Consider the following 72,089-nt stretch of genomic DNA (forward strand, 5'->3'; position numbering starts at 1 on the left):
AGATATGTATGTAGGTTCGGCATAGTAATGGCGCGTATACACACTGGTTCAGTAATTCAAAATAGTGTATACGCTAGTTTGACTTAATACAGAAGCATATGCACGCAGGTTCTTCATCTTGAAGTAGCGTACATCTCATAAAATATGTTTTAGCTACTTCTGTTTATTGTTGCAGTATTTTGGGTTCAGGATTGGTGTTTGGTTACTATTACTGGAAGTGATTGTTTGATTCAGTTTTGGTTGGTGCAAAGGAGATTAGTTGATGCAGATATATTTGATGTTTGATTGATGTTACTTATGGATCCAATATGAAAATTTATGAAACGTGGTCCCTGGAAGAAAAGAGAAGGTTGTAGCCTTCTGTAGGTCAGCACCTACGTATTACTACATTGGCTAGTACAAGAGATAAGGAGGTTGTAGCTCTCTTCCAGGAGAAGCTGGAGAACAAGAGAAGGTTGTAGCCTGCTGCAGATAGAAGCCTGCGTACTGATATAAGACTGCACCAATACAGAAATATTGTAAAAGGAAGTTTCTTATTAACAAGAAGATAGAGAATCATTGCAACAGGTGGTTTTCACCCACATTGGGTTTCCACCTTATATCTTGTGTTCATATGTATGATGATCTATTATGTTTACTGCACCTGTTTATTGTCCTTATGGTTAATGAAGCTCAGATGCACTAATTAAAGATCAAATAGATTAATTAAATATTAAATTTATTGAATATATGCTAGTTGTTGTAGACACAATTGCGTGTATATGCTGGCTTCCATATCTGAAGTAGCATATATCTAAGTTTGAAAAAGAAAAATTATTTGACTTGATAATACTAATTCACCACCCCCCTCTCAGTATTATTTCCAACAGAAAGGAAATATTTGATAAGGGGTGCCACCCATTCTATTATGCAGGAGTTCAAGACAATTGAGTTAGACCTCTCCCTAGATCAAAAGTTAAGATGGATGTACACTTCCTAATGAAGCAACACATATTCAAGGTCAAATTGTAGGTTTCTCCCTTGATCAAAAGTAATGATGGATGTACACTTGTAATATTCCCAGTAGAAATTTTACAATGATAACAAAGACACACACAAATAAATAACACAAAAAATTTCAGAAATGCATACACATAAACCATAAATTTCTACAAATCCCCAAACTGGCCAAATTTTATTAATATTATATGTTGTGGTACAAATTAGTTGGATAAATTTCAACCCGGCTTGTACAAGGCAAGCTACAAGCACTAGGTGATGAGTACGAGAAAGCCAAATGACTGCAATAATCAACACCTCCAGAAAAATTTATAGCTACTCCAAAACTACATTGCTGCCTAATGTCTCCCCCTAATTTTCCCACTCTAGAGTGCCCAAAAAATACTATAAAATTAGGAGAGTGATCCTTGCCCAAAACCCAGAGAAGCCCAGAAAGGGTTTCCCTTAGTTCCAACTTTCAAAATTTGACCCTTAACAGCTTGGCCCTCCACCAAATTTGAATTATGTTACTGTGGCTACTGTTGTCAATTTCTTCTCTCCAAACTCTAGAAATCCTCCTCAAATTTCCCTCCCAATGATTTCCCTTCACCCCAGCTCCAAACTCCCTAGATGATGTTGCCCCAAAAGAGTCTCATTCCAATGAGAGTGCAGTCATGGAGGAGATGATGCAATCCTGTGTATGATAAAGTGAGAGTTGCTTGTAGGTTGGTCCTCTTGGTTGTAGCTACCCTCCACACTCATGAAAATGATCAAAGAACACTCCTGTAGCTTCTTCAGTCAATTCCCCAACAACCAGTGAATCCTCCCTCTGTATAATGGTGGCTCCCAAACTGCATGCTCTACTCTAGAAATGTGTGGGACCTATAGTTGATGTGTCTTCTAGTCCCAGTGATGAATAAAAGCCTTCCTAGGGTGGCACTCAAAGTCCATCGAAGAAAGGTTGATCTTCTCTCCTTCGGAAGCTCTTGCGCTAAACAACACAATATTAGCTCAGTTGAACAGCTAAGGAAAATTTGATTTTCAAATAGACAAAAGACCCCTTTTTCTCCCTCATTCCTTCCTTTTATAATTTTTGGCCATGCATTCCTTGTGGGTCCCTCCACCAATCAATTTTCCTCAAGGAATTCAAATTATTTCTTCCCCAAGTGTGTACTTTACGTGGGCCCCATATTCCATTATCAATTTAATCTTTAATTTTCGCTAATGTTGGTGGCCTCCATCTCTCCAAAATTTAAATGGGGACTCCCTCCACCCACTTTTCCTAAGTTTACATGCCAAAATATTTCCCAACACCCAATTAAAAAATATAAATTCATCTTAGAAAAATTAATTTAATTGGGGACATTATAGTCCTCCCCACCAAAAATTGCTTGTCCTCAACCAATACCTGAACAAGCACCCTGTCGATCAACTGACCCCAAGAAACTTTGCACACAATACCGGGGTCCCAAATGTACCACTTAGCCGTCCCTAATCTCTAACTCATCCTTCCAAGATCCCAAGCCATCCTGATCAGCATGAGGCATCCCTTGCTGCACTTGTTGTCCAACTTAGCATAGACGTCAGACGTCCTGTGCATACCACCACTAAGTAGAGCATCATGGTAGTATAAAATCCTGATCATCTCCTCATGAAATTTCTCTACCGAATAGTCTCTCTCATGCACTTCAGGAGAAGACCCCTAAAGACGTAATCCAATCCTTGTGGGATGGAATCCTCACCTGCCTACGCTTCCCCTGATCTCCTCTTGCTGATCACCCTGCCACACTGGTGAAGTCCACCACACCACCAACAAGTCACTAAAACCCAATGGAAGATATGGATGACCTTCCCCTATAGAAACCTGCTCACCTCCACGGGTAGTTCAACTTCTAAGCCATGCCAGCTCAAAATCGCAAGCTACTCCAAAAGGGGTGCCACCATGATGTCGTTGTGCCACTCTGATCATGACGATTTTCCCATCACACGCAAGCTATATCCCCCTCTCCTGGGACCTGATGGAAAAATATCTATGGAGTCCCAATGCATATGGCCCAAGAATCCCCACGATGTCATGACCTACCCATCCAACGCTCACTCTTATTTGTAGTTGCAACAAGGAAAACCAAACTTGTCATGCGACAAAGACCTCGACACTCCCTCGCATGTCAAACCAAGTGGGAGTTGGGTCATCTTCTGTCCTCCTCCCACTCATCATGAAAGAAAGTTTCTAATCAACCAGCCAGATCCTTGGATCCCATAGCTAGAATGGTTGCGACACAGTCTTGACAACTACTGGAGCCAATCTGTACCACATCTCAAGCTCCTACATGCAATCGATATATGGCATCCTTACATCACGAACCAATTTGGTGCATATGAACCTGCCATGTGCTAGCCATACCACACAGTGGGATCTATCATGTTGCCTCGTAAAAGTGCTCCCAAACACCATCTAGAGTCTAAACATCCCCTTACATGCAAGGTCCACAAACTGTTGTGGATTCTCCTAAGACACCTCAGAATGTCTCACCCAAAGGGGGTCATGTCTCTCCCTTAGTGTGGGCTCAAGTGTTGTGCAAGGTTTATCTCTACAGAAGATTGGACTACCCCTAAGCTTGTATCCACCAACCCGCACCTTGCCCATATGCCACAGCTAGAAAGCCTCTCTCCTGATGCACCGTGCCCCGTCCAACTGTCTCAGATGAACCTCCTAGGTTCTGTTGCTCGTAATGAGAGAATCAAGGAATGGTATCAAAGTCCCCGACATCAATGTGCAATGTTGGTGAGTGATAAAGGGAAGCTCATGGTCGACCTATTATCAACTCGCTTTCCAAATTTGAGTGTGCCAAACCCAATGGATTTATTGATGCCCTCATTAGGAGATCTCTCTGGCGAAAACACCTCAATAAACTATTGTGCATCATCATGCTCTACTGCACACAAATACACACCCCAACACTCCACTACATAGCCCTGAACTCCGTGGCACAACTTCATGCACCACTAGATATCAACGCTCAGTGCCATGCCACCATGTACCATAGGCCATCCCATATGTGCCCATGCATCCACCACTTTGCTAGTACACCCACCACGATGTGATCTACACCTCCTCATCTGCCCAGGTACACCTATGCGGCTCGATTCCTCACATGCAATCAGGACTAACGCTACCACATCGAACCTAAGTAGCTCTAGTGCCCAATACATCAATGAGAAAGAAATGTCTCCATATGATGCCATGTATGATGGCCTGACGATGCCACCTCCTCCTACCAACTCTTGCTAGAGTATTCTAGCCATCCTACAATCCCATGTCAACCCAACATGCCATGACAACTCATGAAATCTGTCTGCTCCTCTGCCAATCCATCTTGTCACTAGTGTTGTCAGGAACTTTGAAGGGGATATGAAAAGGTGTGTGTAGCCAACCACTCAGTCCATCATGTAGCTGCTACCACGACCTACTGACTCAGTGATGTGATCGAGAATCCCACTTGGATCCCAACAAGAGTCTGGCCCTTGAGCTCCTCTAGTAATCCATAGCCTCCGCTGAGCTGTGGCCATGGATGCATCTAAACTCCTATCCATTTGCACCAGATACTAACTCAATATATCTCACCATCCAACCCCAAGGGAAGGATTGAGAGCATATACTCATGTACATGGAACTAACACTCTATCCTCCCAAGGATTTACCCTGCAACTCATGTCGCCTCATCTCACCATCTTGGTCAACACATAAAATATGTCGAGGTGACCCTGCCTCTCCCTCTCCAATGTGTAGTGGTAACCTACTAGTTCTACTAGCCTGTAAAGTTTGAGTAGGGTTGCCCCATCACTCCAATATGCACTCTAACTGAACCATTAGGGAACCCAACTATTCCCCAACGCGAGTCAGTTTGGCCACTTACTCAGCACAAATCGCTCTCATGCCCTCCAACTCCTCGTTCTATTGTAGAATGGCCTCTCGCACTATCGTGGTTGTCTTTCTCAATGCTAGAAGGCTAGCCTGGAACTAATGAAATTGTGGAGGGTGATTATCCTCTTTAAAATCAGTCACTACTCTAGACCCCTCTGTCTCTTCTGGTACCTCCTCAGTGACAAGTGTGCCTCCAGGCACCTCATCAACCTATTGTGGGCAACCATCATCTAGAAACTGGGTCATAGCACTTGGTACCTCATCAATTGTTGGCATATCATTAATGGATGGCACTGCGAGTGTATGCTCTACTCCATCAAGTGAGGTGTCAGCTGGAGCCACCTATTAGTGTCAGTCTTGTCACATTGCCATCAGTGATCAAAATATGCTCTTTTGCATTTCATAGTAGGAGTCCCATACTAATGAGTTTGCATTCCATTAGGTCATGGATTCACTGATGGTAGGGTTTACTTCAATTTTCCCTCATGATCTGTACTTGTTGATCCTCTTCCATATATTTCAGTCATGCCTCATGTTCCCTTTGCAATTCATTTCATTAGTTCTAAGTTAGGTTTTGGTCTCATTAGGTTTTAGGGTCCCACCATGGTCAAATCTAATAATTACATGCCAATAATGATCAGCAAGGACATGAGGAGGCCAATAATGATTAACAAAGCCATAATTTATCATTTTGAAAGCCTAGAAAATAGGGTATTTTGTTTTTATCTCCATTAATGATGTAATTTTAAGTTTTCATATGTAATATTGGTTCCCAAATGCTCCTGAACATCTTGTGATGTTGCCAAGCACCTGCCACTGCAAAAAATCAGGTTATCATGAGCACAAATCCACCGGCAAAAGCAAAAGAGAACAAGCACCAAACCCTAATTTCCTCTCCCATTGAACTAAGATTGGCTATGGGATCAGAGATATCTGAACAAAGTAGGAATAAGGGATATCAGAAGGTATGAGGCCATTTCATATCATCAAACATCAGGTCCCCATCATTTGTCGAGAAGTCATTCCAAGGAACAAGCCATTCACCACACATAAGGGATGATTTTTCTTCAAACTGTGTTTCTAAGCAATAAAATATGAATTTGAAAAAAGTGAGAGAGGTTTTTGTTCATCATAGACCTAAGAAGAAAAATCTCCTTCAGATTGTACACAGGTCTCATGGTTGTAGGGAAATGTCATAAATACAGTTGCTACAAGAGAGTTGATGCACTTCTGGAGTGACATTGGAGAAATCAGAATTTCTCATAGCTAATGTGACAAAATGACTTGCTTGATGAGTACAATGATAACTAGACACAAAGATATTTCCAATGAGCTATCATGAGCTCAATTTGGAGTTCAGGAAGACCTCCAAACATTGACTGAAACAACACTCTGCATTTTGGCAGCCTCATTCTGTACATTTTGACCAGTCTTGGGAGATTGGACTTTTTCTAGACAAAATGAATTCCAAATTGAAAAATTCAAGCTTTTCTGGAAATTAGACTTGACAAGCTTTCCAACTAGCTATCCCATGCCCAATTTGAACATTGGGAAGGCAGTCAAAAGTTGTCCTGAAGTGGCGTTGCGCTTAGGGAAGGAGGCAATGCGCTCAGGGCAAAGCACTATGCGTAGGGAGTTTTTGGTCGATGTATCTTTGAACGGGCACTGCACTTAGGGTACGACGCTACGCGTCTGGGTAGGAGCACTGGTCTTAGAGCATACAGCCATCCCATCACTCCAAACTTCAAATTTTCACCCAAATTGCCTCCAATCTCATATTTGCAAGTAAGTAGCTGCTCTTATACAGTGTTTAGATTGCAAACTTCTTGTTGTAGACCACTCCTCCATTATCATTATTAAACCCTAATCCTCTTCCATTAAAACCCTAATCACTTGGTCCATTTCACTGTCTAGCTTCATAACTAAACCCTTTCATTCATCACTCCCTCCATACTCATCTACTTTTCATCACCTATCTTTTATTTCCATAACCCTCCCTTCACTCTCATAGCCTATGCTCTGTTTATAACTACATACATTCACTTACAAACCCTGGAGCATACCCATCATCCCATTTACATTGTCCCATCTACACTGTCAACATTTGTGCAACTAAATAGCTAGTTCAATGGATAGAGGAAGTGATTTTGATTATGATGAGGAGACAGCAAGTGATAGTTCAATGGAGAGACATAGGAAGCAAAGAAAGCCTCATAAGGGAGGAAAAATCATAAGAGAAGAGCCCAATAATTTAAGAGAATTGCAAGCCTGTCCACTAGCAGTTTCATGTTTTAGGCACCTTGGATGTTATGAATTTTGTGAACTAGTGGAGAGGGTCCAATTTCATCATGAGCTTGCTAGAATTTTTGCGGCTCACTTGCATAACTATGAAGTGACACTGGCTAGAGTAACTTTCACAATATCACCATCTATTATTTTAGAGGGCCAACAGAGATAACCAAATGATGAGGCACATGGCCTATCACTACCAGGCATGGAACAAAATTTGCAACATGAGAATGAAGAGGATGAAAGCTAGGTTGAGGAGAGCCTTAGAGGGCAAGAAAGAGAAAGATAGACTCAAAATGTTGGCTGAAGCCTCTTTGGCCAACCAAAGCACTTGATGGTGGTGCTCCATGCCAAATTTGGGCAAAATTTGAGAAGTTTTTGTATTTTTGAAATTTTGAAATTCACAAAACAGAAAATTTGTCCAGTGGTGCTGCGCTTTTTCCTGGGTCATCCATTGGAGAAAAAGTTGACATTTTTGGATTCAGAATGATGAGGACATGCACCGTGGAAATTTTTATAAGATTTGGAGTATATCCGGTTCACCAAAAGGTCCAAAAACTACCAAAAAATGACCTTTCTACCTCTTTTTGGACACACAGAAGCAGCCTTGGGAGATTCAAGTTTTGAGGGGGAAAATGACCTCCAAATTCAAAAATTCTGGGTGTTCTAGAAACTAGACTTGAATACCTTTCTGATGAGCTATCATGGGCTCAATTTGGCTAAGGGGAAGACCTCTACAATCAGGTGGAAAGCGGCGCTGCGCTTAGGACCAGTGGCGCTACGCTTAGGGCCATTTTGCTCAGGGAAGTAAAATTCGCTTGTTTTGACTATGAATTTGATTTCTCCCTCCTCGTGGATGATTTCACTGATGTAATTGATGACATGACATGTAAATGTAAAGGTAAAATAGTGTTAGAGGCTAGATTCATTAGTTAGAGGTGGTTTTGAGGCAAATGAATCAGTTTCCCCTCTTTTAGAGGCAAGTTGTTTGACTGCCTATATTCCAATTCTTTGTTGGGAAATGGTTGAAACAGCCACTCTTCTCATGGATTCAACCCCTTAAGGTTAGGATGAGTAGTTTAGATGTCTATATTATGTGTTTTCTTGGTCATTTGGTGGGGTTGGACTCACTTGGATGCTTAGAACTTGATTGTACACCATTGTAAGCAGTTTGGCAAGGAAATTAATAGGAATTGCAGCAATTTTTATGGGATCCATGTTTTATGGTGCTTTTGCAAAGTTTCTTCTTTTGTTATCAGTTGTTTACATGTGTTATGTATGCCATCATATATTTCATTGCTTCTAATTGAATGATATCAAGATAGATAGGTAGAATCCATTGTTTGCAGTGCTCTACCTTGGGAAATCATTCAGTATTCTATGTTTTCTCCTATTTGAGAAGGACCCATGACTGTCATATGCCCTCCTCAGCTCCTCACTGGTCTTAGACACCTCGCCTCACTAAATTTCAAGTGCTAAAGCCTATACCAACCTTGCCCCATAGAACACCCTGCATTTCTGACCTAATTTCCCAGACCCTACTGGAAAGCTCTCTCTGATCCAGTAAACATCATCAAATCAATCAAAAATTTCTGAGCTACTATACCTAGCATAAAACCCCTATCTAATCCAGTCATCTTGACTGAGATCCATAAGGATAGAGCCCTCTCCCGACCTAGTAGGCTAGCTACTAGGTTAAGCATGGTTTGTGGTTACCCTGGAATTGCCTTCCTTCAGCCTGAGGTCAATCTAGGTGATAACATAGTGGCGACCATACTGGGGAAAAGTAGTTTTATGTTCCTCAACCAAATGTATCAAGTTTAAATCTGATTGTTGATGGTGGACAACAATCAGACACCGGAAGGCTGAAATCATTCACCTGGCGACTCTAAATCAGTTTTGAGATCAGATCCAAGGACTCCACTGGAGGATGAACCTGACCAGCAAAAAAATGAAAGGATAATATGGAAAGATCAGGTATTCAAGTTGGAATTTCATCCAAGACATTATGTTATTTGTTATAAATTATTTCTTCTCTTTTCTCGAGAATGTCAAGAAGGCTTTACAAAGTATATTGTATTTGAGAAAATACCCTAGACTTGCATTTGATTCTGTCCCTTTGAAGATTGTGAATACAAAATGTTCGCATGCCTTCGATATTGATCAAGGCCTTTCTTTTGAATCTTATGATGATCATCTTCAAACTGATGAGCCTCAAGATATCAAGACTGATTCTACACCTTCTGTACATATTCCTATACCTTGTAAAATTCCAGATAGATACAAGCCTCTGATTTTACCTCCTATATCCCATTCCTTCCCTGAAAATCATTACCTATATCTACCAATATTTGATGGTGAATGTGGCAACATCTCTGCTGAGAGACATGTACTGAATTTTGAGTCTTTTCCTGACCTTTTTGAAGTTAATGAAGAGGATGTCAGTATTAGGCTTTTTGCTCTTTCTTTGCAAGGCAAAGTCAAGAGTTGGTTCAAAAACCTACCTTATGCGAGCATCTCAGATTTCCAATGGTTTGTCAAAGTTTTCCTCGACAAGTGGGTGGTCAAACAAAACCCTTTCTTGATTCTAGAAGAATATAACCAATTGAAAAGACTGCCAGGGGAGATAGTACAACAGTTTTCTACCAAATTTAACTAAGTTTATTGTTCGATGCCTATTACTATAAGACCTCCTCCTGGATCTGCTCTCTTACACTACCCAGATGCCTTTGATATGGAAATGGAGTTTCAACTGAGAGAAAGGAACCTTGCAACACTTGAAGAGATGCAGAACAGTGTAATAGATGTAGAGGATAATTTGTTGATCAGAAAGGAAAAGTTGAAGGAAGAAGAGACGAAGAACATAGATCCAGAGGAATCAACATCTTTAGAGGTAAAGCTCGACATTTTGGTAAGTGCAATGGAAGAGATGATGCAAAAGATCACCACAAGGAATGAGTATGATGTTCAAGACCATGGCTCGCTGATTGAAGAAGAACAAGTGGCTAATCCAAAACATTTTCTTTCTTATCCCAGTTGTCATAGATCTAATAATGATTGTTTTATAGATCATCTTGGAGAAGAGAGATCTGTTGATATGACATGTATGCTTGATGATGTGTTTTATATTGATGATTTGCCTAAGTTTGATCAGTATGATGGTGATTATGTTCTCCAAACAGAAGCTAGTATTGCAGACAAATCAACAACTGGTTTATGGAAGGAGGAAGTTCACTTTTAGCAGTTTGAATACAGTGATTAGTTGTTGCATATCAGCTATGGAAGTGAGGAAGAAAGTGTAGCAAATTTTGAAGTAAGTGAAGGATATTTTCCTTTTTGTTTTAATTTGTTTCAGTTCATCAGAGACAACTTTCGTGCAATCAGAAATCAACCGTCGATAAGTTTTGATCTGGACCATCTAGAGGGCAATGAAATCCTTGTTCAAGACTTCTCATATCTAGATTTGCAGCCCCCGAATGCCATTGATTTTCAAATTGCAGATGAAGACTTGGAAGCTAGAACGTATGATCAAATGATGCAAGTTGATTCTATACCATTATGTTTTGAATCATTTCAGTTTTTGAAGGGAATTTCGCATAGTATATCTTCAAATGAGCAGCCTGTAGAAAATCATGCAATCTCATTGGAACTAATAGAAAATGGGTTGCAATAGTCTTTTCAAGTTTTTAATGATCCAATAGCTGATGTGTTGGATGATGTCTGTAGTCAAATTCTTTCTCCATTAGCTAACTATGAGCTTGAAAAAAGTATTGATACAAACTTGATCCGACAGCCGGTTTCTTTGTCATTTTCAGCAGGAGTCTCATCACAAAGCTTAGATGAAAGTTTGCATTCATGGTATGAGGAGAAGCAAAGTAATCCATTGGATGAGCTAAGTCCCAGTGCACATAAATTTCAATATCCTTATGCAGTAGTTTCGGAGTCAGATAGAGAATCCATATTATTCAATCTGGGAAAATTTGGATCTGTTTACAAGTTTTCATGGGAGTTGCATTTCAGTAGTTCTCTCTTCTTTCTCATAAACAAGCACTTGTGGAGAATTCAAATAGCAGCCAAAATGCTTACTTGGTTGCATTGGTTATTTCATTTCACTTGATCAGGTGATGAATGGAACAGTTAGAGTAGGTTTTATTGAATAAGCTCCATTATGAGCATCTTTTCCAGTTTGTTAGTTGTGTATTAGTATTGAGTTAGTTTCAAGTCAATTAGTGTGTTTGAGTCATCAGTATTTAGTCATGTATTTTAGATTGAGTTTTTCTTACTCCATGCCCAATGGATAAGGCTACTAGGTCTACGTTGTTCTTGGCACCTCCAAGGAGCTACCATCCGCATTGGAGCCAATGTTAGTGTTAGTGTTGTCACACTGCCATCAGTGATCAAAATCTACTCTTTTTCATTTCATAGTAGGAGTCCCATACTGATGAGTTTGCATTCCACTAGGTCATGGATTCACTGTTGGTAGGGTTTACTTCAATTTTCCCTCATGATCTGTACTTGCTGATCCTCTTCCATATATTTCAATCATGGCTCATGTTCCATTTGAAATTCATTTCATTAGGTTTTAGGGTCCCACCATGGTCAAATCCAATAATTACATGCCAATAATTATCAACAAGGACATGAGGAGGCCAATAATGATTAGCAAAGCCATAATTTATCATTTTGAAAGCCTAATGTAGTTCTCACCTCAAAACTTTTTTGAGGTGAAAACAGGGTATTTTGTTTTTATCTCCATTAATGATGTAATTTTATGTTTTCATATGTAATATTGGTTCCCAGTTGCTCCTAAAAATCTTGTGATGTTGGCAAGCACCTGCCACTACAACAAATCAGGTTATCATGAGCACAAATCCACCGACAGAAGCAAAAGAGAATAAGCACTAAACCTTAATTTTCTCTCCCACTGAGCTAGGGTTGGCTATGGGATCAGAGATATCTGAGCAGAGGAGGCATAAGGGATATCAGAAGGTATGAGGCCATTTCATATCATCAAACATCAGGTCTCCATCATTCGTCGAGAAGTCATTCCAAGGAACAAGCCATTCACCACACATAAGGGACAATTTTTCTTCACACTATGTTTCTGAGCAAGAAAAAATGAATTTGACAAATGCGAGAGAGGTTTTTGTTCATCATAAAACCGAGAAGAAAAACCTCCTTCAGTTTGTACACAGGTCTCATGGTTTTAGGGAAATGTCAAAAATATAGTTGCTACAAGAGAGTTGATTCACTTCTAGAGTGACTTTGGGGAAATCAAAATTTCTCCTAGCTAAGGTGACAAAATGACTTGGTTGATGAGTCCAATGATAACTAGACACAAAGAGCTTTCCAATGAGCTATCATGAGCTCAATTTGGAGTTCAATAAGATCTCCAAACATTGATTGAAACAAAACTCTGCATTTTGGCAGCCTCATTCTGCACATTTTGACCAGTCTTGGGAGATTGGACTTTTGATAGGGAAAATGAACTCCAAATTGAAAAATTCAATATTTTCTAGAAATTAGACTTGACAATCTTTCCAACTAGCTATCCCATGCCCAATTTGAACATTGGGAAGGCAGTGAAAAGTTGTCTTGAAGTGGCGTTGCGCTTAGGGAAGGAGGCGTTGTGCTTAGGGCAAAGCACTGTGCATAGGGAGTTTTTGGCCAGTGTATTTTTGAACGGGCACTGCACTTAGGGTACAACGCTACGCGTCTGGGTAGGAGCGCTGGTCTTAGAGCAGACAACCATCCCATCACTCCAAACTTCAAATTTTCACCCAAATTGCCTCCAATCTCGTATTTGCAAGTAAGTAGCTGCTCTTATACAATGTTTAGATTGCAAACTTCATGTTTTAGACCACTCCTCCATTATCATTATTAAACCCTAATCCTCTTCCATTAAAACCCTAATCACTTGGTCCATTTCACTGTCTAGCTTCATAACTAAACCCTTTCATTCATCATTCCCTCCATACTCATCTACTTTTCATCACCTATCTTTCATTTCCATAACCCTCCCTTCACTCTCATAGCCTATGCTCTATTTATAACTACATACATTCACTTACAAACCCTAGAGCATACCCATCATCCCATTTACATTGTCCCATATACACTGTCAACATTTGTGCAACTAAATAGCTAGTTCAATGGATAGAGGAAGTGATTTTGATTATGATGAGGAGACAGCAAGTGATAGTTCAGTGGAGAGACATAGGCAGTAGAGAAAGCCTCATAAGGGAGGAAAAATCATAAGAGAAGAGCCCAATAATTTAAGAGATTTTCAAGCCTTTCCACTAGCAGTTTCATGTTTTAGGCACCTTGGATGCTATGAATTTTGTGAACTAGTGGAGAGGGTCCAGTTTCATCATGAGCTTGCTAGACTTTTTGCAGATCACTTGCATAACTATGAAGTGACATTGGCTGGAGTAACTTTCACAATATCACCATATATTATTTCAAAGGGCCAACAGAGATAACCAAAAGATGAGGCACATGGCCTATCACTACAGGACACAAAACAAAATTTGCAACATGAGAATGAAGAGGATGAAAGCTAGGTTGAGGAGAGCCTTAGAGGGCAAGAAATAGAAAGATAGACTCAAAATGTCGGCTGAAGCCTCTTTGGCCAACCAAAGCACTTGATGGTGGTGCTCCTTGCCAAATTTGGGCAAATTTTGAGAAGTTTTTGTATTTTTGAAATTTTGAAATTCACAACATAGAAAATTTGTCTAGACACTTTTTCTTGGGGCATCCATTGGAGAAAAAGTTGACATTTTTGGATTCAAAATGATGAGGCCATGCACCTTGGAAATTTTCAGAAGTTTTGGAGTAGATATGGTTCACCAAAATGTCAAAAAACTACCAAAAAATGACCTTTCTACCTCTTTTTGGACACACAGAAGCAGTCTTGGGAGATTCAAGTTTTGAGGGGCCAAATGACCTCCAAATTCAAAAATTATAGGTGTTCCATAAACTAGACTTGAATACCTTTCAAATGAGCTATCATGGGCTCAATTTGGCTAAGGGTAAGTCCTCCCAAATCAGGTGGAAAGTGGTGTTGCGCTTAGGACCAATCGTGCTGCGCTTAGGGCCATTTTGCTGAGGGAACTAAAATTCGCTTGTTTTGACTGTGAATTTGATTTCTCTCTCCTCATGGATGATTTCGCTGATGTAATTGATGACATGGCATGTAAATGTAATGGTAAAATAGTGTTAGAGGGTAGATTCAGTAGTTAGAGGTGGTTTTGAGGCAAATGAATTAGTTTCCCCTCTTTTAGAGGCAAGTTGTTTGACTGCCTATATTCTAGTTCTTTGTTGGGAAATGGTTGAAACAGCCCCTTTTCTCATCGATTCAACCCTTTAAGGTCAGGATGAGTAGTTTAGATTTCTATATTATGTGTTTTCTTGGTCATTTGGTGGGGTTGGACTCACTTGGATGCTCAGAGCTTGATTGTACACCATTGTAAGCAGTTTGGCAAGGAAATTAATAGGAATTGCAACTATTTTTATGGGATCCATGTGGTATGGTGCTTTTTCAAAGTTTATTCTTTTGTTATCAGTTGTTTACATGTGTTATGTATGCCATCATCTATTTCATTGTTTCTAATTGCATGATATCAAGATAGATAGGTAGAATCCATTGTCTGCAGTGCTCTACCTTGGGAAATCATTCAGTATTCTATGTTTTCTACTGTTTGAGAAGGACCCATGACTGTCACATGCCCTCCTCAGCTCCTCACCAATATTAGACACCCCACCTCACTAGATTTCAAGTGCTAAAGCCTAAACCTAGCTTGCCCCATAGAACACCCTGCATTTCTGACCTAATTTCCCAAACCCTACTACCAAGGTCCATCTGATCCAGCAAACATCATCAAATCAATCAAAAATTTTTGAGCTACTATACCTAACCTAAAATCCCTATCTGATCCAGTCATCTTGACTGAGATACATAAGGAGAGAGCCCTCTCCTTACCTAGTAGGGCTAGCTACTAAGTTAAGCGTGGTTTGTGGTTACCCTGGAATTGCCTTCCTTAAGCCTGAGGTCAATCTAGATGATAACACCACCAAATAGGCCTTCAACAATGGTGATTCCTGTGCCACACTGGGTATATCGATGTGCCCCTCACCATCCTGCATGTCCTTGTGCTCAACCGCCTCCTCGAGCTTCTAACATCAAAAGCCTGATGTCCACCAGTAGAAAGGCGTCATGGTCTCATCCTCTATCTTTCCTCATCCTATCCACTCCCTTTTAGGGGGTCTTGCATCCTTTTGGTCAAATCTCTCCATGAGCCTCTGTGTGAACTCTTTATAGGATGTGATACGTACATGACCCAAAGGGATCAACCCTTGGTACCACCATTCCATAGCATCTCCATCCAAGTGCAAAGTGGCATGTCTAATAGTGTTTGCCTCCCTCATGGGGTTTAGCCAGAAATATGTGTCCAATTCTTGTACCCATTTTCTGACAGAACTCCTAGTTGAACCATCAAAGTGGGTGAGGGTCATTTTTCCCTCAATGATACTCACTCTCCCTTGAGCCATGGGTTTGTCTATAGTTCACCCATCACAGTGCATACATGCCCAAATCTTCCATGATCTTGTTGGATACTCCACAACTGGCCAAGATCATGCTTTGATACCACTGTAATATTCCTAGTAGAAATTTTACAATGATAACAAAGACATGCACAAATAAATAACACATAAAATTTCATAAATGCATACACAAACCAGAAATTTCTACAAATCCCCAAACTAGCCAAATTTTATTAATAATATATGTTGTGGTACAAATTAGTTGGATAAATTACACCTAGGCTTGCACAAGGCAAGCTACAAGCACCATGTGATGAGTACGAGAAAGCCAAACGACTGCAATAATCAACACCTCCAAAAAACTGTGCCGTTGCTCTAAAATTGCACTGTTTCCTGACTTGTACCCCTGATTTTCCCTCTCTATGGTGCCCAAAAAATTCTATAAAATTAGGAGAGTGCTCCTTGCCCAAAACCCAAAAAAACCCAGAAAGGGTTTTCCTTAGTTCCAACATTCAAAATTTGACCCTTCACAACTTGGCCCTCCACCAAATTCGAATTTTGTTACTGGGGTTACTCCTATCAATATATTCTCTCCAAACTCGAGTAATCCTCCTCAAATTTTCCTCCCAATGATTTTCCTGCACCCCAACTCCCAACTCCCCTAGATGATGTTTCCCCAAAAGAGTCTCCCTCTAGTGACTATGCAGTCATAGAGGAGATGATGCAATCCTATGTATGATAAAGTGAGAGTTGCTCGTAGGTTGGTCCTCTTGGCTGTAGCTTCCCTCCACACTCATGAAAATTGTCAAAGAACACTCCTTTAGCTTCTTTGGTCAATTCCCCAACAACCCAGCTCCACAAACAATCAGTGAATCCTCCATCTGTGCAGTGGTGGCTTCCAGACTCCGTGCTCTACTCCAGAAATGCATGGGACCTGTAGTTGATGTCTCTTATAGTCTTCATGATGAAGGAAAGCCTTCTTAGGGTGGCACTCATATTCCACCAAAGAAAGGTTGAGCTTCTCTCCTTGGGAAGCTCTTGTGCTAAACATCACAATATTGGCTCAGTTGAACAACCGAGGAAAATTTGATTTTCAAATAGACAAAAGACCCATATTTCTCCCTCATTCCTTCCTTTTATAATTGTTGGCCATGCATTCCTTGTGGGTCCCTCCACCAATTTTATTTTCCTCAAGTAATTCAAATTATTTCTTCCCCAAGTGTGTACTTTATGTGGGCCCCATATTCCACTATTAATTTAAACTTTCATTTTCTCTAATGTTGGTAGCCTCCATCTCTCCAAAAATTAAGGGGGGACTCCCTCCACCCACTTTTCCTAAGTTTACATGCCAAAATATTTCCCAACACCCAATTGAAAAATAGAAATTCATCTTAGCAAAATCAATTTAATTGGGGACATTACAACACTCCTTAATGGCACAACACACATTCAAGGTCAAAATAGGGAAATCCTCATGTTTAAAGAGCTAAATTCTTAATATGCCCTTTATTGGATCTGCACTTGGGCCAAAACTTACACAGGATTTAGTTGAAAGAACAATTAAGTGTCTTGACACTTTTTCTCTAGCAACAAGTATTGTTGTGGGTAAGAAAAAAGTGCTCACAATTGGTCAAGATGGATTTCCAAATTGACTTCATATGATGTGTCACTATTTGATTAGTGGAGATGGATGCTATGTATATTTCAAAGTGAAATATATTAAATTTCCAATAGATATCTTCCACTAATTGGAAACTTAGCATAGTTAATAGAAGCCTAACAATAGAAGATGTAATTCTATTGTTCTTGCCTTTGCCCCATCCATGGTTGGCTAAAGAAAACTAGATGATTTTTGGGGAGTTTCCATTAGGAAAACTTAGCATGGATGAAAGGGGTTCTTGATTATAAACTTGTAACTAATATTTGAGTTATGTAATAGTCCATGTAGTTTAAAAAATATATGATCCATTGGAGGGGATTTCCCTTAGCAGATTCTTATTTCATGCCATATTAGAAATGTTGATCATGTGTGCAATATCAAAGGGCCTTTTAAAACCAATGATGAAATGGGAGGATCTAGAGATTTAAAGCACATAGGTTTAGTTATTCTCAAAATCATTTGGCGGGCATGAGTAAATTATCCAAGTCATATTGGGAATTCAATAGGCCAATACATGACTCAGATTTGGTAGGGATATTCATCTATACGTTTCCCTTCACGAGTACCCCAATCCATGGTCATCACCCTGGTTCCATATGCCCTAGATGATCCCCCTTTATCATTTAGGAACCCATGATTTTCCAAACCCCTAGAGGGAAATGATCCGCCCTACCTAAAAGGGGGTAATCACTGTTATATCTTACGCATCATGCTCTTGTCCTTTGAGCCCTGAGCTATTAATTAAATAAAATTCAAAAAAGGGAAAAGGCACATAAAGAAAGGTGGAAAAATAAAGGTCAGGGCACCTCATGTACCAAGATTGCTCCCTCCTACACATTACATGCCAAGGTGTGGGATTCCCATTATCTAGCTAACCCTATGCCCCAATATGTGGCCCAAGATTTCCCCTCTCATTCCCTACTCCATTCCACTTATTTATCACATGCCACCCCCGTTACAGGGATGTACCTTGGACATACTATCCCCTTTAAGGGATGAAACCTCCGGATAAGGTACTTGGTTAAACCCTTTGGAGCTTGGAGAGATTAGCACACACCAAAGACTGCTACAGAAGGGCATGCCATTATGAAGTGCCAAGTTTGTTATCCATGGTTTGTAAACTCTTTTACACGATTATTTAATGACTGGTTGTACTGGAAACCTAGGGGACACATTAAATCTTATACAGGATTACAGGTGGTTTCCATTTGGGTTTGGTCTCCCTATATGGGATCCTAACCCCCAAAGGTCTACATTGGCACATATAGGGTGTGCATAGAGAGCCATTGGCCTCCACAACAACAAACAAAACTCCACAGATATTTATCAATGCCCAGAGACTACTAGTGATTAACTTTTGGGATGATGGTGATATGCTTGGTACATCATGCCCAACAGGCCCCACAGGAGCCCCACACTCTTAGCAAGTGTCCCAGGACTTGTACGATGTTCATTCCACCACTAGGACTGTTGGTTAGGTAAATCCCCTCTGCGGACAGAGGCGATCCCACTAGTCTAAAACAGAACTAGCCACAATCAAACCACGCTGCCACGCAAGTTCCTAGTTATGCATCAAAGGTGAATTAAGAAGACCAACCTGGAATCCAACGCTATAATCGAAGCAGAGTTGATATTCCCGCTCCCTCGCTCCAGCAGATCATAAATAGACACCTGCACATGCAAAGGAAGAAACAGATACCAGCATAAAATCCACCAAGGCACAACTATATTTCAGTCAGAAAGGAAATAAATCACACATCACCATAATAGACAATGAGATTGGAACTATAATAGCAGTCGCTCATTAATTAATAATAAAAAGGAAAAGTTACAACCAAGGTTCTGACGTTGAACCTCTCCTATGGCTGGGCGAGCAGCTATATGCCTTGCAGTAGACTACCTCTCTCTCGGACTTCCGGCAGCATAACCTCTCTAGCATTACTCCAACAACTCAAGAACTCAAAGCTACAGCACTTCGGAACTCATAAACTTGGAACTAGCACTCTAGCTTGTCTAATGCATGAGGACAAGCTTTTATAGATGAAGAAGGGAGAAAGATTCAATGCACCAGGACACCCATTGTGAATTCGCAACATCCATGAAAAGCTACTGTGGATAGATATGATGACTCTCGAGCTTTATCAGATGGATTTTTCCCTCAAAGGAGCTCATGATCTGGGAGGAAAAATCATACAGTCGTGCTTTTAGCAAAAAACATTACTAAACTTGACTGGCGCGGGCATTGTTCTAAGACAGAGTGCCAATGATCGCGCCCCTTTTTGAGGATCTGAGTTATTGGCACGGGTCAGACATTGGGTACCTGCGCCAATGGGAAAAGGGGACTTTTCAGGGATAATTTGCAGAAGGTGTCTTGAGGGAACATGAAGTACATACTCAGGGGAACATAGTGCAAGTGTTTTTAGGCTATGTCACTGCTCACAGGTCCCGGAAAGCATCCTCCAATGTACTAAAATTGAGGCGATAGGGACGGTGACCAACGGTGACAATTTACTGTGTAACAGATGCCCCCCAAAGCATGAGGCCCGAGCGGGAGAGAGGGGTGAAATGCTTTGCAAGAACACATATAGCTACTGCCGAGAACCTGCATTGAGAGATACTATTGATAGCTCAAATACATGATGTACGTGGTATGGTCGCAGCCATCCATAAGAGAGTACATGATAATTTAGATCCATAGTATGGACGCAGCCATCTGGGTAGGATCAATGAATTGACTCAGGTATGGTCGCAGCCATCCAGTGAATGAGACATGTATCAGGAATCACGCCTGGATTACAACAGACACAATCCAGGGTCTTGCGCTCCATCTCGACCCGAACAGAAGTACAAGTTCAAGCATGCGAATATGTGAGCTGAAGTCGAACATGCATGAACATCGTCTGATTACCAGTCAATATTTGGAACTGTTAACAGATGCGAGAGGTACCACCAATAATGACAATGGCCCTCAAGGTACTATCGGTACAATCTACGGCGTGCGAATTAGTGATCTGACGTCGAACACCCGTAGAATCATTCAATCGGAGGCCAATGATGAAAATTTCGCGTCGAACACGAAGAACCTGCCATTGAGGCATGCAGGCTCCAAGGCACCGGAAGGGAGTCTCTAGATCAGCTTCCTGGATAATGAGCTGAAGTCGACAGGAAGTGACCTTGATCGAAGGTGGGCCATAATGTTTCCCACATCATCGACACGAGACAGAGAGATGATGTTGTGAATCAAAATTGTATGAGCTATCAGAGGGAGGTTGTTTCTTTGCAAAGGTCAACTTCTCTTGAACATACCGGCGGCACTAGAGTGGAGTTGGTAGTATTTGACATCGACGGATCAGAGGTCATAGTGACGAGGCAATGAGCAGATGAGAGGTTAAATAGGATTACCCAATCCCATGGAGGCAAATGAAAAATAAGATGAGATGTCCCCACCCAGACACGAAAGCAAAGGAGTGCCATGTTCAAGAGTGACATACTGCCGACACAACAATAATTATGGTTCCAAAATTTCTTTTCCCCCACCATTTCTGGCGAGTACCCGTATTATTTTTAACAAGCTTGATGGGGATAGCATATGCTTGTGGTGCGTCATTTCGACAAAATCCGATGTCATTAGGTTTTAACGAGTCTGACAAAGGAAGAACTCGGCGTCTTTTCATGTTTAGAGAGTTTGAAAAGACCACAAAAAGGAAACTCCAGGGGTGTCCTTTTTCGTAAAGTTGTGTCTCTCGGGCCCGAAAAAGTATAAAATAATACCCGAAAGAACCGCCCGATCATTACGATCGAGGAGTACTTTTCATGAATAGTGATTTTGACCTGAAAAAGTAAAAAAGTGATCAAGACCACGTCGTTTCGTAACCATTAACGAGTCCGAAACGACAAAAACCCGAGAATCTTTTTAAGTTTTAACGGTCGACAAAAAGAACTTAAAACGACCGCCCCTTATTAACGTTTAACGAGTCAAGAGGGAAAACTCGGCAATCTTTTCGTTTTTAAACGGTTAGAAAAGAGCTGAAAGCGGACCTTCATTTTTATTCTCTTTAACGAGTCAAAAAGGAAAAATACTCGGCAATCTTTTCATTTTTTACGAGTCAGAAAAGAGTGTAAAGGCGACTCGTCCTAAAGGAACGAGTGGTATAAAGGGTAGCAACTGGTTCCGGTAATGGTGGAACTGCTCAAAACATGTAATGGTCAAGAGGCTGGCTAATAAAACCACTCATCGCTGCGGTTCCTCAGGAAAGGAAAACAACCAAGTGAAAGCATATGATCGGCTAAAGAGATGGTAGCAATGGAATGAAAACAACCAAGGCTCATCTAGCAGAATTTAGCAGATAAAAGGCAATCACGAGATGTAAATCAGGTATGGGTTCATTTTTACACAAGCTTGAACCATGGAGAACTTTGCTTGGATTCGGTTTCATGTTTACACAAGCTTGAAACGGAAAAACTATGCTTGTTATGAATTTGCATACCTCCAAATGATAATGCAAATCGAGGTACATGCCCCCAAGCTTCATGGCATTCACGGAGTGGATGGAATGAAGGTTCACTTGGAAAGACTCGATTTTGAAAAGGAGGATGCATGCCCCCCGGGCCTCAGTCACACGCCCGGGTCAGCTGCCGTCATCAGGATGACGGACTGGGTGTTGCATTTTCTGTGGAAATAAGACCATTTAGGAATGGTAGATGACTATATGTGAAGTGTGAACCGGGGAACGAAAGTTGGTCTACAATCTTGATTGTCCTTCCTTCGTGCGGAAAACACATCACTCTGAAGAGTGAGGACACAATTGCACGTATGCGATAAATATAGTCTCGCCCAAGGAGTAAATTGTAATCTAACGGGCCTTGGACTACCATGACGCCCATTTGAATGGTCTTCCCTTCTAATGTAATAGGTACTTGGGGAAGAATTCCTAAAGGTCGATTGGTTTCTCGATGAAAACCTGTAAGGTTTCTTATCTCAGGCAGAAGCAGTGGTGAACCAAGTGCTTCCCAGGCTGTTGAAGAAAGGATGCTCACGGGAGATCCCTCATCAATAATGGTACCGGCCATAACCATTCGGTAGACTTGGACTATAATTCGAAATGGTCTGGAAGGTGGTAGCCGGGGACTGCCTAGTTGATCCCAATTGAAGGAAACAACGAGGTTACTCGGAGGTGGGACCGGATAAACGGCCGGATATGGCTCTGATGGACTTCCTTCCTGCTGCGAAGGAATGAGAGGGATGCTCACTTGATCATTAGAGTCTATGTTTATGTATAGAATTTGGACGGTGTGATCTTCATCCTTTACAGTGATAACATCATCTGAGGATGGAACTTCTGAAGGCAAAACCGGGTCACTTGTTATCTGGACCTTTGGAAAGACCGGGTCACTTGTCATCTGGACCTTTGGACTTTCATCTGGTTTGGATTCAGGCTCTGAAGGCAAAACCGGGTCACTTGTCATCTGGACCTCTTGAAAGACCGGGTCACTTGTCATCTGGACCTTTGGACTTTCGTCTGGTTTGGATTCAGATTGTTCATCCTTGATGATAAACACTCCCGGAACAAAGTGGTGCATAGACGACGAGGGTAAATCAACAACGTTTCCGACCAGGGACTGGTCTGGAACAGGCTGAAAATCAACACTCTTTCCGACCAGGGACTGGTCTGGAACAGGCCGTAAAGCAACACTCTTTCCGACCAGGGACTGGTCTGGAACAGGCTGAGCAACACTCTTTCTGACCAGGTACTGGTCTGGAACAGGCTGAGCACAGCCAGGTTCGGGAAGAGAAAGCTGGACCAAAGAGGAATCAGGCTTGATTTCTTGGTCAGCAGGGGAACGTTCTGCAATTGCAGAGAGACGTCGATAACCAGCAGGAAGTTGAGTTGAGGGAGCTGTAAGACTTTCCAATACAATAGAGGCTCTATCCATGAATGGACAAAGGTGAAGGGGATGATTGCCTTCACAAAGTCTACAGGGGATTCGAATCTTCCCTTTTCCCTTAACATTTCCAGCTGATAGGGTAGCATCACCATGATCTCCAGAGGATGATGCAGGGCGGTCCCGATCGTGAGCCCATACTTCTAAGACCCTGGGGATGCCAGGACAATCGCGAAGAAGATGGTCTTCCTTGCATAATCTACAAGGAAATTTAGCCTTCCGCTGCAGAGCAGGAGGAGACTTTACTTCAGTTTTTTTCGGGGTTGATGGGACCTTTGTTTTGGGAGACTTCTTCTTTTTGGTCTTCTTCTTCTTCTTCTTAGCCACCTGGTTACTTAAATCCAGAGTTTCACCAGGCGAAGTAGAAGATGAGGACGCAGCAGTAGGCGAAGAAGGACAGGGATCCACCTTGGAATCAAAACGATGTTGCTCGGGTGGAGGAGGTGGTGGTGGAACAGGAGTTATCACACTCGAGACCATTGAGTTTGAGAACACCCATACGGGTAAACCGATGGTGAACCCAGGCAAAGACAAAGTTGCTATATACTGGACACCGACATTTCTGACAGAAGGAAACGGACCAGCCGGAGGACCACCTTGGCCGGATGCCATTTGAGCGAGAAAGAACGTTACTCAAGCTAACGCAAGCAAAATTTAACCGGGTTATATGTGATCATGGTCAAATAAATTTTAAGACACTGAACTTTGAACTTGACCTTTTCACTTTTTAAGAGTCGAGAAAAGGACGAAAAGATGACTCTAGTCTCCTTCGAATATTTAATGAGCACGAAGTGACAAGACGCTCACAGGCACCTTTTCGTTTAAGGAGTCCGAAAAGGATCAAAAGTGACTGCTCTGGAATTCTAGGTAGAGGGTGTGCCAAACTTTTCGCAAAACCACAGAATACTTTTTAGGGTACGGGTGGTCAATCTTCGTGAATGCTGTGTTCACTGCATTGCGAATCGTAAGGCGGCCGACACGGCTTCCTATGGATAAAGGCTTTATTCCTATAGGGGTCTCCCAATATATACGCGACGGTACGTGGGAGCACAGTCCGTATTGGCACTTATCGTTTCACCGTGGAGGAATCACCCAACCACTCGACGGTAAGCTACCAGGTTTAACGACGCCGGAACACGTCTCTAACCTAGACCTCTAGAATGTTTGCGTTATGTTCCAATGCGTTGTTATGTTCATTGAGTTTATTTTATAGTTTATCTTCAATTATGTTTCAGCTTTTTGGTCCTACCGTATGTGGTCTCTCCAAACTTCCTAAATGCAATCTATATGCCAAAATTATATCGTTTCATTCGATGAATTCTACCTACAGAAGAGTAGAGATATATATATATATTTTTTTACACAAACAAAATGATTATCAAGCAAGTAACAAAAATCCTAATGCAGCTAATAACAAGAAATAAAAGTTTTTTCTTTTTCTTTTTAAAAGCGACAAATAACAATAAATGCTAACTAATATAATGCAAAAAGCTCTTTTGTTTTTTGATTTTTAAGATGGCATAATGCATGTAAACAAACCTCAAGAGATATCCACGAGTACAAACACAATTCACTCAATGGACACAGAACCAATTCAGAAACATGAAGATGAACTGTCAAAGCAAAGGAAAACACAAAGACGTTCAATGAACCATGTGATCTAAGTTCAAATGAAGTCAAGCAAGATCCAAGCAAGCTAGAAGTGAATCACTAGATGAGTGCGGAAAACAATCGAGAAGCTGACTGGATGATCAAACCACAACGTCCCACAGAAGGCTCGACATGCACAGCCACTAGGTACTCTAGGGCTGGGATACAAAATCGATAGAAATAAGCAAACAACTGAAGGATGAAAGTAACAACCAGTCACACAGAGGTCCAACACACTTCCAGAAGCAGCAAAAGATATGGAAGAACAAAAAATCCGAGTTTAAGGAGCTTTCAACTATCAAACTGGCAAAATTCACAGAGATGGCGCGACTGTGAAACTGCAACTCGCGCTAACAATTAATTGGTGCGGGTTCCTATGGAGCAACATGCGCCAACTGGCGCGACTGTCAGAAGAAAAAACGCGCCAGCCGCGTTTACTGACCCTGACTGACAGTGCCAAGAAGAACCAAACAGTAGATAGCAATTTCAAAACTGACCCAGAAAGTTCATTAACTCAGGCAAGCGAGAGAAAACTAATCATGCAAGACAAACTCCAAATAGCTTCTCCCCAGCGGATTCGCCAAATTGTTGGTGAGGTAAATCCCCTCTGCGGACAGAGGCGATCCCACTAGTCTAAAACAAAACTAGCCACAATCAAACCACGTTGCCACGCAAGTTCCTAGTTATGCATCAAAGGTGAATTAAGAAGACCAACCTGGAATCCAACGTTATAATCGAAGCAGAGTTGATATTCCCGCTCCCTCGCTCCAGCAGATCATAAATAGACACCTGCACATGCAAAGGAAGAAACAGATACCAGCATAAAATCCACCAAGGCACAACTATATTTCAGTCAGAAAGGAAATAAATCACACATCACCATAATAGACAATGAGATTGGAACTATAATAGCAGTCGCTCATTAATTAATAATAAAAAGGAAAAGTTACAACCAAGGTTCTGACGTTGAACCTCTCCTCTGGCTGGGCGAGCAGCTATATGCCTTGCAGTAGACTACCTCTCTCTCGGACTTTCGGCAGCATAACCTCTCTAGCATTACTCCAACAACTCAAGAACTCAAAGCTACAGCACTTCAGAACTCATAAACTTGGAACTAGCACTCTAGCTTGTCTAATGCATGAGGACAAGCTTTTATAGATGAAGAAGGGAGAAAGATTCAATGCACCAGGACACCCATTGTGAATTCGCAACATCCATGAAAAGCTACTGTGGATAGATATGATGACTCTCGAGCTTTATCAGATGGATTTTTCCCTCAAAGGAGCTCATGATCTGGGAGGAAAAATCATACAGTCGTGCTTTTAGCAAAAAACATTACTAAACTTGACTGGCGCGGGCATTGTTCTAAGACAGAGCGCCAATGATCGCGCCCCTTTTTGAGGATCTGAGTTATTGGCGCGAGTCAGACATTGGGTACCTGCGCCAATGGGAAAAGGGGACTTTTCAGGGATAATTTGTAGAAGGTGTCTTGAGGGAACATGAAGTACATACTTAGGGGAACATAGTGCAAGTGTTTTTAGGCTATGTCACTGCTCACAGGTCCCGGAAAGCATCCTCCAATGTACTAAAATTGAGGCGATAGGGACGGTGACCAACGGTGACAATTTACTGTGTAACAAGGACCCTTGCAAAGGATCTATAGGCATCTATGATTCATATGGAGACCCATGGGGTCATTTATGTGCCCTCAGACCCACTTGGAGCACCACAGGTCTACTACTTGGACAACAAGGGGCCACCCCCTTTTCCATCATATTTCGAGGAATTTATTCATCAGTATGGTACTTCAGAACACTATTAAGCCTTTGGAGGGCCCCAAAACATGTACATGTTATTATTTGGCCCCTTGTGAGGCTAATTTTTCCACTTGTGAGCTAGTTTGGTGGGCTTGTCACCCATAGGGGTTTTATTTGCATATTATTTTATCGTTAGGGGCTATTGTAGGCCCATAGGATAATTTGAACTCCTTAGGAGGCTATATATTGATGTTAGATACATTCATTTGGATCATCACTAGACTTGGGATCTCTCTAATCATAGAGATTTTCGTATTTTGTCCTTGGAGGATATTTCTGGAGATGGACGAATTTTGATGTATGGATTTGGGCTATTTTTCTTGTCTTGGATCTTTGTCTTGCAAAAAAAATGCTAGTTGGATATAATCTATAATCTTGTAAGTAAATTTTAACGTTGTTATTCTTATTGTTGCATACTGCTAAAATTACGGCTAGTTGCTGCATAATTGAAATGTGGAATTAAGCATGTTTTAGCTAATTTAATGTATGGGCCAATGTTATATGAATGAAATGTCCTAGAGATTATTTGTATCAATAAGCTTGCATCATTTTATTTGAAGTATATATGCTTAAAGGTCACTTTTCTTTTCTTTCTCTCAACATTGGATGAAGTTGACTTTACGGGCCTCTTTGATTAAGAAACCAATTTTTTACTCATAATCATCCTTGACTCCATATCCCCAAGTGAATTAGGCACTGATCCCTAAAAATGGTGGTCATCTCCTTCACCTTTTTCACCTTTTATCACTCTTTCCTAGGTCTAGCCCTCAAAGGCCACCTAGGGCATCAATTTCCTGGGAAGTGACCCAACTAAAAACTTTGATCTCCTATAGGCTACTGCATTATTGGGTCGCCTCCCTCTCCTTCAAATTTGAGGCATTTATAATAGTGGAATCTTCGGGAATCCCAAGCCCTAGCTCTAGGATAGAATTTTCCCTAGGCATCCACAAGGCTAGACCTCAACAGGATCAATTCAACCTTCTAAAATAAATATTCTTGTTTGGTCCTTTCCCTTCAGCTTGTCAAGTATAGGAACATCATTGGTTGTTGCATTCCATCCTCGAACCTAGGTTGGGTCCACTTGGCCTCGTGTGGTCCCACTTCTCAATAAAGATTAGTTGTCAAGGACCATTTGGGAATCCAAGTTTCCCAAGGATTATAGGGATTGAGAAGCTCATCTATAAACCTATTTCTTCTCCCTCAACCCTCCAATCCTCACCCCTTAATCCTGAAGGACCAAGTTCCTTACTTAAAGAGAAAGCAAGTTCCATTATGCACTCAATCCTTGGGAAAGGGTTTCTAGGGTCTCTTTCCAACTACCCATTAACATATACTTTACATGTGATCCCTACACTACCGAAACTCCTCCCATCGATGAAATTCCGTAAAGAGCAAGGAGACTTAGTTGTGGTGATAGTGGGCTCAACCTCCACCATTGCCCTTAACCTAGAATTTTCCCTCTTAGGAACCCCTTTTAGGTCCCCTGTTGGTTTGAGTGCTGACAAATACACAATTAAAAATTCCAACAAAGTAATACCTTAAAAATCCTAGAAGATCATTTGATCTAGTGACAAGACGAGTCACCTCTTAAATCATATCTAGAACCTTTGATAGCCTTTGATTAGTATTGTCACTATGTGCATCCCTAAGGAAATATACAAACTCCTCAAGTAGAACTGGAAACACTCTAGTAAAAATATCTCTAGCATTAGATTATGTTTGGGATTCATAGAATTGCATTACAATAACCAATTCATTTGCATCCGAGTGAAGAAACATAAACGATAGAGACTTGTGACACCATTCTAGCAGCAAAACTAGAAAAAATGTATGTAACTATGTTTTCAATTCATGCAAAGTAGATAATACATGGAAATTATATTATTGTAAAACTAAAATATTTGGAATAACTACAAGGACCATCTCAAGAACAAGATCTACACTTAATATACCCAAAATGACCTCTCCAAATTCACTTCTCATAACTAGGCATGTGACAAGCTTTGCTTTCAAGTATTCAAACGACTCATCTCTAATTCCATCAAACTTGAAAATGATTGATCTGATTCCTCCCTTTTGTTTAAAAGTAGCATATTTATGTATTATCCTAGTAGATGTTGCTCTTACCCAACTATTTCAATTGTCAAGCTGATCAATCAATAAAGGGGGGTTGTTTCTAGCTCAATACATCATTGCTTACAAATCAACAACCTATAGCAAATATTTGAGGATAGTTTGATGTGTTTTTACACACTTGAAGAGGCCAAGCCACTAGTGAATAACCAATAACTTCCAACAAACTATACTCAACATTTAGAAAAAATATGGTAACATGAAATATAGTAGCAGTCGTACATGCATTCTGAGTGTTGAGTGATCAATTTTTCTACCTATGGGAAGAAGATATGACTTTCTCTATGATCTATTTCAGTGGTCAAGTCTCACTTGCATCTCCAGCAGGAATTCAAACACCTTTTTAAGATCTATCCATAAAGGAAGACAGTTGATATGTTGGCCAAACATATGATTATAAGGCACTCACAATTTCAACAAATATTTTGAGGGTCATTACCCCTTTTAGGAGTTTGTTAGTCAATGGAGAGGACACCTTATATGAGAGGAAGTCAACTTGCACACATTTCCAAGATATTATGATGAGGATGTCCACTCATTGATAATTTTACTTCATCTTATCCTTTGTAGATTGTACTTCTACCTTGGGATTTTCCAAATGGAGCCTTTTGCATTGATTATTGATGGAAATTTCTATTCATGATGCCACAAGTGCCACCTTATAGGAGAAAAGGCTGAGATAACAAAGTTTTGCTCAAGGAGAGACCTATAGTCTCTTGGAGATATTCCATAACACCAAACTGAGAGGGCACCTACCATCAGTAGATAGAATTAGAGGCTGGAAGATAAGCACAAATTATGAGAAGGAACAGACAAAGGTTTCCAACAAAGATTTCTAGGCTGAAAAGATGGTCTAGTTGCACACTTTTCCAGACATTTAATCCTGGTCTAAAAACCCATTTTTCAAAGAACAAAAGCAATTCTGTCAGCATGAATTTCAAGGAGAAATTTGTAGGTCAGTGGCACAGATTTCATGGAAGGAAATTCTGAGCAGTGGAATTAATTTCAAGGGACATTGGTTTGTCAGTGGCATGAAGTTCATGGTGATGGTTTCAAGGACAGTGATTATTTTTTTAGCAGAGAAAGTTTGTCAATGGCACACATTCCAAAGTAGCGATTCTTGGACAGTGAATGAGTTTAAAGGACAATGGCACGATTTTCTAGGCAACAACAAGGAGAGATAAGTACTCTATGTGATGTAATTAATGTTGTAATTAATTCTCTAAGAAAAGAAAAATAAAATCCTCCATCAAACTGGCTTTCCCCTTTGGGGTTTTTCCAATGTCTGAGCTTGACCAAAAATTAGAGTCCAAAAATTTGTATATAAGTGAAAGAGTAATGGTAGCCTAATAGTGTTTCTTTTGAATTTGATATTCATGTTATATCAGCAATTAACCATGGGATTTGGGCAATAAACATGATGTGTAAAACAATCTAAAACCAGGTGGCTAGTGGGTACCATGGCTCTATTGCTCTAAGCCTTTGTCTACTAAGAACACCGAATAAAAGGATGTGGTTGTCCAAGTAATGCCCGATAAAGCAGTGGCCCGTGGAAGATGGGAGGACCAATGCCTTCCTCATGAAAAATGCTAAGAACTATTGATCCAGGTACCAAAACAAGAAGGAGAGAGGGTTCTGATATCCATTAAAAAGGCGACATAACTATCCCTATATCTCGTAGTATATAAGACAACAAAAAACAAAATGTTCCATCTCAATCTCTTCTATATGACAATTAGAAAAGCCTATTCTCTTGAGGAATCTATTGCTTAGCCTCCACCAAAGCCTATGTAACCCCACTCAAAACTAGACTAGAGATATCTTAGAGTGCATGCATCTAATGTCACAACAAGGGGATCAAACAAAGAGGACATGTCTCTAAAAAATGCATGGAAAGTCATCTTAGGCTTCAATCATCCTAGTGGTTCAAGCCAAGAGACCTAAATATATTACTTGTATATGTCATCTATGATGAACGTGTTCATAACATGTTTATTAAAAAAAAATGTCTAAAAATATCCAAAGTATACCTGAAAATAAAGAAATAATCCATCATCCAAATACCCATAACAAGACATGAAAACTTTGAAAACCAAAAACTATAAACCCACCCCATAGATATATTCAAGGCTATAGCCTAAAAAAAATCATAGAAAATATGAAAGTCCTTCTCAACTTTCAAATCCACAACTCACAACTCCATATATATATCATAAGAAATATGAAAGTCCCTCCCAACTTTCAAATCCACAACTCCATATATTAAGATCTATAATATTAGATGCTGATAAGGATGTGCTCTTTTTCACCTTCTAAGTAACGAAGCACTCAGAAATAAGCAAACAATTCAAAACTATTTTCAAAGACTAAAAACACATGACTTTCCACTTGCATATAATGAAGTCAAAGATGGGAAACATAAGTGCACTTCAATGGACGTGGCCATAAAAGTGAAAGAAATTGAAATATCAGCCAAATATACCTTAATGATGACACCAATAATTCACATCTTTTTGTCAACTAAATGTTTCTTTTTACAAGTAAATTAAATACTTAATTTTGTCATCATTATCACTTTTATTGCAAAAACGGAATTACCATATTCATATTCCACACTTTTAAATAACAACAACACTGTGGTAATTACAGTGTAATTATTTATTATTATTTTTTTAATTAATTAATTAATTGGCTCCAGCTGTATTTTACAGTTCAATAAAAGAAATGTTAGTATAATGATAACGACCATAATTTAGTTAAAAATTTAATTGAAAATAAAATATAGTTAAAATAATAAATCTATTTCATTTAATTATAAACCATTAAACAATTTTTTGAAAAAAAATCCATAATATATGTATTATATTAAAATAAATTTATAATAATTCATATTTCATAACATATAACTAATAAATATATGAAATATATATATATAATAATAATAATATATATTCACAATTATTATATCTCAGAATTTCATATTTGAATTTAATTAATAAACATACAAAAAGATAAATAAATTTTATTTTTATTTTTATTGGTTTATTTAAAGTTATCTATTTATATATTTGTATAGTGAATATCTCATTAAAACATTAAATTATTTATATATATATATATATATTATCAAGATTTTAATAAAATTAAAAACAAGAATATTTCTATGTATAGAGATGTGAAATTTATATAAATATAAATAATATTATTAAGAACTAGTATAGGTCCATCTTAATTCTAGTTCAAAGAAGTATCTAGAGAAATCACCTCTTTTTAGGTGTAAACATTTGCTCAAGTTTTGTGAGGCTTGCTAAGATAACTTGTAAAGCATTTCTAGCATGTCAGTCTAGGTTTCTGTCAGGGATTTCATATGAGAAGATGGTTTGAACAGAGCATTTTCCACATGGTTGAAATAGGACATCTCCAACCAATAACATAATACCGACTTCAACTGAAGGTATACATGCATTTATCGAAACATGCCACCACACAGGAAACAAAAACTATCTATTTGAGGGAGCAACAAACACTAGCATTGAATCATCGCTTGCCTGTCTCAAGAAACCAAACGTCTATGTGAACTAATGAATTGGATAAGCAACAATTGCATATATTGTCACTATATATGAAAACAATCGCATTCAATCAGAGATCATAGTAATCCAATGTCTATTGCAATGAAAATTGTAAATCCCATTTCAAGGACATTTTCCGGGGTTGAATTTTGTAAATGGGCTAATTTTCCATGTTTTTTCCAAAAAACAAAAGATTCACTAATTCCCATTTTCACTTAAAATAATTCACCCAAATTTTATACCATACAAATATTTTACATTAAAAATTGCCAAAATTATATGAAGACTATATAAACATTTTATAGTTTGCATATTAAAATTAATAAGATTCACTAAAAATTCATACTTAAAATCAATTCTCATCTTTAAAAATTTCTTAACCCAATTATACCCTACTTATATAAATATGTAAAGACACCGTCGTACTTTATTTATGTAAAGACACCGTCGTCCTTTTTTTTTTTTTTTTTTTTTTCCGAAGGTGGCAAAACCTATCAAACTCAGGTGTCAAACCAACAGTGAGGACAGCCATCTCTGGCTGCTATCCGCGAATGTCAGTTGACTCATCACTGTTATCAAGGAAAACCACGCCACCTGTAATAACCCGCTGGTGGTCCGTAAGGGAGCAGGCTTTCACTCCTGCCAGATGCCTCTGGGTCTTGGGCCGTTAACCTGTTTCCTTACGTCCGAGGAAGACGAGCTCTTAGCCAAGCAGAAGCAGTTTTACGGCATACTCCAGGCCGTAAGACACCGTCGTCCTTATAAAGTACGACAAATTGTTTTTGTATTTTTAAAGTAAATTACATTGCTCTTTTGCATTATTATATTTTTGTTTATTTATATATAAAAACTTGTTCCTATGCATGTTTGTTGTTTAAACGAACTTGGTGACTCTCTCGATAGTGCATAGGCCAATTCTTGAGGGGCTCACTTGAGGTAAGGAGTTAGACTTATTGTTTGCACTTCATTTTTATATTTTATACATGCGTGCATTATATGAGGTTGAGGGATATGTTTTTAGGATCCCTATCCCTATATAGATATATATTAATAGTACTATATATAGATATTTTAGGGATCTTTTACCAGGATAATTAATTATTTTTTTCCTACTTGGATTAGTTGAATTTATATGGATGAGATGTCTCATTTTGTAGTTTGTGTGATTTTTTTATTGAATATTTTGTGTACACTTAATTTGATTGTAGATTTAGAAATATTTAAGTTGATTGTAGATTTAGGAATATTTAAAAATTTTAATAGATATGAATTAAGTAAATTATTTAAATCTATTCATATCAATAAATTTATTTTAAAATTTATAATGCTCAAATAAATAAAATGATAAAATTTCAATATTTTATTAAAAATTATACTTCTAACAAAAATTATATTTTTAATATAAAAACAGGTTTAATAGGTTAAAAAGTTATATATATATATATATATATATATATATATATATATATATAGATATATAGATATAGATATATATATATAGATATTATACAACAAATCTTTGTGATTAGCTTCTTCTTTAGTTAGCTTTTTTGTTTCAACTAATTATTTTAGTGTACTTTTCTGCACCTTTTTTTAAAAAATAGGCGCTATTTATCAAGATGGTGCTAATTTGGCAATTTTTTCACCAATCATAAACAGTGGACGAAAAATAGTGCCAACTATTACACCCAACTTAACCTCTTCCTTAACTCCTAATGTAGCTTCATGTATAGCTTCTTCTGTAACGTCATATTTTGCTTCTAGTTATGACATTGTTTTTAGCGTCTATTTTCGCTTCTATTTTAGCTTCCTCTATAACGTCCTATTTTACTCCTCATGATGGCATTATATGCGATTTTTTTTGTCGGACTTTTGTAATTAATTTGGGGGAGGAGCGTACAAGATGTATCGTACAATACATTATGATTGTAGCCAAATTTGGTGATTACCATCTGGGAGATGCACAATACACTTATCCTAAATTAGTAATTACCAACTACCATCGTTTTGGGGGAGGAGCATACAAGATGTATCGTACAATACACTATGATTGTAGCCAAATTCGGCGATTACCATCTGGGAGATGCACAATACACTTATCCTAAATTAGTAATTACCAACTACCATCGTTACTCATGTTGTTATTTTACAATCATTTGTGGTGCCATACCTTTCTATTGACTAGCTTGTGTGTTGTATAGTGTACTAGCCTCTGCTAGGAAGGAAGGGCCCTCTTTCTTAGTAGGGATCACTAATTAGGAATGTATTATAGTTTTTTTATTTATTTGCTCAATTATAATTCATGTGTGAGCGTTGCTAGGAAGGAACGACCCTCTTTCTTAGCAGGGATCACTAGTTAGGAAGGTACTATAGTTTTATTTATTTATTTGTTCAATTATAATTCATGTATGAGTGTTGTTAGTGTTATTATTAGTTTTGTTCATGCTTTAATGATTGCATAATTCTAACCTTTGTGTTTTGTAACAACAAAGGTCATGGACCAGTCTCTTTGTTAGTGTTAAAGTAATTTAAATTCTATTATAGTTTGATGGGGTGTTCATTTCATTTGAATGTGTGTTTCAATATTTGTTGAGAGAATGGTTTCCAGGAGTGCATTTATTTTCTGAATAAGAGTGACAATGTGATAGAGTGGTTTTATTTTGCAACGTGTGTTCATTTCTTGAGAGTATGAACAAGGTTTGAGAGTGTAATAGCCAGAGTGTTGAGTTGTTGAGTTGCTCAGAGTGTGATTACAATGATTGAGTTTAACATTTGTTAGCAATAGTCATCATTTGCCCTTGCATATATTTTGTGTAATAACATTGCAATAACAAAACCTATCAGATTAAGAATTATGTGAAGAATTGGAACTATTGCTTGAATTAACAGGAAAATTGTTCTACTCAACCAGAAGTTGAAACAAAACCTATACACAACTTTGACATAATGAAGTAAACATATATAAAACTTGAACCAAAATTATTTAAAGGTCAATGTTAACATATAATAACTCAAAAGTGTGTTAGTGAAGTAAAAGAATTTTGACATACTTCATAAAAATGCAGGCTCAACCTTCATTTCAAAAGCAAATTCAATAATTCAACTTGGAAAATATAATTTTACTCATAAACAATATTAATACAATTAAATATTTTATTCCAGAATTAAAATAATAAAAAATTCAAAATATCAAATTCGTTTGTGCCATTAAATGTTTATTTTTGACCCACACAAAAAAAAAATCTAAAACAAAAAAATTCTAACATTTAAAAATTGTTTAACTCTAAACGTTTAGATTAAAAATAATTGTTTATGGAACAGAAAGCCCGATTGCTGTAGCCATCGGGAAGTCGAGCTAAATCGCGTGAATACTGGCCAAAAAGGCTACATCAGGATACAAAACATTTATAAATTACCAGAAATCATTTATGAAGGACATTTGAGAGCAAAGAATAAAACAACGTGGAGGCTACTTGTATACTTGGAGTATGGAGAAGATGGTTTGCAACAGGGTCAGAGACAGTACAAGAATTGCCATCGCTAACATACCTACAATTTTCCAGGTCGGTGAGAAATGCTCCTCCACAAACTGGGCAATCAAGACCTGCAACTTATTGCTGTAATGATCCATCACATCATCTTGCAGTTTCTCCAAGACACCTTTGCGGCACAGAGTGATTCCCCTGCACACACAATTGAAGAGCTTGGCGACCTCTGTGTCGGTCCCAAGGTAGTTTTTAAGGATTCCGCTATTTCTGAGCAGAGCCACGTCTTTTTCCGTGTGGATCAAGTTATTCATTAAACTCAAGTAGCAGGTAACGTAATTGATTCCAGAGGCCTGGCATAGCTCAAGAGCAATTAAGTTACGGAACAGTACCTCTGTGTGGTCCGTGACATTGATTGGAGGAAGAAACATTGTAGCCTTCTTCCGATCAAAATAAATTTGCTTGATGCCTCCATTGCATCGCTGAAATTTGATACCAACATTACTTAATTCTACTGCACAAGGGATGCATCTGTCGTCCTTCCCTGATTTTTTCTTGCCGTTGCTGTCGATCGGAATAGCACGCTCATTATCATCATCGGAAGGTGGAGACACAATGAGGCTGTGCAGCAATCCCAGAAAATGATGAGCTTTTCCATCTGGTAGCCGCCGGGACCATCTTTCCATATCTTTCCGATCATAATCAAAAGGGTAGAACCTCGTCCCTGGAACTCTTACCACCACATCCAAAAGAAATTCCTCCACATTATTGACCGAATTGAACTCCAATTCGAGTAGATTTCGGAGAACTGTGAAGGGGACTTGATTTTCCAGCATCAAAATGTCATTCAGTATATCGAATCCGGTAAAATCAATCCTATTTCTATCAAAAATAGGTTCATACTTATCACTACCTTCCCAGATTAAGTCGTCTCCTCCCAGAGTCCTCAATATTTCGAGAAGGAAGCAGCCGTCCAAAGTAAGCATCACAGCCAGGCACTCTGGCTGGCACTCAATTTCTTCTTCGTAGCTGTTCTTGATATTTCCCACGTCCTGGAAGATCTTCTCGATTGCACGAAAGGAGAAGTCCAAATTATCTGTATCAGTGGCGCCCCTCATATTATTGAACCTCGTCATCATTCTACGCAGGGCTCTCTTTTTGTGATGGTCCATTCCAGAAAGATTTGCTCTGTTGGAATGATAGGGGCCCAGCGAAACAGCTTGAGGGACATATGCTTTGATATTCAACTCTTTGAGGAAGTTAGGAACTGTAAATATGCATACAACGGACTGCAATTTGGGATCAGCATAGGATTCCTGTGGAATATGAAGAGCGAGTGCTCTGTTCCTTATCCATTTTGTTATTTCTGTGCCGCCAGATATTTCTCCCGGTTGATCAGTCACGGCTCCGAGGGCCGTTTCTCTATTGTCACGTAATTCTCGCAATTGACCAGTCACGGCTCCAAGGGGAGTTCTCGTTCGGGATTTAGATGCTCTCCATTGATATTTAAACGATCTCAATCGAAATTCAGATGATGGTATTTTGCCCATCTTCCCCCTTTGAAGAGCCGAATGACCTCCGCAAAGCTAAATGTTTCAGAGTTAGAGCACGCCACACAGACATGAACTATTTTTCTTTTCACACATTCTGTGGCATTTGTTATGGACAATAAAAGCCAGAATGTTCAAGTCAATCCCATCTCTAACTTCAATCACGAATTAATAAACGCAATTACCTGATCGAATCTTCACGAAAACCTTTCATATCACCACTCGTTTTACTCGAGAGTCGAGACTTGATAACCATCCGCCGCAGTCTACAAAGGCGGTGTAGTCAAACAAGCCACTTTCGGGGTGTAGTCAAACAAGCCACTTTCGGATCAGAATTCATGGAAAAACCAAGCCCACACGAAATAATTGAAATAAACAAGTCCACAAGAAACAAGAAAAAAAAGGTAAAAGAGTAAAGTCAAAATCGACGACGATGGGTCGATTTACGTATCTGCCACGATCTGGTCAGAGGTGGAAAATGAAAAATTTAACGGAAGAGTAAAGAGAGTAGTTTTTTAGTTTGAATTTTTTTAGTGTTTTTTATTAGAATTTAGCGAAAAAATTTGTGGTTAAATTTTGATTTGTATTATTTAAACTAGTTTTTTAATTATATATATAAATTTAGTATCTTAAAAACTTTTACTCTAAAAAATCTTGAAGACACTTAAATTATAAAAAATTTACTTATCAAATTTGTTATTTCAATAAATCCCTCCCAAATTTTAAACAAATTAAATCAAAAAATAACCAAAAAAATTTCCAAAAAATTGCCTTTAAAAACTCTTCACTAAAATAAATAAACAATTTAAAACTATATACAAAATATCCGGAGACGATTATCAAGACGATACAAAAAAAAAAAAAAAAAAACATAACTTTCCACTTGCCCCTAATGAAATCGAAGTAGGGAAACACGCTTTAGTTGAATCAAAAGCCCCTAAATGGATGGACGTGCACATAAAAGTGAAAGAAATTGAAATATCAGCCAAAGATGCCTGAATGATGAGACGAATAATTGATTTTGTTTGGTTATCTAAATGTTTGTTTTTGACCTTTAATTAAATATTTAATATTTTTTTTTGCAATTACAAGATAGGATATTTAATTGTTTTTAAATGTTATTTTTTGAAAAGAAAGTAAGTAAGTAATATTTTTTTTATTTTCTAAGTAAATTTGTCTAGAATTTTAAGGGATCTAATGAAATCATAATTTTGAAGAGTGAACTCTGCACAATCAAAGTGTCGAGGGGTTTTTCAGGTTGGTGTTGGTGAATCCATATATGCAATAAAAAAACTAGTTTAAGCAACACAAATCAAGATGTGACCACAAATGTTTTAGTTGGTTAGAAATCTGCCAGAAACTTCAAAAAATGTCACTTAAAAGCAAAGCCTATTCATATTCCACTCTTGTTAAAGGGTAACAAGAGTGGTAATTAGAGTTTAGTTAGTTATTTTATTTTTATTTTTATTTTTTGATAATTAATTGGGTCGGGAGGGGCCCTATAGCTCATAGGGGAGTTGTTGCAATATCTATAGAATGAAACATTAAATCCAATAATAATAACAAGGGGCCCACATTTTTTCATTATTTGAGAACGCTCTATTTTTGTAATCATTTCTACAAATCGTACCTATGTTTGCTTATGTTGCATTTCTATCTGCTTCCACGACTCAATTGCTATATTTGGTAAGTTTGATTCTGCGATTTCAGCTCGTTTGAAGGAATTTTAAATATCATTGTGCAAAGGGTGAAGGTGGCTTCACACTCTACACAATGAAAGCCACCTCTGAAACTAAACAATAATATAAAGTTGTAGTAATATCAATACAAACTAGTATTGTTGCCAAAATATCATAAACAATATAAAGAAAACAATGATCAATATATTTAGCTTAAATCCTAATGAAACGATGTGCCATGTCTCTGTGTTTTTGATGCAGGAGCATCTAACCCCCCACAATTAATGGAGGAATCCAAAACGGAACAAAGAAAAGACATGGACCATCGAGCAAAACATGGGACAATTCCGTTCAAAATAGCATAAATGATGGAATGGATAAAAGTCTCGAGGAGACTTATTAAATGTAATACTGCCACATATGTATTATGTAGCGAGCTTTAGGGATTCAGTTGAGTGATTCAAGGAAAGGATTGATCGGATCCCTTCAGTGATCCAATCCAGTGTATTCTTATAAATAGTGAACCTGCGAGAGGGACAAATAGAATGTGTGTAAGCCAAGAGTAGTCAAGATGTAGTTGGGAAGGAACTCGTTCTAAGGATGAAATGCCTTAGATCTTGTAATCACGTTGTGTATAATATAAAAGTGTGAGTTCTGTGGATTTGCGCAGGTCTGTGTATTAAGTCTTTTCAGTTCTGTTGTATATATGTGCGTGATGGCTTGAATCCAGTGTTGGTAGACCGTTGATCGACCATCGATCACTGTTGGATCGATGGCGATCCAACGATTATGTGAATGTCGTGTTTAAAATAGACTGTGGCGGAAAACTGTGTTAAGTACAGGAACCCATCGAAGGCAAGCCGAATTCCAGCTACACTAAGAAACAACAAAAGCATAGTTCGAGTCTAAATCCAGACTTGAAAATTTATAGGCAGGAATTCGTAACCCTATCGGGTCCATAATGATATTGGGTCGGTGCTTTGAAGCGGACAGAGCCTGAATTGGAGGATTTACGACTTGCGATTGTGCGATTAAAACACAACCATTGGATTGTGATTAGTCATGACTATTGGATCGGCAGAGCCATATCGCATTGCTAAGTCGCATATGGTCATTATAAGTGTTATTGGAGGTGGACAATGGAATGGGCGATTGCGACATGCCGATGACAATATCGTTGATAGACCAAGGCCGATGAAGCGATATCGCCGATAGCGATAATTGGCAATCGGAGGTCAGGCGATCGGCACAACAGACTTGCGATGGACCAAGAGGCGGACCCGACGATATATATAGGTCCGAGTGCATAGAATTTGAGATCCGGATTTGTGTTCCGATGGGGATTTTCCCTTTGTATTTCTGGTAAATCCTATGTATTACATTAAAGTGGCGCAGTTCCGGTTTTTGAAGCTAAATGCAATGTTAAGGTTCTCGATAGTGTAAAAAAACCTCCAATATGTTATATGGTCCAATTTTAAAGGGCTAAAGCCTTATGAATGCTTTCGATAGGCTTAGTGGGCCATAACCCACAGGCCTCAAGATTGATATTTTTTAGGAAAAGGGATTTTGGTTAGCCCCCAAATTCTCTTTCCATCATTTTGGTATCAGAGCAGAAGAAGATTCTACGTGCAAAGGAAGGTTAAAGGATTTCCTGTGAGAAGGAAGAAGGAGTGCAAGTAGAGGAGAAGGAGGTACAGTTATGTTAAAGCTGGAGAGTTATGATCTTACTGTCATGCACAAAGCAAGGAGCAGAAAGTGAGAAGATTTGCAGCAACCTAGAGCAAGGTGTGCTCAATTGGTTCCAGAGAAGAGAACCAGAAGGATGCCAAAAGATCGAGTGAGGAGGGCTTGGTGAAGTATCGTGTAGCAAAGGAAGACTGTTACTGCATAGGTTGGTTGCAGCTCACAGAAGATCATAAAGGCAATTCCACAAAGATGTGGGTAGAATTGCTAAGGACAAGGAGGAGCATATGACCAGGAGGTCATAAATTTTTGTGCCTTGGGAGTCTGATGTAGGAGCATCTAACCCCCCCTAATTAATGGAGGAATCCAAAGCGGAACAAAGAGGAGACATGGACCATCGAGCAAAACAGGGGACAATTCTGTTCAAAACAGCGTAAACGATGGAATGGATAAAAGTCTCGAGGAGACTTATTAAATGTAATACTACCACATATGTATTCTGTAGCAAGCTTTAGGGCTTCAGTTGAGTGATTCAAGGAAAGGATTGATCGGATCCCTTCAGTGATCCGATCCAATGTATTCTTATAAATAGTGAACCTGCGCGTTCAATTAAAATATAGAGGGACAGATAGAATGTGTGTAAGCCAAGAGTAGTCAAGATGTAGTTGGGAAGGAACTTGTTCTAAGGCTGAAATGCCTTAGATCTTGTAATCACATTGTGTATAATATAAAAGTGTGAGTTCTGTGGATTTACGTAGATCTGTGTATTAAGTCTTTTCAATTCTATTGTATATATGTGTGTGATGGCTTGAATCTAGTGTTGGTAGACCATTGATCAACCATCGATCACTATTGGATCGATGGCGATCCAACGATTATGTGAATGTCATGTTTAGAATAGACTGTGGCAGAAAACTGTGTTAAGTACAGGAACCCATCGAAGGTGAGCCGAATTCCAGTTACACTAAGAAACAAAAAAAACATAGTCTGAGTCTAAATCCGGACTTGAAAATTTATAGACGGGAATTCGTAACCCTATCGGGTCCGTAATGATATCAGGTCAATGCTTTGAAGCGGACAAAGCCTGACTTGGAGGATTTGTGACTTGTGATTGTGTGATTAAAACACAATCGTTGGATTGCGATTAGTTAGGATCATTGGATCGGTGGAGCCATATCGCATCACTAAGTCGCATTTGCTCGTTATAAGTGTTATCGAAGGTGGAAAATGGAATGGGCGATTGCAACATGCCGATGATAATGTCGCCGATAGACTAAGGCCAATGAAGTGATATCGCCGATAGCGATAATCGACGATCAGAGGTCGGGCGATCGGTGTAGCAGACTTGCGATGGACCAAGAGGTGGACCTGATGATATATATATAGGTCCGAGTGCATAGAATTTGAGATCCAGATTTGTGTTCCGGTGGGGATTTTCCCTTTGTATTTCCAGTAAATCCTATGTATTACGTTAAAGTGGTGCGGTTCTGGTTTTTGAAGTTAAATGCAATGTTAAGGCTCTCGATAGTGTAAAAAAACCTCTGATATGTTATATGGTCCAATTTTAAAGGGCTAAAGCCTTATGAATGCTTCCGATAGGCTTAGTGGGCCATAACCCACAAGCCTCAAGATCCATTTTTTTTAGGAAAAGGGATTTTGGTTAGCCCCAGAATTCTCTTTCCATCAGTTTTGCATGCAAATCATTTAACTATAGAATTATTTTTTTTGGCTTCATTCTCTCCAAGAGGACTTTCCCTAATAGGGCTTTGATAAGCCAGTATAATTCAATAGTGTAGAAATATTTATTTTGTCTTCCTCTGGGATGGCTAGTGTCCAACACCCAATTGGTGACAAAAGCCAATATCTTTGCATTCGTAAACTCATCTCTGCCTAAAATGACGTCATTCACTGTCTATTGGATTTCCTCTTATATATTTGCAAGGGTAGGAGGTGGAAGAGTATGGCACCAAAGTGGGCTTGATTGTAGTCACAACAACTCCCTTCCTCGCGGATGGTCGCACCACACTTATAATGTGAATGATGGCATGGTATGGTGGGACAATAGGTTGATTTGTTCTTAAGGGAAGGGTGGTTAGATAACACACAAAAGGCCTGAATGAAAGAAAAAAGGCCCCTTACCATGCTTCCCAACTGATCCAGGTTCTAATTATTTCTAGTCACTAGAGTGGCATAATTGTTTAGCTAAGATGATGGGGTGAGGCTTGTCTAGGGAGAAGATATATGAAAATCAACCTATGAGTGCCCTTGATTGGCAAGGAAATCCACTACCTTTTTTCCAACTTGGTGAACATGGGAAGGGATCATAATAGGAAGCAGGGGGAGGAGGAGGAAAATTATTTCTATGTAGTTTTCCAACCTCCAATTTGAAGTGATTATTTTAGTAGAGGCCCCAATGAGTAATTTTTTAAGGATTGCAATGACTAGTCTAGAGTCTCCTTCCACCATGAGTTTGTAGATGCCTTGTTGAATGGAAAACTACAAAACTTTTTTCCAATGCAAATAATTATGTTACATTATTGGTGTTGTAGCCCATTGGCCCTACAAACACAAAAATAGCTTGACATGTGTTATCTCGGAAGAGACCTTTATATCAATCTATACATGGGTCTCTTTTGGATGCTACATCGAAGTTAAGCTTAAAAAGACCTAGATATGGAGGAGACTACAAACAGGGAGACAAAAGAGAGGGGGAGGAGAATTGGGGCATGTGCGAGAGGAAGAAGATCACAGGTTGAGCTTGGCAAGAATGGGCATATATGGAGAGGAGGACCAGTCATACAAGGACCATGGAGAAAGTATGATAGTTTCATTGATCTGAAGCAAAATTATGGACCAAACATATTTCACCAAGGAGGAGGCATTTTGAAAATTCAAAGATTTTTCTCCTTCCAAGTGTGCCAAAGAATGAATATGGGGAGAAGCAACTAATTTTTATTAGCAATGGGATTAAGAAAGGAAAAATCTTGCCAATCTTTGATTGTTTTTAAGATGTCTAAGGAGTGTCAATCAGATTGACCAAATAATTGTCCTACCTTTTTCCAAAGAGCTTCCACAGAGTGGCATGAATTGAATAAGTGCTCCATTGTTTCCTTGTTTAAGTGGCATAGATAACATAGAGATGGTCCCTTAAATCCTTTGCAAATGATTTAGTCCCAAGTAAGGGCTTAATTCCTTTACAACAACTAGATGAAATGGGATATCTTGGACCAGAGACTCTCTATCTATATTTTTTTCCATATTGATTGGGAGGGAAAATGATGATGGTTGGAAACCAAATATTGGGATGCCTTAACTGTAAATTCCCTAACTAGTTTATATCCTCATCTGATCAAGTCCCTCCCTTCCATGACTAGAATTTTTTTCTTTTGGAGTTCTTGTTTATTAAGATTAGACCAATATATTGGAGAAATATTGGGGTCCCAATTCCTCATGATTTTCCAAATTCTCAAAGACAAATCTACTTGCTATGGATATCACAAGTCAGCAACCATGTTGAGGTATTTGGATTTGATGATGGTTATTATCTCCTAATATTTCTCCCCTCCTACCAACTTAGGGAGTTTGTGCATGAGTCTTCCTAGAAGAAAGTTGATTTGGAAACCCTTGTCTCCCAAAATCATGTTGCTGTTAGTGAAATTCCAGATGGAGGATCTTGTGATATTTCTTTTTATCCCTCGAGAGTCGAGACTTAATAAACACCCACCGCAGTCTACAAAGGCAACGTAGACAAACAAGCCACTTTTTGGGTTTCTTTCGAAATGAAACATCACTGGAAAAAATTCATGGAAAAACCAAGCCCACAAGAAATAATTGAAAAAAACAAGTCCAGAAGAAATAAGAAAAAAAAGTAAAAGAGTAAAGTCAAAAGTCGACGATTGGTCGATTTTGACTTATAACTATGCCATTTAAAAGAGTAAAGAATGGAGTATTATGTAATTTTTTGGATTTTTTGGTGGATTTTCATTAAAATTCAATAAAAAAAGTGTGGCCAAATCTTGATTTGTGTTATTGAAACTGGTTTTTGATTGCATATAGGTATTCATTGTTTTAAAAACTCTTAAGGCACTTAGATTGTGAAGAGTTCACTAGTCAAACTTGTGATTTCAATAAATCTCTATCAAATTTTAAACAAATTAAATAATAGTAAAAAAACTAAAAACTTTCCAAAAATTCACACTTAAAAAATCCTCCATAAAAAACTACTCAGAAATAAACAAACATTTCAAAACTATTTTCAAAGTATCGACGGATGATTACATTTCAAAACTATTTTCAAAGTATCAACAGATGCAAGACGATACAGAAAACATTAATTTCCACTTGCCTATAATGAAGTCAAAGAAGCGAAACACATGTTAGGTGAATCAAAAGCCCCTAAATGGATGGAACCCAAAATAAAAGTGAAAGAAATTGAAATACCAGCCAAAGATGCCATAATGATGAGACCAATAATTGATATTTTTTTTGGTCATCTAAATGTTTCTCTTTTACTTTTAACTAAGTATTTAATAGTATCATTTTATTGCAAAATTGTAATTATTATATATGATATCTAGTTGTCTTTAAATGCGATTTTTGAAAAGTTTTCTGGTTTATTTTATGAGCCTGGAATTTGATAGGGATTCAATGAAATCACAATTTTGACGAGTGAATTATGTGCAATCAAAGTGCCTTGGGGGTTTTTCAGGGTGTTGTGCCGAATCCGTATATGCAATAAAAAAACCAATTTAAACAACACAAATCAAGATATGAACATGGCCAAAAATCTGCCAGAAACTTAAAAAAGTGTCACTTAAAGGCAACTCCTATTCATATTCCAGATTTTTTTATAAGGTAACAAAAGAGTGGTAATTAGAGTGTAATTAGTTAAATTTTTTTGTTTTTTATAATTAATTAGGTCGAGAGGTTCTCTATAGCTCATAGGGGAGATGTTGTAATAACTATAGAATGAAACATTAAATCCAATAATAATAACAAGGGGTCAGTGTTTTGCCATTATTTGAGAACGCTCTATTTCCGTGATCGTTTCTACAAGTTGCACCTATGTTTTCTTGTGTTGCATTTCTATTTGCTTCAGCGACTCAATTTCTATATTTGGTATGTTATGAATAAAAATATATATAAAATAATACAAATAATGTAAAACTATAATAATAATAAATAATGATTAATTAGTAACTAGTTAATGAAAATGTATGTCCCTAAGGACATAACCGTTGGTGAAGAGGTACCTACATAGAGCATATAAGTAGACCCTCACCCTCATTGTAATCATGTCATCAATTCTTATATAATATTCAATATACAATTACTTGTCCTACTATGGATATTTACATCTTCCAAGTGTTTTGAAAATTATTTCGTTGCGTGTACCAACCTTGTTCGTTACGTTGTTATTAGAGCCACGTTCTTTGATCCCGACAATTGACCATTAAAGTCTTTGTCAGCATAGTTGTCATCGTAATCAGGCGTTTTGTTACAAGAATTTGGAGCTTCTCCAATTCGTCAATTGGGCTTTGGCCATTACAAAAAATAACAATAAAAATAATAATTAAAAAAAATAGAAAAAATTAATAAAAAATTACATGTTAATAATAATAATAATAATAAGTAAAAAAACAAAACGGCACACAAACTTACTAGTCGCCTTAATGCCGCCGTCAATGGCCCAACTATAGCCAAAGTTGCTAACGACGAAGTCATTGGATAGCCGACCCCCACAAATCTCCTGTTGCTATAAACAACAACACCACAACTTGCACTAGTTGTCACCATTGTTGGATTGGGCACACAACCACCACTGCTGCCACTTCTCAACCAGGAACAACGCCGCTAGCACCATCGATCCAAAGCTACTGCAACTGCCATTGTAGCCACCGCCACTTTACTTGCCCGTTGCAAATTATTTTGTCACACGTCATCCATATCCACTGCCGCCACCATTTCTCAATTAACCTTTGCAGCCACCAACAACCACCAGCCGACCTCATTCATCTCATTGTCAGTTGTCCATCGCATTCAATGGTCGTGCTCTGCCATTGTCAAACGGCTCTCACACTATGTCATCCTCTGCCGCTAAAAGCCATTCTCACACTACATGCACATTCTGTGGTTGCATTTTTGTCATTGATAGCCACAACATTTCTCCCAATCAACCCACAGTTAAAATATTCGTGTACAGTGGTTATTTCACCGTGCCATTAAAGATTCGATTAAATATCAATAGTGGAAAAAATAATAGAACTAAGGAGTCATGACCATCCACTCATAGAGTCAAGTCGACCACAATTGTAGTCCCTTGTCCGAAAGCCAATCATATAATTAATTCCTGAAATTCAATTCTTCAATTTTCCAGTGGAAGAGCAAAGGTTCGTGACTTTTTGATGAAACTTTTGATGAGAAAATTAAAAAAGACAATCTTGTATTATAAAAATATAAGTGAATAAGTCATTTATAAGGATTTATTTGACTCTTAATATAAAGTTATTAAAAAAATAAATATCTGAAATTATATAGAGATTAAAGAGTAAGTGAAATAATGCGAATTTTGGTGAACGTAGTCAAAGTATTGTTTGACGAAAAATTATTGACAAACAACATGGAGTCCAAATCAAAACTGAAGGAAGGACGATTTTTCTTATAAGGGTATTTTAATCAAACATCATGAGTTAATTACATTAAGAGGGACCGTCCAAGGGAAAATAGTTAATATCATTATTAGTGCAAGCAATGGTGAAAATGAAATAAATATTAATCTGAAGAATCCACTGTTAATTTTAATGCCAATGTAGATGAAACAACATATTTTTTTAGAAAAAGTGATGAAATTAATGATTTACAAATAATAGTAGATCATTATGAGTACGTATCCCAATTTCGTGTTGTAAAAATGTATCACATAGAGCTTGACATAATTCTTGGTCAACCTTCGTTTAGATATTTGGGTGCGTTCATGTTAAACATACAAAAACAAAATGATGTTTTCTTATCAGGGAAAGATGACCACGTTTGGAGACATAACAATGAAGTCAAAATCGATAATGTCATCATCATAAGAATTTAAGGATATTACGAAATCGATACCTCAAATAAACCAAAACTTAATATTGGAGAAGCAAAAAGAGTTTGAGGAGACCATATCCAATAAAAACAAAGAAAATTTTCTTTTAAAAGATCATATCCAAAAACTACTTGCACAAGTCAAAAAGTGTAAAATTAAGAAGCACAAGGTAGAACAAGAAAAAGAAAGTTTTGACAAGAAATTCAACGGAAGTCTATGAGAGAAAGAAGAGGAAAATTTACACTTAAAGGACCTTAACAAAAAATTATTAGGACAAATCAAGTGTTTAAAAGACTAGAAGCTTGAAAAACAAAATAAAGCTGACTCATAAAATGAGGAACTCTTATGTCTCAAAAATCATAATCAAAGTCAACTCATTCAAATTAAGAAACTTAAAAAGGATAACAAATCATTGAACAACAAATTAGAAGAATTTATCACGAAAGAAGTGTCGAAGTCTTTAGTCTAAGTTGAAGAAAAAGATATGAACTTCGACTCAATCAATATCACAACTCAAGAAGAAAAGAAACCTATAAAATTTAAAACCAATTTAGATATTGTAGTTAAAATAATGGAAATTCCAAGTGATGATTCAGTAACCAACTCAACAATGACAATACCTGAAGTAATGTAGATTTTTGTTGTAGATTCAAGCTGCTTATGTAATATGCTAGAATAAAAGACTTGAATCTACTCTACTCATCAACAGAAACAAAAATTGACTGATGAAATCATGAAGCAGAAAAGGAAGAATTCCAATCGCACATAACACAATATTTATCTAGGGAAAGCAACAACTAAAAACCCTATTATCTGTATAATGCATTAACTAGAAGATCCGAGAAGAAAATACAATGCTTGTTGAACCCGAACAATCTTTGCGTAAGTACAAGCTATCTCATTGCTTCACAAACCAGTTCAAGCCATTACTTAGATAAATATTTTGCTTGCTAAGCCCCTACTTCATTGCACAATTTCCAAGGGAATTAACCCATATTTAATTGGGAAATTCCTCACTCATAACGGCATAATCCATCCACAGGTCTTCTATTAATTGCATGCATCACTTATTTAATTTAGATGAATTTAGAACTGATACTACACAGTCCTTGAACTCTAATCTCAACTAGGTCTTCATCTGAACTGACATGCATGAGCTATTTTAAGTGAATTATCAGTGACCTGATTGATCACTGCATGTGAATTAAATCAAATTTAATTCACTTGACCACTCACTAGTTCCTCCAACAATTAGAACTAGTTTAACTAAATTTAACTGAGTTAAACTAAATTAAATAATTACAACTCAATAAGAACTCAACCTAGCCCCCTAAAATTTAGGGATCACTCTACATGACTCTAGATAAACTTCCAACTTGAATTTACTGAGCCAACTAAGTCACCTTAACTTAATTAAATGTTACAAGTTTCTATAAGAATAGAATTACAATTTAATTCCCAATTTAATCCAAGGAAAAATTAAATTAGGATTTTCTTGATACTATTTTTAAAACTCCCTCTAAAAAAAACCGATTATCTTCTACCTCGATCTTGCCTCTGTGAAACTTGAATTTGCATCTTGAAAATTCCTTCATCAAAATATCTGCATCCTGCTCCTCTATAGGAAAGTACTCTAGCAACATGATTCTCCTTTGCACATAATATCGAAGATGGTGATACCGGATGTCAATATGTTTGGACCGATCATGAAATACTAGATTTTCATAGAGTTTGATACAACTTTGATTGTCATAGTAAATCACAATTCTATCCATTTGCTGACCAAACAAACGAACAAGAATATTCCTCATCAAGATAGCCTAACAAGTTGCTTGACTAGTAGCCATGTACTCTACCTGTGCTGAGCTGAGTGCAATTGATCTCTACTTCTCTACTTCCTGTTGTACTAAAGATTCCCCTTGATGTGATTTTCATGCTGGATGGACTCCCTACAAAATCTGCATTTGTGAAGCCTTGAGGCTTCACTCCCTCTATATGTCTGTACCAAAGACCAAAATGAGTGGTGCCTTTGAGGTATCTCAACACTTGTTTAGCTACCTTCCATTATAGTTTGGTTGGCTTAACAATGGCTTGACTAAGTTGGTTAATTGCGTAACATTTCCGGTCATTTGTTCACCAAATACATAAGTGAACCCACAAGATGCCTATAAATAATAGCCTCCACTACGTCACCTAAAGTAGCATCCTCCTTCCTCCAGTTACCAGCTAGAGGAGTCTCCATGGGTTTACTATTCTCCATGTGGAACTTCTTTAGTATCTCGTTGTCATACTTTCCCTAAGAGACAAACACTTCATCATCTCCTTGCCATACTTCCATACCAAGAAAGTAATGCATGAACCTCAAGTCCTTCATCTCAAACTCTCTTGCAAGATCCTCTGTGCAATACTTGATCAACTTCTCATCGCCTGTCAAAATCAAATCGTCGACATATAAAACAATAATCAACAATTTACCTTCAACCACAATATGGTAAAGGTTTGCATCCACTTCATTTTTGGTGAAGGCCAACCCAATGAAATAATTGTCAATCCACGTGTAGCAAGCACGGGGTGCTTGTTTCAGTCCATATAACACTCACTTGAGTCTGTACACATGCGACTCTCTATTGAAGGTCCAAATCCTTTAGGATGCTCAATATACACCTCTTCCTCAATCATATCGTTGAGGAAATTTGTCATTTAATCCATATGATCTATCTTCCATCCCATCTACACTAACAGTGCTAGAATAGATCTAATTGATGAGTGCCTTGCTACAGGAGAAAAATTCTCATCGTAATCAATTCCCTCCACCTGATAGAATCCTCTAGCCCCAAATTTGGCCTTGTGTTTCTCCACACTCCCATATACTGTTTGTTTTACCTTATAAATCCATCTGTAAGTCACCACTTACTTGTATGTTGGTCTTGGGACCACTTCCCAAACATTGTTTCTGAAAATGGAGTCGCACTCAACCATGGCATCAACCCACACTAGTTGCTACACTTATTCTTTGAATGAGGATGGCTCAATCTCTAAACTATCACTCATTAGAGCCATGTAGCCAGTGTACCTCTCTGGTGACCTCCTCTGCCTGCACTGTGATGTGGGTGCTCCCACATTCTCTCTGGCATCATGCAATAACCTATGAGCCTCTCACGTGCACTTTATCCCATCTTTGGAAGTCTCTGCATGAGTGTGTCTTTCCTCTCCTTTCTCCTCTGCATGTGGCTGCTCCACATCATCCTTAGGTTCCTCTTTTGGTGCTAAAATCTCCTCAACCGCATGTAGTTGAAGCTCCCTATCAAGGGAATATATCATGGCCTTCTCCTCATCAAACTTCACATCTCTGCGAACCATTGTCATCCTGTTGATTGGAAGGTACACCTAATAGTTGTGAGGTGTATCAATGTACCCCACAAATATGCCCAACTCAGCTGTTGGTTCTAGTTTTTTTTGTGCATCTTTGGTAACATGGTAGTATACTGATGAACCAAAGATCTTGAAGTGTGCCACATCTGGTTTCTTCCCTGAAAAATCCTCTTCTGGTGTACTCATCGCGAGAATTCACGAGGGACTCTATTTTTCAAATAAGCAGTTGTGTTACATGATTCAACCCACAAGTGTAGTAGTAGGCCTTGATCATGTAACACTATCCATGTCGCTCCCACAATAATTTTGTTCTTCCTTTTAGCCACCCTATTCTTCTGTGAGTTATGAGGTGCTACAACTTCTGTTTAATGCCTTCTGATAAACAAAAGTTGTTGAATTCATTTGACACATATTCTCCACCATTATCGCTTATGAGAGCTTTAACTTTCTTACTAGAATATTTCTGGACAAGTTCTTTAAATTCAAAAAACTTACTGAACGTTTGATCTTTCTTCTGCATGAAGAAAATCCAACACTTACAAGAAAAATCACCAACAAATATTACATAATACTTGTTCTTGGTCATCAATGTTGTCGAGAATAGTCCACACACATCTGAGTGAACACTATTAAGGATTGCTTGTGCTTGATTGTCTTTTTCATGAAAGGAAAGTTTGGTATACTTACCCAATGTACACCCTTTGCATGTGTCTCTATGCTCTAGTGTACCTTTGGGAAATCTTGTTGAAATTTTCTACATGATATTCAAAGATACATGGTGCAAGTGACCAAATCTTCTATGCCACAACTCACAGATGTCTCGGCTCTACACCTTTTCTACTTTAGTGCTCAATATAGCGTAGTCTTCTACCTCAAATTTGTAGAATTTCATCACTTGAACCTTGATCCGCTTCAATTTTCCTGTGGCTATGTGACGAAGGAAAGATTTTCCCTTACTAAATATCATATCATAGCCTCTATCCTCCAATATGGCAATAGAAACCAAGTTCTTCTTCAAACTCGAAACATACATGACATCTCTCAATGTGAGGGGGGAACTAGACTCCCTCTAGAAGTTAACATTACTAATGTCGGTTGCACTATACCTCGCATTATCACCCATATCGATATGCTTATGGAGATCCTTCTCCTCCAAGTTACTGAAGTGCTCTTTGTTGCAAGCCATATGGAATGGAACTCCATTGTCCAGGTACCACACACTACCCATCATCAATGACACCATGCAAATGATGAGGGTAAAATCCAGTTCGAATTACGAAACAAGAGCTTTACCTGTTACTCCTCCTGAGGGATTCTTACTAGCCTTCTTGTGCGGACACTTTGTGGCATAATGTCCCATCTCACGATAGTGAAAACACTTGATTTTCGACATGTCCTTATTATTGCCACCTTGACTGGAATTTGATTTAGAATGGGATGACTTTCCCTTCCCATCTAAGGCACATTTTTCCTCAACATCATGCTTTAATGAAGATCAGTCTCTGGTGTTTTGCCAAATCTCTTCCTGTACCAAGTCAGACCATAATGGATCCCACCATGGTAACTTCTCCCTGCCATTCATTGAGTCCTATTATCTATACCAGCTCTTGGGAAGTCCTAAGCTCACCAGATTGTCTTCTGCAATAGTAACCCCCACACATCAAATCTCATCCTGACATTGGGTGAATTTGGTCAAGTACTTCGGAATTGAGTTGCCCTTCTCCATCTTGATCTTTCTAAGCTTTTCCTTTAGTGCCAGCTTCTTATGGTCACTGCTATTTTGAAACAGGTTCATCAATGCCTTCCACATTGCAAATGGATTTTCCTTACCATGGAGATTCGAGACAATATGATCTCGAACTCCTTCTAGGATAATCCTTTTCGCCTTTTCCACACACTTTCTCCATTCAGTGAGATATTTAGCATCAAATCTTGGAGGCTTCAGGATATCATGATCTATGAATTCCTTCATCCCATTGTCTTCCAACACTGCCTCCATCCTGTCCTTCCAAGCTATGTAATTCGAGTTGCCCTCCAGGGCATACTCAAGTCTCAAACCGTAGGACGACTTCCTGCTAACTTTGAAGCATGAAATTCCAAATTCCATTTCACCTGCACAACAAACTCATATTCTCCTCTTCTATAGTGATTTCATCTCTGATACCATGTAGATTTTTATTGAGATTCAAACTACTTATATAATATACTAGAAAAAAATACTTGAATCTACTCTACTCATCAATGGAAAAAAAAATTGATTGATGCAATCATGAAGCAGAAAAGAAACAAGTTCAATCGCATATAACACAATATTTATCTAGGGAACACAACAGATAAAAACCCCGTTTTATGTATATTGCATTAACTAGAAGATCTGAGAAGAAAATACAATTCTTTTTCAACCCAAACAATCTCTGCACAAGTACAAATTATCTCATTGTTTCACAAACCATCTCAAGCCAATACTTAGCCAAATATGTTGCCTACCAAGCCTCTATTTCATTGTGGAGTTTCCAAGGGAATTAGCCCATATGTAATTGATAAATTCCTCACTCATAATTGTGCATTCCATCCATAGGCCTTCTATTGATTGCATGCATCACCTGTTTAATTTAGATGAATTTACAACTGATACTACACTGTCCCCGAACTATAATCTCGAGTCGATCTTCATCTGAACTAATATGCATGCATTATTTTGAGTGAATTATCAGTTATCTGATTAATCACTATCATGTGAATTAAATCCAATTTAATTCACTTGACCACTTACTAGTTCCCCCAACAGTTAGAACTAGTTTAACTGAATTTAACTCAGTTAGAACTAGTTTAACTAAATTTAACTCAGTTAAACTAAATTAAATAATTACAACTCAATAAGAACTCAACTCGGGCCCCTAAAATTTAGGGATCACTCTACACGACTCTAGTTGACTTGCAACTCGAATTCACTGAGCCAACTAAGTCAACTTAACTTAGTTAACTGTTACAAGTTGCTATGAGAATAGAATTACAATTTAATTCCCAATTTAATCCAAGGACAAATTAAATTAAGATTTTCTTGTTGTTATTTTTAACAAGTAAATGAGAAAATCACCACAAACAGATTAGGGAAAGATCAAATTGCAAGAGTTCCTTATCGACATCTAAATCAAAAGAGTAGACAACTAAGTCAATCTACAGATTTGAACCATTCAGAATGGAAGCAAGAGGTTTATGTTCCAAGGAATACTGCAGTTTGCAGGATCCAGTCTTATGATAAAAATTCATTACAAAATTCTAGTGATTAGAACATTCCACATATGGTTAATCTAGGATGGTCTGATCCATTCTCAGTCTATTTTTTTTTTATCACTAAGAGCATCATATTGACTTGTATCAACGAATATGAAAGTTCAGAGACAAAAACACATTTGAAACAGGAAAATAGATCAAGCCCTTTGATTAGTAAGCTTTGAGGACAAATCTTTTTGAAGAGGAAGGAAATGTTATGAATAAAAATATATTTAAAATAATACAAATAATGTAAAACTATAATAATAATAATAAATAATTATCTGTGACAATTTTCTTTCGGAGTGGAAAATGGTGCAGAACTAGCCTCTAATGAGAATGTGATAAGGAACACATATATAATTTTTGGTTCCTAATTAACTTTCACTCAAATCGTGAAAAACTCCATATTGATCAATTTGCCCACTAATATTCCTACTAAGGCTCTCTCCGTTAGCATGAGAACCTCTTGTAATCCTATATCTTCACCTGATGTGAGCACAAAAACCTTCCGAGGTTTCAGGGTCATCTCACATGAAGGATTTCACAAAGGGAAATTAGTCAAAAAATACTTGTCACATTTAGTAATCGATGGCACAATGTGAGGAATCGAAGTATCTATAACTTACTTTCCATAATCGTGAGTGTCAATGTTCAGTGGGGAGATCTCGAGAGATGGAAACTCACTGACACCCAACTCATCTAATGGAGAATAAAAAACTTGTCAAAAATCTTCGTTCATGGGAAAAATATTGGTATCTCACTTACAATCCACCATATCAATTTCCAACTCAGAGATCATACCCTAATAAATAGAAAAAGCCCCCAAAGTCCTCAACTTAATGCAGCGACACTTGTCGATCAAAATATTGGCGAAAAATGAAAAGAGGGACCGAAGAGGAGGTTCGAACAAGTCATAGCCATAAAAATGTGTCAAAAAAAACCCTGCAAAAAAGGTGATAACCTGACTATGCCCCAATGCCACGAGGAAGACTAAGGTGAAGGTTCGAGGCATTGGATAATCCTAGGTCGCAGGTCTGAGATTCCTCTCGCACTCCCTCGCCCTTGCTGCTCCACCCCTCTGGCTCCCTAGAACGCTGAATAAAAAAAAAAAAAAAAAAAAAAGAAAAGAAAAAAAGAAGAAAAAAAGAACTGTTAAAAAATTATATATCATTTTCGTATATTTACATATTTACATTTTTCTCACCCAATCTTTGAAAAATTTATATATAATTTTCCTGTATTTACATATTTACATTTTTCTCACCCAATCTTTGAAAATGAAATATCTAACATTAATTAATAAAAAAATTGAAATATAATTTATAAAAAGTTAAAATTTATAAAATATTTCATTTAATATATATTTTCAAAATTATTGTAAAACTGCCCTATAAATGTTTAATTTAATTTAATTTTAACAGTGAAAAGTATTAAAACAAATTGATATTGATAATTTTATATTTAAAATTTTCTTCATTTGAGTTTAAAAAGTGAAAATTAAAATTAAAATGAATCATCAGGTTTTATAATATTATTTTTTTAAAATGTTTATCATGTTTTCTCACTCTATTTAATAAAATATTAAATTTTACTCATTTAAAAAATAAAGGCAACATTTTTTATTTTAAAAATCTATGATATGAATTAAATATAATTAAAAAAGTTTTAAAAGGCCATTTAATTTATAGCTGAAATATTTTTTTCATTTAAATCTATTTATATAATTTTGAATAAGATTGTGTTTTTTTTGTTTTTTAAAACACATTTTTTTTTTAAGCTTTATAGTAATGTTTTTTTTTATTAATTTTCAGGAATGAGTAGATTACATCCAAATGTATTGTGGTTAGGTGGCCTCAAAATGCCCAATGAGAAACCAAGTGTGTTGGCCACCTAACAACGTGTCAAGCCATCCAAAAGCAAAATCTACTAAGCCTGTCCAGCCAAGCTATAAAGGCTTGAATGTCTTTCAACTTCCTAGCTTTTATATATCTATAGGCATAATGGAAATAGTGAGAAGGCAATAACTATATCATATACTATAAATTAAAACAAGATAAAATACTAGATCACTCATCATCAATAAAATCAACTGGGGTTGGGTCCTTTGCACTTAACCCCGGAAGCTCAAAGTGAGGAATGCATGGAATATGCTGCTCAATTGAGACTAAGGCGACCATTATGTTTCTACAAATGGAATTTAATTTGCTGGAAATATTGACTGTAGTCCGAGAGAGGTTGACTTGTTGTGGTAGAGCTTGCAGGAATGTGCTCCAGAGCCTTTGCCAATAAGTTTTTCATCATCCAATATAGGTGGAGAGTCTGCTTGTACTAGGAAATGCGGCCATGAGAGTGCCCAGGATCAAGTACCAGGGATTGACATTCCTCCTCATCCTCTTCTTGAAGATCTGCTTTCCGATTTAATTCTTCTTCCCAATGAGCGATGAGTCTCCAAACTGGGGTTGAACCTGAATGGTAAGCAGGGGCAACTTCCTCAATTATTCTGGAGGTGGGTCTACGCCCTCGTGTTTTTCCGGTAGAAGTACTAGGGGTATTATGAATTTTAATTTGTTTTCCATGGTCCCGAGACCCCCTGCATGACTTACTTCTCCCGGAGGACGCACAGACCATTATGTGAATTGCAAAAAAATGATATAACAAACAAAGACCAACCGAACTAAAATAAAAAAACCTGCCTTGAGCAAGCCACAACCCATGAGCCAAGAGCGTCCAAGGTTCACGCCTGTCCGGGGAACATGTGAGGGTTAACCATTGTGAGAAACTAGTGTTATACAAAAACCGTTGGTATCTTGAATCCTTGAAGCAGGAAAGATACCTAGGAGCATGATTATAAAACCTCCTGACTGAGGACGAGTGCAAGATTTCAAAGATGGTCATGCCACCACCAATCTAATACCATAAAAGTTCTAAAACACCATCACAAACAATTAAATATACACCAAGATAGGCTCGCCATTGATCTACGCAGACTAATCGGGGGAATCCCTTGGTCGAAGCCATCTGCATGCCCATACGAGAAAGCAGGACACCAAAGAAAATCGACACAAGAGTAATAAAAATTAAATATCCTTCAAATGAAGCAGTAGTTGCAGACTCCTCCAGGGAGGACCTCTGCCAAACCATACCATTCAAAACACTTCATTTCCTCCATGAACCCTGCAATCTACACAGACATACGATGATATAGAGATACGTAACAAAGGGGAGAACATACCCGGGAACCTCAACCTGAACCCACTGTAGGTCGTGACCCTGTCGACCGGTCACTCCAGAACTCCTCAGCGACGCACCAGATTCCCAAAACCACTACGATACCAGGATACAACCCGGACATGTGAATTACCAAAAGCCTTAACCAAAAAGCCGGGATGTTGTTGTGTCATGCTATAAACCCCACCTTCCAAGCTTGCATTAAATGGCCGCATGCATCCCGCCACCCCCCCGTGTGCTTCATGCATTTAGAGGGTGGTGTGAAGGCCTTTTGAAAACTGTGTCACCCTAATATTAATGACTACAATGGGGATTTACCCATTCGCACCACCTTCCAAGCTTGCATTAAATGGCCGCATGCATCCCGCCACCCCCCCGTGTGCTTCATGCATTTAGAGGGTGGTGTGAAGGCCTTTTGAAAACTGTGTCACCCTAATATTAATGACTACAATGGGGATTTACCCATTCGCACCCCGATCGAGGAGAATTTTTAAAATACATTTTTGAATGAATAAATATATTCATATTCTTGAAAAAACTCATGGAGTACTTAAATTCTACATAAACAACTTAAACTCAAGTTTTTAAATTTGTTATTAAATTTTAATTGAAATTAGTTAAAAAAATGCTTTGAAAAAACTATTTAAACTATTAATTAGACTAAATAATTAAAAATATCACTTAAATCTAATTAGCAAAGCTGAAAATTTATTTATTAAAATTCATCTAAAACTCCCTTTATGAATTATGTATCTAAATAAATCATGTATCAACTATTATACTTTGAAAGATAATGATATAGATTTTGTTTTTGTCCATAAAAGTAACGTGCAATTATTGTTTTTATCCATAAAAGTAACGTGCAATGTAATTGGAAACTAAAACGTTCAAAAGATATATACATTGTCTATCTGTCCAGGAATACAGAGAAGAACAATATGAGACAATGAGTGCATATAAAAGATGTATATGTAGTCTGGCGTTCCAAGCTGTTTTGAAGCGTCAATCATACGTTGTTATATGTGCTTGACATTAGTGTTTATTATATGAGGATCATATTTGTTAAAAATGTGTTTGGCCTCACGGCTGCAATCCCCGGAACCAAGTCCTGAGTCAAGTCAGTCGTCTTCAACCTCACGACTCACATACTTTTGGGTTTTGTTTTTTTGTCAGCAATGATTGATTAATACCATGAACAGTATTTCACTGAATTTGGGTGGAAAATATCTCATGGGTGAATAAAATCTGACAACCATGAACCGAAGAATTAAAAAAGAAAAATGTTCCACATCAATTTTCTTACCATGTTCGACCTGCCCAGCCATGGCCCGCCGAGAGGACGTCCACACAGTAAGTGGAACACACGCATACTTTCGCACATGAACGATTCTCTCTTGCTCGAGATAAAAACTCACAGTGATGAGCCAAAAACTTAAAATAAATAGAATGTCCACGCATTTTGTACATCTTTGGTCGTGAGTTCGATTCTGTTCCATGCCATACCCCACCGAAACATATAGGCACATCCGGAAGTCAATATACAAAATGTCCAGGTTCTTAGTAGTGACTTAAAAAAGCTGACAAAGTCTGAGTATGGTTATGTGGGGCCATCGATTAGGCCAGGTTCCAACTAGCCACGAAACAGGTAGGAAATTCCAAAGAAAACGCGTGGATATTTCTTCAAGCATTTTACATACCCAAAGACTCTCTACATGCAGAAATAAAATAAAAATAATATATTGTTTATCTGTTACATTCAAGTTGATGACTTCGGTTAACCTAGGTTATTAAATTTATCATGAATTTGATAATGAGATTTTACATTTTGAATAGGATTTTTATAATGGCTAAATCTAAAGAATTTGCTTTTGAAGTATTATTTTTCCTTCATGAAGTTCTTCACACTATTTCAAAGTAGAAAGATTTTTCAAGTGATGTGATTGAAAGAATTGGGAGGAAAAAACTTGATTTAACCCTATGTTAGTGAATAGAGCAATTTGGACCATCTAAGGTTCCCTAAAATGGCTCACCAAAACACTTGAAAATGTTCATCCTAATGAAGTTGGAAAGAGAGGAACTAGAAGTTTTACTAGACAAAATGAAGGTGATGTAGATCATTTTGATTATGTTGATGATATGGATGTTTCATAATATTGTAAATTGAATTTGTCTATTAATTTTGAACCAACTTCTTTTAAAGACGCTGCTTGTCATGATGAACGGAAATAAGCAATGCAGAAGGAGTATGATGCTCTCATAAATAATGGAACTTGGAAGTTGGTGTTTACAAAAATAGGTATAATTCAGATGAATTACTTGACAAGAACAAAGTAAGGCTTGTGAAAAAAGAATTTTCACAAAAAGATGTTAATTTTGAAGAGACCTTTTCCCCCACAACAAAATAAGGAACCATCTGGACTCTCTTTGCCTTGACAACTTAGAATGGACGAAAATTCCATTAGATGGATGTGAAGACTCTTTTCTTGAATGGAGACTTGAAAGAAAATGTCTTCATGTTTGGTTTGTTTTGAAGCGATAGGAAAAGAAAGTATGTAAACTCATCAAATCTTTATATGGTCTAAAATAAGCACCACCAGCCTAGTATGAAAATTTGATTGGGCATCTTCTGAAATTAAGTCTCAAACACTTTAATATAGATGAACCAACTCTATTTGTCAAGAAAGTTAGCGAAATTTTTTATTATCTTGTGGTATATGTAGATTATCTATCAATAACATGGAACAATGAAAATATATTACATCCATAAAGAAAGAGTTGGAGAAAAGGATTTGAGATGACAGATGTGGGACACCTTCACTACTACTTAGGCATTGAAGTGATCTAACATTCAAGTTATATATTCCTCTCTAAAAAGAAGTACATTAAAGAATTGTTGAACAAGTTTGACATGGATAAATGCAATCATTCTTCCACTCCAATGGAACAAAATTTGAAGCTCACATCTTGAGAAGAAAATGATTTTGAGGATGCAACTAACTATGCATAGCTTGTGGGAAATCTTATCTACCTCGCCACTACCAAACCAAACATTTCATTTCTTGCTGGAATCCTTTTCAATTTTATGCAAAAGCCTTGTGGAGGAAATTGGTTTCAGTTGCAAAAAGGGTTCTAAAGTACTTGAAAGGAATTCAAGACTTTGGACTCGAATATTCATAGGTGGATGACTTCAACTTCATTGTTCATTGGATATTCTGATTTAGACTTTAATGGAGATTAGGAGAATGAAGTGTCTACTTCAGGCTACGTTATGAGTCTTTGATCAAAATTTGTCTATTGGAAGCCACACAAATAATCAGTTTTAGTGAATTTCACAATAGAGGCAGAAGATGTAATAATTGCAGAAGCAACCAAAGAGATTGTGTGGCTCAAAAAATTCTTAAGCCTTGCAAAAGAACAAGTGAAATCTATTCCCCTTCTTATTGACAATACTTCTACAATTAAGTTGGCAAATAATCCGAGATTCTACAATCAAACCAAACAGATCAACTCAAAGTATCATGACATTCGACATCATGTAGAGGCCAAGACTATTCATCTAAAACATTGTTCCACAAATGAGCAAATTGTGGACATCTTCACCAAAGCACTTGGAAGAGAAAATTTTAATAGATTTACGCTGATGTTTGGACTCACAAACACCCCTTCATATTAAAGGGGGGTGTTAGATACATAATCCAAAGGGATTGGGTGAGAAAAATGTAAATATGTAAATAAAGGAAAATTAAAAGGTAGATTAGGAAGAGGCCTTAGAATATGAATCTCAAAGTTCACATCTCCTTATGTTATAAAATTTTGTTTACATTAATAGAAAAACCAACTTTGGGAGTTATCATACTGGGTTGATAGTTAAAAACAATAATATAATTAATTTTATTTAATTACATTGATAAGCATATCTATTTTGAAATAGGTATTCTAGAATTTTAATGTAATCATCAATAATTATTAGGTGGATAGTTGATCCGGGTGGATATTGGTGGCCATCCATCTACTTCACTAGCTCAAATCATAGTTCTCCATATTCAAACAATGTTTCTATAGTTTTTTGGGTCATACACTTCTAGGGTCATCTTGAAGCCCGAAATGGTGTTTTTTTACATGGCCAAGGACCTAGGTTGTAGCCATAGACAGAGCCTAGTTCTATTTGAAATATGAAATTCTTGGCTAGACCTTTTAAATGGGATACATAACATGCAAAACAAATATTATATGCAAAAATTATAACCCTAGAAAGTTAATATACCAGCTAACCCCAATAAGGCCCAAATGACTATTGGTGTTTCATCTCCTAGGGTCAGGTTTTTGGATATTTAGGGTTTCTTCATTGCTTCTAATGTTAAGAAAGGTGTTTCAGCCTCATTGTAGCTCACTCTCATGAAGGTGCATAACTGTCACATCTATTCTTGTAGATAAGCTACCACCACTCGAGTTAGTTTTCTTCATTATGTATTTTTACAACACCTTCCATTTATTAATAGAAGTCGAGTTTCATTTTATCTTTGTGTCTTGGTTATAAATATGAATTTTCATTTTGTTTGCTTCATAAATTTGGATCAATGGTAGACATTTAACCTTTATGGAATTTTTTAGAATTTTCATAATAGTATATACAAATCAAAGGTTGAGAATTATTTTCATAGTAGTTATTCCCTTTTTGTGCTTATAATTAAATTGATTAATTAAAAAAATGTCATATGAACAAAGTGTCATATGAAGTATGTTATGGTTTTTGGGCATGTGGTATTGATAAGCAATGGTATTGTCACGTGGTATTGCAACACATCCTATTTAGACATTAAGAATATCCATGGTAATGTAGAGGTAAATCTTATGATGAAGAACCGTGTTCTATATTTTTAAAATGTATATATATGTTTCACTTGTATATTAATTCTTTACTGGTATGAAATGTATAATGAAACAAGTGTTTTGATACTTATTATGAATTAATGCCTCTGAGAGTTTATCAACCAATTAATTTATAAGACTTCACTAATTTAAAATATATTTATAAATCATAAAAAATATTTTAACATTTAACTATTATTATTATTATAACCCATGAAGTGTAGCCCAACTAGTTTGTGTGGAGTGGGGTTTAGTTTGGTTAGGTCATACATTCAAACCTCATGCCGAGGGTTTGATGATGGAAGCCACTTTGGGGTAATTAACCTATTCCAATGTGCATCTAGTTCAAACGTCATGGCAATGGGTTGAGGATGGAAGCCACTTTGGACTATTTCAAGGGGAGCCTCAGCTCGACCAAGCCTCACACAATCCGCGTGATAAACATCTCGTTGTGGGTTGATCATTATTAGAGAAATTTTGAGGTCTAAAATTGGCCTCCTAAGGAATATTATAAAATAATAGTGGAAATAACAAAATAAGATTAGAATACCTCATCATGTTTTGTAGGGAAAAAAGAGAAAACTACTTTTTTAACTCGTATTTTCAACTTATCTCCCTACGATTTTACTCAAATTTCGAGTGGGGGCATTCATTGGATGCATAATTATTTTTTCATCCAATGAGTACCCATATTGCATACTTTCGATGGACCCTACTACATGAAAAATGTGAAATACATCAAAAAACGTGATTGCACTCGAAAAATGTGAAATACATAAAAAAAAACGTGATTGCAATCACGTTTTTTCATGTATTTCACAATTTTTGTGTAGTAGGTTCCATCAAAAGAATGCTACATGGGTACTCCTTGGATGAAAAAATAAATTTTGCATCCAATGAATGTTCCCACTTCGAATTAAATAAAATCGTAGGGAGATAAATTGAAAATACGAGTTGAGAATTTTGTTTTTTGTTTTTTTACCTTTTTACTCCAAAAATGTTGAATCATCCCCCATGGTTGATATCATTGTATTGAATCCTATTGGTTCATATAAAGTTGATTTTTGTTGTACATTTTTGTTTTGAGGCCCATTTTTTATCTCAAAATTTCTCTAATGTTTTCTTTCATCCAATAAATGGGCTAACCTAAACCCTCAGCTAATAATAATAATACTAAATATATTTGTATTCATGAAAATAGATCACCTTTCCATTACACCCCTGCTATGTTTTGCTTTATGCAAATAACTTTTACTAGTTATTTTTCCTACCAAGTTGTGGCTTTTTCAATTTGAGAAAGATATTATTTATGAGTGAGTTTAAAATATTAATTGTGTACAATGTGTATTAAATTGGTGTTCAATTCTTATATAAACATAAGTTGTCAACTGATGGTTCTTTCAATATGTCAATTTGAATATACATGATAGATGCATCAGTTATAGTGATCAAATTTGATGGGCTTGCCTTAATTTCAATTATAAGGGCATACATTCATAGAGCATAGATATCAATTGACAACAATGTGGCCTAATGGTTAAGCGCTTGTGTTTCCTCCTAGGAGGTCACAGGTTCAAAACTAGAGGGGGGTAGAGTATGTATGCCTTCATAGACTTAGCAGTCAAATCGATGCACGGAGGTGGGTCCCTTGTCCCACAAACAAGGGGGTATCATACACCAATTTGGTGTCTAGCTTGGTCGTGACCTTAAAATTGGATAATAATAATAATTATCTTTAGATTTCATTTTCAATCAAATTTAATGTGATATTTATAATATGATTTTCTTTAATCAAATTTAATGTGATATGTGTATTATGGTTTTCTTTTATAAAAAGAAAAACATTTGTAATTTTATTAATAAAAAAAATAAAAAATTACAACTAATGTCTAACATCTAACATCTAACTCCTACACACATCCCTTATATTGAGTTGTAGAGCACCTCTCAGCACAAAAATTCCTAACATTCATGACACATGCATCACATCTACAAATATCTAATCATCATATAATTTTATATTTTTATTCTTTGATATTCTTATAAGACTACTACCATGTTAAAAAAGATAAATGAAATGTTCATATTCACTTGACCATGGTGCACATAAAAAGCATAGATTATGAGCTCATTTATTTTCCTTGAACAAAGAAAGTTACATAGACATTTTCCTCATTTATTTTGTGGAGCACTGAGGTTATTTGAACAGTGGAAATGAAATGAAATGAGGGAAAGTATGAACAAATGTAGGCTTAGGAAAAGAGTGTCGGTAGCACAAAAGTTTAAAAACTAAATTATTTTGAATTACATGGAAAGTATCAAATCTGTGTTGAAGGTGGTGAATCTGTTGGTTGGTTCAACAATCTACCAAAAAAATATAACCATTTGGGTTATTTCAAGCTATGAGATATCTCTGTTGTAATCAAAATCCAACCATTATCATGTATGTAGTCCATCTTTTTATTCATATCAAAGCTAGCTTCCTAGCCACTGCATTATATAGGGTAGGTTTATTCATATCAAAGTTAGTTTCCTAGCCACTGCATTAGAGGGCTATCCTTTCAATTAACAATTTAGTGTATGATAATTTGTTTGAAATAATTAATTCTCTCTTTTACATGTGATCATTTGAGCAATAAATTTGGATTGGTTTCGTATTACCAATGAAATTTTTAATGATATCATTTTCATTTATCTCCCACGCTATTTTTTCACCTCTCAATTTCTCTACCTCTAAAGACATATGTTATTATAAACTATTATGTACACTCTTTTCACATATTCTAAAAGGAAATCTCTTTATCAATGGATACCATCTCTTGATTGCCACGATGAAAACTTTGAGCTCAATTATTTCCAAGATGTTGTACATATCATCGAGAATTGGGACAACACGACACATGTAAATTCAAGTCCAGATCATTCTACCATCTTACGATATATTCTAGCTCTCTTTGTAAGTACTGAAAGATGTTGAACTGTAATTTTGCATTTTCTAAAAGTTTTTCGATTTTCATACATGACTTTCATGGTGTATTTTCCAAAGATGTCGATGGAATTCTTGGCTTCTGATCATTGAAAATATGTGTGCCAACTATATTCAAGGACATCCACTGCCTCTTGTGAAATATTGGAGACAAGAATCCGTGTAGAGATTGATTTGCTAATACTTTGCTGAGAAGATTTCAGCCTCCTCCATAACATTTTCACTCGGAAATGCAATAAGAGAGGCTCGATATAAATTGGCTTAGGCTACTGATTAAGGCAAGAATTTCGAATGACAATAATAATTTTCATGTGGTGACCATTTCATTATTCCTTAAAATTTCTTGCATGTTGATCATATGTAGAATATATGGGTGAATGAATCATTACATCCATTTGCATAATAAGTATCCTTTGCTACTTAGTTCTTGTTAAAAAATGATGTTTGAATTAATAAAAAAACATCCACTGGTCATCTCTACGAAAGAGAGTCTGAACCAGGAGAGTATGGCTCTGCAGAATGCTCTACATACTCAATCTACATCACACATTATATAGCAATCATGGTTTTATGGAAGTTAGAACCATACCCCAAGAAATAGGAACTAATTCCTATCCTAAGGTACCATGAACCAATTCACAATTCTAGGATATTCTCCATTATCTCTAACACTCCTCGTTAATGGAGAAGGGGTTCACAAATATGCCTAACATCTCCCTAAACATTTTAAACTTAATTTTTCCAAGAGTCTTAGTGAAAATTTCTGCAACATTATCACATGTATTACAATATACAAGATGGATTTCTTTTGATTGTACTTTCTCCCTGACAAAGTGGAATTGTGTATCAATGTGTTTAGTGTTCTTGTGAAACACCAGATTATTAGCAAGTTTGATTGAACTCTTATTGTTGCATCTTTCTGTTCTTCCCCAAAATCTTGGAGAAGTCTCTGCAACCAAACTGCCTCACATGTCGTTACGCACATGGTTTGATACTATGCTTCCGCTGAAGACAAGGAAACTGTGTTATGTTTCTTGTGGCTCCATGTAATCACCCCGGATCCAATGCTGAATGCATAGCCTATTATGGATCTGCGGTCGTCTACATTTCTAGTCCATTTTGAATCCGTAAATCCTGTCAATCTAACATCAGAGGAATCAATATAAATAATACCATAGTCTATAGTACCTTGTAGATACCTCAAAACACATTTTGTTGCATTCCAATGACTCTCAAGTGGCTTGGACATGTATTGACTTAGCACACTCACTGCATAAGCCAAATTTGGTCTAGTAGTGGTTAGGTAGATTAAGATCCCAACCAGATGTCTGTAAAGTGTCGCATCTGCCTCTTTAGAGCCATCATCACTCTAAAGTTTAATGTTATGTTGTAATGCTACTGGTGCAGCCTTACATTGATCCATCCTAAATCTTTCTAGTAGACCTTTGACATACTTACCCTGGGACAAAAAATTTTGTCCTAAATCTCTCCAGATCTCAAGACCCAAACAGTATCTTAATTCACCAAGGTATTTCATTTCGAACACCTGTGATATTTGTTGCTTGATTTCTTTGATTAGAGCAATAGCATCACATGTAGTAGTTAAATCATGTGCATACAAAGAAATCAACACTATGCACCCCTGTTCATCTTTCATGGTATACAAATTAGGGTCATTTTTACTTCTGTTGTAGCCAAGTTGCAGAAAAAATGAATCAATCTTTTCATACTAGGAGCTGGGTGCTTGCTTTAGTCCATATAGAGCTTTCTTTAATCTATGCACTAAATGTTCTTTCCCTTTCTGGACAAATCCATCGGGTTGCTCTAAATAAACCTCCTCTTTCAATTCTCCATTTAAAAATACAGACTTTACATCTAGTTGGTGAATCATCCAATGTTTCTTAGTAGCTAAAGCAATTAACATTTTGATGGTATTTAGTTTAGCTACAGGGACAAAGGTTTCTTCATAGTCAATGCCTTCTTTTTGTGAATACCCCTTTTCTACCAATCTAGCTTTTAATTTATCTATGGTTTCGTCTGCATTAATATTTGGTTTATACAACCATTTACAACTTATGGTTTGTTTCCCTCTAGGATGTTCAACCAGCTCCCAAGTGTTGTTCCTAATTATAGATGCATATCCCTGTTCCATAGCTGTTTTCCATTCACTACATTCATTTGCTTCCTTATAACTAGAAGGTTCAACAACATTCATCATACTAGTTATAAAAGCATTTTCCCTGTATCTAGCAGGCAATTAAGTCTTCCTACCTGATCTTCTGAGCGTTGGTGTAGCTTCTGACCTATTTTGAGTTTCCTTTGCTGGACTCGGCTTGACTGCTGCATCTGAATTCTCTTCTTTTCCTTCCTGCTACTACTCATTTCTATCACCTGATTCATCACTTCCTTCTTCCACCAAGAACGGAATATCCCATTCCTCATTGCGCTTATCAGATTCTTCATGATCCTGCTCATGGAATATGACATCTCTACTAACAAAAATCTTTTGAGTAGAGGGATTAAATAATCTATAAGCTTTATATGGTGAACAATACCCTATAAAGGTACATCTAATGGCTTTTGAATCTAGTTTTCTTCTGTCTTCCTTTGGAATATGGGCAAATGCTTTAGACCCAAACACTCTTAAATATTTTACTGCAGGTTTAAATCCACATAATGCTTTATAAGGAGTTTTAAACTCAAGACTCTTTGTAGGACTCATATTTTTCAAATAAACTGTAGTATTCAATGCTTCAGCCCAAAAACCATTCGAAAGATCCTTACCTTTCAACATGCTCCTAGCACATTCCACCAATGTTTTGTTCTTTCTTTCCATTACTCCATTCTGCTGAGGAGTATGGGGTACTGTGAATTGTTGTAATATCCCATGGTCTTTACAATACTTGATAAGTTCATCCTTCTTGTATTCTCCCCCTTGATCGGAGCGGATAATTTTTATATGCTTCCCTATTTTCTTTTCAATCATGTTTCTGAACTGCTTAAAGTATTCAAATGTGTGACTTTTCTTACTCAAAAAATATACCCAAGAAAACTTTTTGCAGTCATCAATAAACAGTAAAAAAATACAGTGCACCTCCTAATGACTTTGTTTTCATGGGTCCACAAAGATTTGTGTGCACTAATTCAAGTATGTCTCTCTGTTTCTTCTCTACTCAAACGGGGAATTCCTCTCTATGCATCTTACCTAATGTACAGGCATCAAAATCATTATGCACTTGCTTTAACATAGGAATATCTCTTACTATTTCATTTTTCTGAAGTAACAACAAATCATTGCAGTTGATATGACCAAATATCTAATGCCACAGCTCTTCTGTAGTCAAACTCGTTGTTGTCAAAGCTCAAATTGGTGCTGGTCTTACATCCAATTTGTACAGACCTCCTATTCGAATTCCTGTAACAATAGTCTTCATGTCATCTAACAGATCTTTAATATAACAGTTAGATTTTAAACATTCAACTTTAAGATCTTGATTTGTAATCATGGATACAGAAATCAAGTTCTTTGTTACACTGCGCACATACATGACATTATGAATTTGTTTTACAGTACCATTAGGTAAAATGACAGAAATTTTTCCACACCTTTTGATTTGATGACTTCTATCATCACCTAGGTAAATTTGTGCTCAGTCATTGATTTCTTTAAAATCTTCGAACCATTGCTTTTTCCCCGTCATATGTGTTGATGCTCCCGAATCTACATACCAGATGTCTGCATCAACATTTTCATCAAAGTCTGCCACAAATAATTTAAAGTTCTGCTCATGATTATCATTTGCGAGATGACCTGCATGTCTTTTTTGCTTCTACTATTGTTCATGATATTTCTTCTTCCTGCACTCCTTAGCTATATGACCAAGTTTTCCGCAATAAAAACATTTAATTTCAAAGTTGTTTCTATTCGGATGCATACCTTGAGTCTGATTTGGTCTTTTCTATGAGTTTCCTCTATTTTGTTGTTGTGGATTTCCTTTTCCTTTGAAGAAGTTATTTTTTGCCATCAACACAAGATCTGCATGCTGGGGCTTCAGAGTCGATCTTCTTTCTTCTTCTTGCATTAATATTCCTGTCAGTTCTTCAAACTTTGGGATTTTCTCTCTCACATTTATCCCAGTGATAAACATTTGGTAGTCATCGGTCACACCATTCATGGTAATGGTTACTAGATCTGTATCTGCAACTGTTTCACCAATGTCTGCCAATTTGTTCTTCAGATCTTTGATCCTCGCTATGAAGGAAGCAACTATTTCATTCTCCTCCATCTTCAGGGATAAGATCTTGCTCTTCAGGAACAGAAGACGATTTGTATTCCTAATCTCATACAAATCCTTCAAAATTCCCCAGATTTCGCTTGTTGATTTACATTCTCTGATATGTGGTATGATGTAGTCTTTCACTGACATCTTCAACAACATCCTTGCTTTACCTTCTCGCTTCTCCCAATCTGGGATCAATGTTGATCCAGTTGCTGGCTTCTGCTCATCCCCATTTGCAATCGTCCAAGCACTCTGCACTTCTATCAGAGTTTGCATCTTGAATTTCCAATTCGAATAATTGGAGCCATCAAGCTTGTTATGCTCATTCAAGTATGCTTTGATCATTTGATTATTCATCTTGATGATTTAAAAAAAAAATGATAGGAATATATATATATATATATATATATATATATATATATATATATATATATATATATATATATATATATATATATATATATATATATATATATATATATATATATATATATATATATAACACGCAAACCACCGTGGCTTCCTTCGCTGCCTCTAACATGGCCTCCACTCGGCAGACCTCAGCCTCCACGCAACCTTTTCTCAACAGACCTCGGCCTCCACGCAGCCTTCTCTCGGTAGACAGTCGGCGCGATTTAGTATCATGGATTCACAACGGTCGATGCGATTGTACAACACAGATTCATGACGGTCGGAAAAATAGAAATACGCGCAAGTCTCACGGTGGGATCGGTGCAATTTTTCCCTCAAACACACGCGACGATTTCACCTCAAGCGCGCCTTTCAAATCCTTCACTTAGCGAATAGGTTTCTTAGGCCTGTCGCTCTGATACCATGTTAAAAAGCGATGTTTTAATTAATATAAAAACATCCACTGGTCAGCTCTACGAAAGAGAGTCTGAAGCAGGAGAGTCTGGCTCTGCAGAATGCTCTACATACTCAATGTACATCACACATTATATAGCAGTCATGGTTTTAGGGAAGTTAGAACCATACCCTAAGAAATAGGAACTAATTCCTATCTTGAGGTACCATGAACCAGTTCACTATTCTAGGATATTCTCCATTATCCCTAACAGTTTCTCCCCTCTACTTCGCAATAACGCCACAATCTATAAACTAAGTTGATTGAGATCAAAGTTTAAGTTCATTGATAATATATAGTTGGATGTAGGAATAATGAGAAGGTTATTTTAAATTTAATTTAGGCATATAAAGCTTGACACCTCAATCGGAATTATAGAGAAAAATACTTATTATCAAAAAAATTGTGGTAAACACCTGAAGCTAAGTTAAGGAGAAGCTTAGTATTAGCTTCAAAATTATTTTTCAGTAATAATACAATGCGAGTAAAGGATGAGAAACAACGTAATGAGGAACCTATAAGGGGTAGCTATCTATTCTATAGATTAGGTTAGAAGTAATAGAATTAAGTAGTTTTTTTCTAGAGGACAACTAATAATACTGCAGGGTATTAGTAAAATGAATGAATAAAATATTTTTGTTGTGGTTTTGTATGCAATCATTCTTGAAGCACTATTATATATAATTAGAAATTAGTTTCAGATCTGCATAGAGGCTTAAATATTTGAGAGAAAGTTGGCTTCTTCTTTCCAAGGGGCCTCTCAACTAGTTAGGTCCTTCTACGATGAATTGTGCAATTTGAATCCCATAAAATTCTAAGAAAAAACATTAAAAAAAAATCCTATGCAAAATCCGTGAGCCTACACAAAACTTTTTGATGGGTTTGAGAGAATACCTCATCAACTTCCACATTGGCTTGTCTCCAATGCAGGGCCTGATATTTCGAACTCGAGCTAAATGAAATACTTGAGCTTTAAGAGCCAAGAGGGTGGTACAAATTACACTATCACATAATGCAACTCTCCTCCATCTTTTTTGCATTGCTAAAGCTACCACCATTATAATTTATGATTATGATCAACGCAACGAACTCCAATGTGCTCGATTTATTACCTCCATTACAGTTGAAACATTGGATCCGTACTTTGGAGTATGTAGTATGTACATTCCAACCCGAATACAACCAAGATGCAAATAATTTGTTTTTAATCTTTTTGCTTCTGCT

The 72,089-nt window shown here is 37.3% G+C and overlaps 1 protein-coding gene across 1 annotated transcript; it reads right to left on the minus strand.

Moving 5' to 3' along the window:
• Positions 1 to 35,906: 35,906 nt before the first annotated feature.
• Positions 35,907 to 37,727, minus strand: LOC149139859 (putative UPF0481 protein At3g02645). The gene has a single exon (XM_089449217.1). It carries the CDS (start codon positions 37,544 to 37,546, stop codon positions 35,981 to 35,983), a length of 1,566 nt encoding a protein of 521 aa, XP_089305343.1. The 5' UTR covers positions 37,547 to 37,727; the 3' UTR covers positions 35,907 to 35,980.
• Positions 37,728 to 72,089: the final 34,362 nt, after the last annotated feature.

The sequence above is a fragment of the Pinus tabuliformis genome, chromosome X (genome assembly GCF_031772625.1).
Source record: "Pinus tabuliformis cultivar Carrire ecotype Pingquan chromosome X, CPIR1, whole genome shotgun sequence".
Taxonomy (NCBI): Eukaryota; Viridiplantae; Streptophyta; class Pinopsida; order Pinales; family Pinaceae; genus Pinus; species Pinus tabuliformis.

Bases quoted from the DNA above. Each gene is read 5' to 3' on its own strand.
- LOC149139859 (XM_089449217.1), bottom strand. From the start codon at position 37,546: ATGGGCAAAATACCATCATCTGAATTTCGATTGAGATCGTTTAAATAT.